The 72,089-nt window shown below is 42.0% G+C and overlaps 1 protein-coding gene across 1 annotated transcript; it reads right to left on the reverse strand.

Annotated features, from left to right (window-relative positions):
- Positions 1 to 21,677: 21,677 nt before the first annotated feature.
- On the reverse strand, positions 21,678 to 22,985 carry LOC310819161 (general transcription factor II-I repeat domain-containing protein 2-like; the record flags this gene model as incomplete). Its single annotated transcript, XM_083690408.1, has 2 exons — positions 21,678 to 21,817; positions 22,121 to 22,985. The coding sequence occupies 2 exons, from the start codon at positions 22,983 to 22,985 to the stop codon at positions 21,678 to 21,680; spliced, it is 1,005 nt and encodes a 334-aa protein (XP_083546534.1).
- Between the last annotated feature and the right edge of the window lie 49,104 nt (positions 22,986 to 72,089).

The raw sequence follows: 72,089 nt of genomic DNA on the forward strand, positions 1-72,089 counted from the left end.
AAAAATGAGCTAGCCTGATATAAGTCATGTTCATGACGATGCAAATGTAACGAGATTTCGAACTGTTCTGTTGCACACGTTGGGACTCATTTTATTTTTCTACAAAAATCCTTTGCCATGACGGGAATCGAACCCAGGCCGCCTTGCGTTACAAGGCAGATTCCTATCCGCTAGACCATTTGGGAAGACTTGATATGTACACCCTAAGATATCTAAGTGTCATTTCGATGAGGTCTGTAGCAGAGGCCATAGAGCACAGCAAACAAATAATCATGTGTTTAAATATCCTTGTCGTTTTGAAAAATTACCTTTGTCACCTGCACAGGAATGCCATGCGGCCAACATTGAAGAAATGTGCTTCTCAAATCTGTCATTAACACTGTTTTCCACACGCTTTTTTCATTGCATTGCCATATAATCAATTGGTCATTGATGCGTCACGAATAATGACAATGCGTCGAAAATTAAAGAAATGTAAACATGAATTATGTTATTACTGTCTAAGCATCGCAAAGCTGTATGCGTAAAGGCGTCTGACGTCACAGTGGCTTGCCTGAAACAAAGGAATTAGAGAAACATGTGCTTACAGGGGCGTCGAACCGCCTTCTCCCGCTGATGGAGCAAAGTTGCTACAGTGACAAAGACAAGCTCCGCGCTCATGGGCAATTTATATGAGGCAACTGTGCTGCGAGTATCTAAGTAGTCGTCGTGCATGGATAAAATGCAATGTTTCAAACAGATCTGATGAATTCACCTACTTTGAAAAAGTGTGCGTTAGGGAGTTCTTTTGACACAAAGCGAAAATCTACAGTCAAGCGTCAATCAGCAGACAGCCGTGTGTTCTTTAGTCATGAGCCTGTTGTCAAAACGGCAGAAAAAAATGTTCACAAACGAAATATTGTTTCTACACTTAAAATGAACAAAGAAAAAATTAGCTAGCCTGATATAAGTCATGTTCATGACGATGCAAATGTAACGAGATTTCGAACTGTTCTGTTGCACACGTTGGGACTCATTTTATTTTTCTACAAAAATCCTTTGCCATGACGGGAATCGAACCCGGGCCGCCCTGCGTTACAAGGCAGATTCCTATCCGCTAGACCATTTGGGAAGACTTGATATGTACACCCTAAGATATCTAAGTGTCATTTCGATGAGGTCTGTAGCAGAGGCCATAGAGCACAGCAAACAAATAATCATGTGTTTAAATATCCTTGTCGTTTTGAAAAATTACCTTTGTCACCTGCACAGGAATGCCATGCGGCCAACATTGAAGAAATGTGCTTCTCAAATCTGTCATTAACACTGTTTTCCACACGCTTTTTTCATTGCATTGCCATATAATCAATTGGTCATTGATGCGTCACGAATAATGACAATGCGTCGAAAATTAAAGAAATGTAAACATGAATTATGTTATTACTGTCTAAGCATCGCAAAGCTGTATGCGTAAAGGCGTCTGACGTCACAGTGGCTTGCCTGAAACAAAGGAATTAGAGAAACATGTGCTTACAGGGGCGTCGAACCGCCTTCTCCCGCTGATGGAGCAAAGTTGCTACAGTGACAAAGACAAGCTCCGCGCTCATGGGCAATTTATATGAGGCAACTGTGCTGCGAGTATCTAAGTAGTCGTCGTGCATGGATAAAATGCAATGTTTCAAACAGATCTGATGAATTCACCTACTTTGAAAAAGTGTGCGTTAGGGAGTTCTTTTGACACAAAGCGAAAATCTACAGTCAAGCGTCAATCAGCAGACAGCCGTGTGTTCTTTAGTCATGAGCCTGTTGTCAAAACGGCAGAAAAAAATGTTCACAAACGAAATATTGTTTCTACACTTAAAATGAACAAAGAAAAAATTAGCTAGCCTGATATAAGTCATGTTCATGACGATGCAAATGTAACGAGATTTCGAACTGTTCTGTTGCACACGTTGGGACTCATTTTATTTTTCTACAAAAATCCTTTGCCATGACGGGAATAAAACCCGGGCCGCCCTGCGTTACAAGGCAGATTCCTATCCGCTAGACCATTTGGGAAGACTTGATATGTACACCCTAAGATATCTAAGTGTCATTTCGATGAGGTCTGTAGCAGAGGCCATAGAGCACAGCAAACAAATAATCATGTGTTTAAATATCCTTGTCGTTTTGAAAAATTACCTTTGTCACCTGCACAGGAATGCCATGCGGCCAACATTGAAGAAATGTGCTTCTCAAATCTGTCATTAACACTGTTTTCCACACGCTTTTTTCATTGCATTGCCATATAATCAATTGGTCATTGATGCGTCACGAATAACGACAATGCGTCGAAAATTAAAGAAATGTAAACATGAATTATGTTATTACTGTCTAAGCATCGCAAAGCTGTATGCGTAAAGGCGTCTGACGTCACAGTGGCTTGCCTGAAACAAAGGAATTAGAGAAACATGTGCTTACAGGGGCGTCGAACCGCCTTCTCCCGCTGATGGAGCAAAGTTGCTACAGTGACAAAGACAAGCTCCGCGCTCATGGGCAATTTATATGAGGCAACTGTGCTGCGAGTATCTAAGTAGTCGTCGTGCATGGATAAAATGCAATGTTTCAAACAGATCTGATGAATTCACCTACTTTGAAAAAGTGTGCGTTAGGGAGTTCTTTTGACACAAAGCGAAAATCTACAGTCAAGCGTCAATCAGCAGACAGCCGTGTGTTCTTTAGTCATGAGCCTGTTGTCAAAACGGCAGAAAAAAATGTTCACAAACGAAATATTGTTTCTACACTTAAAATGAACATAGAAAAAATTAGCTAGCCTGATATAAGTCATGTTCATGACGATGCAAATGTAACGAGATTTCGAACTGTTCTGTTGCACACGTTGGGACTCATTTTATTTTTCTACAAAAATCCTTTGCCATGACGGGAATCGAACCCGGGCCGCCCTGCGTTACAAGGCAGATTCCTATCCGCTAGACCATTTGGGAAGACTTGATATGTACACCCTAAGATATCTAAGTGTCATTTCGATGAGGTCTGTAGCAGAGGCCATAGAGCACAGCAAACAAATAATCATGTGTTTAAATATCCTTGTCGTTTTGAAAAATTACCATTGTCACCTGCACAGGAATGCCATGCGGCCAACATTGAAGAAATGTGCTTCTCAAATCTGTCATTAACACTGTTTTCCACACGCTTTTTTCATTGCATTGCCATATAATCAATTGGTCATTGATGCGTCACGAATAACGACAATGCGTCGAAAATTAAAGAAATGTAAACATGAATTATGTTATTACTGTCTAAGCATCGCAAAGCTGTATGCGTAAAGGCGTCTGACGTCACAGTGGCTTGTCTGAAACAAAGGAATTAGAGAAACATGTGCTTACAGGGGCGTCGAACCGCCTTCTCCCGCTGATGGAGCAAAGTTGCTACAGTGACAAAGACAAGCTCCGCGCTCATGGGCAATTTATATGAGGCAACTGTGCTGCGAGTATCTAAGTAGTCGTCGTGCATGGATAAAATGCAATGTTTCAAACAGATCTGATGAATTCACCTACTTTGAAAAAGTGTGCGTTAGGGAGTTCTTTTGACACAAAGCGAAAATCTACAGTCAAGCGTCAATCAGCAGACAGCCGTGTGTTCTTTAGTCATGAGCCTGTTGTCAAAACGGCAGAAAAAAATGGTCACAAACGAAATATTGTTTCTACACTTAAAATGAACAAAGAAAAAATTAGCTAGCCTGATATAAGTCATGTTCATGACGATGCAAATGTAACGAGATTTCGAACTGTTCTGTTGCACACGTTGGGACTCATTTTATTTTTCTACAAAAATAATTTGCCATGACGGGAATCGAACCCGGGCCGCCCTGCGTGACAAGGCAGATTCCTATCCGCTAGACCATTTGGGAAGACTTGATATGTACACCCTAAGATATCTAAGTGTCATTTCGATGAGGTCTGTAGCAGAGGCCATAGAGCACAGCAAACAAATAATCATGTGTTTAAATATCCTTGTCGTTTTGAAAAATTACCTTTGTCACCTGCACAGGAATGCCATGCGGCCAACATTGAAGAAATGTGCTTCTCAAATCTGTCATTAACACTGTTTTCCACACGCTTTTTTCATTGCATTGCCATATAATCAATTGGTCAGTGATGCGTCACGAATAACGACAATGCGTCGAAAATTAAAGAAATGTAAACATGAATTATGTTATTACTGTCTAAGCATCGCAAAGCTGTATGCGTAAAGGCGTCTGACGTCACAGTGGCTTGCCTGAAACAAAGGAATTAGATAAACATGTGCTTACAGGGGCGTCGAACCGCCTTCTCCCGCTGATGGAGCAAAGTTGCTACAGTGACAAAGACAAGCTCCGCGCTCATGGGCAATTTATATGAGGCAACTGTGCTGCGAGTATCTAAGTAGTCGTCGTGCATGGATAAAATGCAATGTTTCAAACAGATCTGATGAATTCACCTACTTTGAAAAAGTGTGCGTTAGGGAGTTCTTTTGACACAAAGCGAAAATCTACAGTCAAGCGTCAATCAGCAGACAGCCGTGTGTTCTTTAGTAATGAGCCTGTTGTCAAAACGGCAGAAAAAAATGTTCACAAACGAAATATTGTTTCTACACTTAAAATGAACAAAGAAAAAATTAGCTAGCCTGATATAAGTCATGTTCATGACGATGCAAATGTAACGAGATTTCGAACTGTTCTGTTGCACACGTTGGGACTCATTTTATTTTTCTACAAAAATCATTTGCCAAGACGGGAATCGAACCCGGGCCGCCTTGCGTGACAAGGCAGATTCCTATCCGCTAGACCATTTGGGAAGACTTGATATGTACACCCTAAGATATCTAAGTGTCATTTCGATGAGGTCTGTAGCAGAGGCCAAAGAGCACAGCAAACAAATAATCATGTGTTTAAATATCCTTGTCGTTTTGAAAAATTACCATTGTCACCTGCACAGGAATGCCATGCGGCCAACATTGAAGAAATGTGCTTCTCAAATCTGTCATTAACACTGTTTTCCACACGCTTTTTTCATTGCATTGCCATATAATCAATTGGTCATTGATGCGTCACGAATAACGACAATGCGTCGAAAATTAAAGAAATGTAAACATGAATTATGTTATTACTGTCTAAGCATCGCAAAGCTGTATGCGTAAAGGCGTCTGACGTCACAGTGGCTTGTCTGAAACAAAGGAATTAGAGAAACATGTGCTTACAGGGGCGTCGAACCGCCTTCTCCCGCTGATGGAGCAAAGTTGCTACAGTGACAAAGACAAGCTCCGCGCTCATGGGCAATTTATATGAGGCAACTGTGCTGCAAGTATCTAAGTAGTCGTCGTGCATGGATAAAATGCAATGTTTCAAACAGATCTGATGAATTCACCTACTTTGAAAAAGTGTGCGTTAGGGAGTTCTTTTGACACAAAGCGAAAATCTACAGTCAAGCGTCAATCAGCAGACAGCCGTGTGTTCTTTAGTAATGAGCCTGTTGTCAAAACGGCAGAAAAAAATGTTCACAAACGAAATATTGTTTCTACACTTAAAATGAACAAAGAAAAAATTAGCTAGCCTGATATAAGTCATGTTCATGACGATGCAAATGTAACGAGATTTCGAACTGTTCTGTTGCACACGTTGGGACTCATTTTATTTTTCTACAAAAATCATTTGCCATGACGGGAATCGAACCCGGGTCGCCTTGCGTGACAAGGCAGATTCCTATCCGCTAGACCATTTGGGAAGACTTGATATGTACACCCTAAGATATCTAAGTGTCATTTCGATGAGGTCTGTAGCAGAGGCCATAGAGCACAGCAAACAAATAATCATGTGTTTAAATATCCTTGCCGTTTTGAAAAATTACCATTGTCACCTGCACAGGAATGCCATGCGGCCAACATTGAAGAAATGTGCTTCTCAAATCTGTCATTAACACTGTTTTCCACACGCTTTTTTCATTGCATTGCCATATAATCAATTGGTCATTGATGCGTCACGAATAACGACAATGCGTCGAAAATTAAAGAAATGTAAACATGAATTATGTTATTACTGTCTAAGCATCGCAAAGCTGTATGCGTAAAGGCGTCTGACGTCACAGTGGCTTGTCTGAAACAAAGGAATTAGAGAAACATGTGCTTACAGGGGCGTCGAACCGCCTTCTCCCGCTGATGGAGCAAAGTTGCTACAGTGACAAAGACAAGCTCCGCGCTCATGGGCAATTTATATGAGGCAACTGTGCTGCGAGTATCTAAGTAGTCGTCGTGCATGGATAAAATGCAATGTTTCAAACAGATCTGATGAATTCACCTACTTTGAAAAAGTGTGCGTTAGGGAGTTCTTTTGACACAAAGCGAAAATCTACAGTCAAGCGTCAATCAGCAGACAGCCGTGTGTTCTTTAGTAATGAGCCTGTTGTCAAAACGGCAGAAAAAAATGTTCACAAACGAAATATTGTTTCTACACTTAAAATGAACAAAGAAAAAATTAGCTAGCCTGATATAAGTCATGTTCATGACGATGCAAATGTAACGAGATTTCGCACTGTTCTGTTGCACACGTTGGGACTCATTTTATTTTTCTACAAAAATCATTTGCCATGACGGGAATCGAACCCGGGCCGCCTTGCGTGACAAGGCAGATTCCTATCCGCTAGACCATTTGGGAAGACTTGATATGTACACCCTAAGATATCTAAGTGTCATTTCGATGAGGTCTGTAGCAGAGGCCAAAGAGCACAGCAAACAAATAATCATGTGTTTAAATATCCTTGTCGTTTTGAAAAATTACCATTGTCACCTGCACAGGAATGCCATGCGGCCAACATTGAAGAAATGTGCTTCTCAAATCTGTCATTAACACTGTTTTCCACACGCTTTTTTCATTGCATTGCCATATAATCAATTGGTCATTGATGCGTCACGAATAACGACAATGCCTCGAAAATTAAAGAAATGTAAACATGAATTATGTTATTACTGTCTAAGCATCGCAAAGCTGTATGCGTAAAGGCGTCTGATGTCACAGTGGCTTGTCTGAAACAAAGGAATTAGAGAAACATGTGCTTACAGGGGCGTCGAACCGCCTTCTCCCGCTGATGGAGCAAAGTTGCTACAGTGACAAAGACAAGCTCCGCGCTCATGGGCAATTTATATGAGGCAACTGTGCTGCGAGTATCTAAGTAGTCGTCGTGCATGGATAAAATGCAATGTTTCAAACAGATCTGATGAATTCACCTACTTTGAAAAAGTGTGCGTTAGGGAGTTCTTTTGACACAAAGCGAAAATCTACAGTCAAGCGTCAATCAGCAGACAGCCGTGTGTTCTTTAGTAATGAGCCTGTTGTCAAAACGGCAGAAAAAAATGTTCACAAACGAAATATTGTTTCTACACTTAAAATGAACAAAGAAAAAATTAGCTAGCCTGATATAAGTCATGTTCATGACGATGCAAATGTAACGAGATTTCGAACTGTTCTGTTGCACACGTTGGGACTCATTTTATTTTTCTACAAAAATCATTTGCCATGACGGGAATCGAACCCGGGCCGCCTTGCGTGACAAGGCAGATTCCTATCCGCTAGACCATTTGGGAAGACTTGATATGTACACCCTAAGATATCTAAGTGTCATTTCGATGAGGTCTGTAGCAGAGGCCAAAGAGCACAGCAAACAAATAATCATGTGTTTAAATATCCTTGTCGTTTTGAAAAATGACCATTGTCACCTGCACAGGAATGCCATGCGGCCAACATTGAAGAAATGTGCTTCTCAAATCTGTCATTAACACTGTTTTCCACACGCTTTTTTCATTGCATTGCCATATAATCAATTGGTCATTGATGCGTCACGAATAACGACAATGCCTCGAAAATTAAAGAAATGTAAACATGAATTATGTTATTACTGTCTAAGCATCGCAAAGCTGTATGCGTAAAGGCGTCTGACGTCACAGTGGCTTGTCTGAAACAAAGGAATTAGAGAAACATGTGCTTACAGGGGCGTCGAACCGCCTTCTCCCGCTGATGGAGCAAAGTTGCTACAGTGACAAAGACAAGCTCCGCGCTCATGGGCAATTTATATGAGGCAACTGTGCTGCGAGTATCTAAGTAGTCGTCGTGCATGGATAAAATGCAATGTTTCAAACAGATCTGATGAATTCACCTACTTTGAAAAAGTGTGCGTTAGGGAGTTCTTTTGACACAAAGCGAAAATCTACAGTCAAGCGTCAATCAGCAGACAGCCGTGTGTTCTTTAGTAATGAGCCTGTTGTCAAAACGGCAGAAAAAAATGTTCACAAACGAAATATTGTTTCTACACTTAAAATGAACAAAGAAAAAATTAGCTAGCCTGATATAAGTCATGTTCATGACGATGCAAATGTAACGAGATTTCGAACTGTTCTGTTGCACACGTTGGGACTCATTTTATTTTTCTACAAAAATCATTTGCCATGACGGGAATCGAACCCGGGCCGCCTTGCGTGACAAGGCAGATTCCTATCCGCTAGACCATTTGGGAAGACTTGATATGTACACCCTAAGATATCTAAGTGTCATTTCGATGAGGTCTGTAGCAGAGGCCAAAGAGCACAGCAAACAAATAATCATGTGTTTAAATATCCTTGTCGTTTTGAAAAATTACCATTGTCACCTGCACAGGAATGCCATGCGGCCAACATTGAAGAAATGTGCTTCTCAAATCTGTCATTAACACTGTTTTCCACACGCTTTTTTCATTGCATTGCCATATAATCAATTGGTCATTGATGCGTCACGAATAACGACAATGCGTCGAAAATTAAAGAAATGTAAACATGAATTATGTTATTACTGTCTAAGCATCGCAAAGCTGTATGCGTAAAGGCGTCTGACGTCACAGTGGCTTGTCTGAAACAAAGGAATTAGAGAAACATGTGCTTACAGGGGCGTCGAACCGCCTTCTCCCGCTGATGGAGCAAAGTTGCTACAGTGACAAAGACAAGCTCCGCGCTCATGGGCAATTTATATGAGGCAACTGTGCTGCGAGTATCTAAGTAGTCGTCGTGCATGGATAAAATGCAATGTTTCAAACAGATCTGATGAATTCACCTACTTTGAAAAAGTGTGCGTTAGGGAGTTCTTTTGACACAAAGCGAAAATCTACAGTCAAGCGTCAATCAGCAGACAGCCGTGTGTTCTTTAGTCATGAGCCTGTTGTCAAAACGGCAGAAAAAAATGGTCACAAACGAAATATTGTTTCTACACTTAAAATGAACAAAGAAAAAATTAGCTAGCCTGATATAAGTCATGTTCATGACGATGCAAATGTAACGAGATTTCGAACTGTTCTGTTGCACACGTTGGGACTCATTTTATTTTTCTACAAAAATAATTTGCCATGACGGGAATCGAACCCGGGCCGCCCTGCGTGACAAGGCAGATTCCTATCCGCTAGACCATTTGGGAAGACTTGATATGTACACCCTAAGATATCTAAGTGTCATTTCGATGAGGTCTGTAGCAGAGGCCATAGAGCACAGCAAACAAATAATCATGTGTTTAAATATCCTTGTCGTTTTGAAAAATTACCATTGTCACCTGCACAGGAATGCCATGCGGCCAACATTGAAGAAATGTGCTTCTCAAATCTGTCATTAACACTGTTTTCCACACGCTTTTTTCATTGCATTGCCATATAATCAATTGGTCATTGATGCGTCACGAATAACGACAATGCGTCGAAAATTAAAGAAATGTAAACATGAATTATGTTATTACTGTCTAAGCATCGCAAAGCTGTATGCGTAAAGGCGTCTGACGTCACAGTGGCTTGTCTGAAACAAAGGAATTAGAGAAACATGTGCTTACAGGGGCGTCGAAGCGCCTTCTCCCGCTGATGGAGCAAAGTTGCTACAGTGACAAAGACAAGCTCCGCGCTCATGGGCAATTTATATGAGGCAACTGTGCTGCGAGTATCTAAGTAGTCGTCGTGCATGGATAAAATGCAATGTTTCAAACAGATCTGATGAATTCACCTACTTTGAAAAAGTGTGCGTTAGGGAGTTCTTTTGACACAAAGCGAAAATCTACAGTCAAGCGTCAATCAGCAGACAGCCGTGTGTTCTTTAGTCATGAGCCTGTTGTCAAAACGGCAGAAAAAAATGGTCACAAACGAAATATTGTTTCTACACTTAAAATGAACAAAGAAAAAATTAGCTAGCCTGATATAAGTCATGTTCATGACGATGCAAATGTAACGAGATTTCGAACTGTTCTGTTGCACACGTTGGGACTCATTTTATTTTTCTACAAAAATAATTTGCCATGACGGGAATCGAACCCGGGCCGCCCTGCGTGACAAGGCAGATTCCTATCCGCTAGACCATTTGGGAAGACTTGATATGTACACCCTAAGATATCTAAGTGTCATTTCGATGAGGTCTGTAGCAGAGGCCATAGAGCACAGCAAACAAATAATCATGTGTTTAAATATCCTTGTCGTTTTGAAAAATTACCATTGTCACCTGCACAGGAATGCCATGCGGCCAACATTGAAGAAATGTGCTTCTCAAATCTGTCATTAACACTGTTTTCCACACGCTTTTTTCATTGCATTGCCATATAATCAATTGGTCATTGATGCGTCACGAATAACGACAATGCGTCGAAAATTAAAGAAATGTAAACATGAATTATGTTATTACTGTCTAAGCATCGCAAAGCTGTATGCGTAAAGGCGTCTGACGTCACAGTGGCTTGTCTGAAACAAAGGAATTAGAGAAACATGTGCTTACAGGGGCGTCGAACCACCTTCTCCCGCTGATGGAGCAAAGTTGCTACAGTGACAAAGACAAGCTCCGCGCTCATGGGCAATTTATATGAGGCAGCTGTGCTGCGAGTATCTAAGTAGTCGTCGTGCATGGATAAAATGCAATGTTTCAAACAGATCTGATGAATTCACCTACTTTGAAAAAGTGTGCGTTAGGGAGTTCTTTTGACACAAAGCGAAAATCTACAGTCAAGCGTCAATCAGCAGACAGCCGTGTGTTCTTTAGTCATGAGCCTGTTGTCAAAACGGCAGAAAAAAATGTTCACAAACGAAATATTGTTTCTACACTTAAAATGAACAAAGAAAAAATGAGCTAGCCTGATATAAGTCATGTTCATGACGATGCAAATGTAACGAGATTTCGAACTGTTCTGTTGCACACGTTGGGACTCATTTTATTTTTCTACAAAAAACATTTGCCATGACGGGAATCGAACCCGGGCCACCATGGGTTACAAGGTAGATGCCTATCCGCTAGACCATTTGGGAAAACTTGATATGTATACCCTAAGATATCTAAGTGTCATTTCGATGAGGTCTGTAGCAGAGGCCATAGAGCACAGCAAACAAATAATCGTGTGTTTAAATATCCTTGTCGTTTTGAAAAATTACCATTGTCACCTGCACAGGAATGCCATGCGGCCAACATTGAAGAAATGTGCTTCTCAAATCTGTCATTAACACTGTTTTCCACACGCTTTTTTCATTGCATTGCCATATAATCAATTGGTCATTGATGCGTCACGAATAACGACAATGCGTCGAAAATTAAAGAAATGTAAACATGAATTATGTTATTACTGTCTAAGCATCGCAAAGCTGTATGCGTAAAGGCGTATGACTTCACAGTGGCTTGCCTGAAACAAAGGAATTAGAGAAACATGTGCTTACAAGGGCGTCGAACCGCCTTCTCCCGCTGATGGAGCAAAGTTGCTACAGTGACAAAGACAAGCTCCGCGCTCATGGGCAATTTATATGAGGCAACTGTGCTGCGAGTATCTAAGTAGTCGTCGTGCATGGATAAAATGCAATGTTTCAAACAGATCTGATAAATTCACCTACTTTGAAAAAGTGTGCGTTAGGAAGTTCTTTTGACACAAAGCGAAAATCTACAGTCAAGCGTCAATCAGCAGACAGCCGTGTGTTCTTTAGTCATGAGCCTGTTGTCAAAACGGCAGAAAAAAATGTTCACAAACGAAATATTGTTTCTACACTTAAAATGAACAAAGAAAAAATGAGCTAGCCTGATATAAGTCATGTTCATGACGATGCAAATGTAACGAGATTTCGAACTGTTCTGTTGCACACGTTGGGACTCATTTTATTTTTCTACAAAAAACATTTGCCATGACGGGAATCGAACCCGGGCCGCCATGGGTTACAAGGTAGATGCCTATCCGCTAGACCATTTGGGAAATCTTGATATGTATACCCTAAGATATCTAAGTGTCATTTCGATGAGGTCTGTAGCAGAGGCCATAGAGCACAGCAAACAAATAATCATGTGTTTAAATATCCTTGTCGTTTTGAAAAATTACCATTGTCACCTGCACAGGAATGCCATGCGGCCAACATTGAAGAAATGTGCTTCTCAAATCTGTCATTAACACTGTTTTCCACACGCTTTTTTCATTGCATTGCCATATAATCAATTGGTCATTGATGCGTCACGAATAACGACAATGCGTCGAAAATTAAAGAAATGTAAACATGAATTATGTTATTACTGTCTAAGCATCGCAAAGCTGTATGCGTAAAGGCGTCTGACGTCACAGTGGCTTGTCTGAAACAAAGGAATTAGAGAAACATGTGCTTACAGGGGCGTCGAACCGCCTTCTCCCGCTGATGGAGCAAAGTTGCTACAGTGACAAAGACAAGCTCCGCGCTCATGGGCAATTTATATGAGGCAGCTGTGCTGGGAGTATCTAAGTAGTCGTCGTGCATGGATAAAATGCAATGTTTCAAACAGATCTGATGAATTCACCTACTTTGAAAAAGTGTGCGTTAGGGAGTTCTTTTGACACAAAGCGAAAATCTACAGTCAAGCGTCAATCAGCAGACAGCCGTGTGTTCTTTAGTCATGAGCCTGTTGTCAAAACGGCAGAAAAAAATGGTCACAAACGAAATATTGTTTCTACACTTAAAATGAACAAAGAAAAAATGAGCTAGCCTGATATAAGTCATGTTCATGACGATGCAAATGTAACGAGATTTCGAACTGTTCTGTTGCACACGTTGGGACTCATTTTATTTTTCTACAAAAAACATTTGCCATGACGGGAATCGAACCCGGGCCACCATGGGTTACAAGGTAGATGCCTATCCGCTAGACCATTTGGGAAATCTTGATATGTATACCCTAAGATATCTAAGTGTCATTTCGATGAGGTCTGTAGCAGAGGCCATAGAGCACAGCAAACAAATAATCATGTGTTTAAATATCCTTGTCGTTTTGAAAAATTACCATTGTCACCTGCACAGGAATGCCATGCGGCCAACATTGAAGAAATGTGCTTCTCAAATCTGTCATTAACACTGTTTTCCACACGCTTTTTTCATTGCATTGCCATATAATCAATTGGTCATTGATGCGTCACGAATAACGACAATGCGTCGAAAATTAAAGAAATGTAAACATGAATTATGTTATTACTGTCTAAGCATCGCAAAGCTGTATGCGTAAAGGCGTCTGACGTCACAGTGGCTTGTCTGAAACAAAGGAATTAGAGAAACATGTGCTTACAGGGGCGTCGAAGCGCCTTCTCCCGCTGATGGAGCAAAGTTGCTACAGTGACAAAGACAAGCTCCGCGCTCATGGGCAATTTATATGAGGCAACTGTGCTGCGAGTATCTAAGTAGTCGTCATGCATGGATAAAATGCAATGTTTCAAACAGATCTGATGAATTCACCTACTTTGAAAAAGTGTGCGTTAGGGAGTTCTTTTGACACAAAGCGAAAATCTACAGTCAAGCGTCAATCAGCAGTCAGCCGTGTGTTCTTTAGTCATGAGCCTGTTGTCAAAACGGCAGAAAAAAATGGTCACAAACGAAATATTGTTTCTACACTTAAAATGAACAAAGAAAAAATTAGCTAGCCTGATATAAGTCATGTTCATGACGATGCAAATGTAACGAGATTTCGAACTGTTCTGTTGCACACGTTGGGACTCATTTTATTTTTCTACAAAAATAATTTGCCATGACGGGAATCGAACCCGGGCCGCCCTGCGTGACAAGGCAGATTCCTATCCGCTAGACCATTTGGGAAGACTTGATATGTACACCCTAAGATATCTAAGTGTCATTTCGATGAGGTCTGTAGCAGAGGCCATAGAGCACAGCAAACAAATAATCATGTGTTTAAATATCCTTGTCGTTTTGAAAAATTACCATTGTCACCTGCACAGGAATGCCATGCGGCCAACATTGAAGAAATGTGCTTCTCAAATCTGTCATTAACACTGTTTTCCACACGCTTTTTTCATTGCATTGCCATATAATCAATTGGTCATTGATGCGTCACGAATAACGACAATGCGTCGAAAATTAAAGAAATGTAAACATGAATTATGTTATTACTGTCTAAGCATCGCAAAGCTGTATGCGTAAAGGCGTCTGACGTCACAGTGGCTTGTCTGAAACAAAGGAATTAGAGAAACATGTGCTTACAGGGGCGTCGAACCGCCTTCTCCCGCTGATGGAGCAAAGTTGCTACAGTGACAAAGACAAGCTCCGCGCTCATGGGCAATTTATATGAGGCAACTGTGCTGCGAGTATCTAAGTAGTCGTCGTGCATGGATAAAATGCAATGTTTCAAACAGATCTGATGAATTCACCTACTTTGAAAAAGTGTGCGTTAGGGAGTTCTTTTGACACAAAGCGAAAATCTACAGTCAAGCGTCAATCAGCAGACAGCCGTGTGTTCTTTAGTAATGAGCCTGTTGTCAAAACGGCAGAAAAAAATGTTCACAAACGAAATATTGTTTCTACACTTAAAATGAACAAAGAAAAAATTAGCTAGCCTGATATAAGTCATGTTCATGACGATGCAAATGTAACGAGATTTCGAACTGTTCTGTTGCACACGTTGGGACTCATTTTATTTTTCTACAAAAATCATTTGCCATGACGGGAATCGAACCCGGGCCGCCTTGCGTGACAAGGCAGATTCCTATCCGCTAGACCATTTGGGAAGACTTGATATGTACACCCTAAGATATCTAAGTATCATTTCGATGAGGTCTGTAGCAGAGGCCATAGAGCACAGCAAACAAATAATCATGTGTTTAAATATCCTTGTCGTTTTGAAAAATTACCATTGTCACCTGCACAGGAATGCCATGCGGCCAACATTGAAGAAATGTGCTTCTCAAATCTGTCATTAACACTGTTTTCCACACGCTTTTTTCATTGCATTGCCATATAATCAATTGGTCATTGATGCGTCACGAATAACGACAATGCGTCGAAAATTAAAGAAATGCAAACATGAATTATGTTATTACTGTCTAAGCATCGCAAAGCTGTATGCGTAAAGGCGTCTGACGTCACAGTGGCTTGCCTGAAACAAAGGAATTAGAGAAACATGTGCTTACAAGGGGCGTCGAACCGCCTTCTCCCGCTGATGGAGCAAAGTTGCTACAGTGACAAAGACAAGCTCCGCGCTCATGGGCAATTTATATGAGGCAACTGTGCTGCGAGTATCTAAGTAGTCGTCGTGCATGGATAAAATGCAATGTTTCAAACAGATCTGATGAATTCACCTACTTTGAAAAAGTGTGCGTTAGGGAGTTCTTGGCATGATTACATGGCAGGATTACAACCCAACGTGAGATGAGAGAATGTTGTGCTCTTATTTTCACGGAAACCTGGCTCTCGGACATCATTCCAGACTCTACCATCCAGCTTGAAACACATTCTGTCTTCCGCGGGGACCGCACATTAGCCTCGGGGAAAACGAGAGGCGGTGGCGTCTGTGTCTATGTGAACAATAGATGGTGCTCGGATGTACAGGTTGTTGAAAGACACTGCTCGGCTAATATTGAACTTTTGATGGTGAAGTGCAGACCCTTTTATCTACCAAGGGAGTTCAGTGCACTGTTTATTTTAGCTGTTTACATCCCGCCACAAGCGGACTCCACAACTGCACTGGGGCTGCTGCATGACATCATCAACAAGCACGAGACTGCACACCCAGACGCTGTGTTCACCATAGTCGGAGATTTCAACCACCGCAACCTTAAGAGTGTACTCCCGAAATACCATCAATACGTGAACTTTCCGACGAGGGAGAAAAATACTCTTGACCACGTCTACAGCAACGTGAGAGGAGCCTACAAAGCTGTGCCCCGGCCACACTTTGGACAGTCCGACCACATCTCAACGTTCCTCTATCCAGCGTACAGACAACTCCTCAAGCAAGCCCCCCCAGTGAGTAAAAATGTTAAAGTGTGGACTGAGGAAACTGAACTGGTGTTGCAGGACTGCTTTGACAGAACAAACTGGGATGTGTTTTAAACTGCTGCTCTGAGGGATGACTCTACTGTGGATTTAGAGGAATATGCTTCCAGTGTAACTGGTTACATCAGTACATGTGTTGAAAATATTGTGCCCACAAAACGCTGCAGGACATATCCCAACCAAAAGCCCTGGATTAACTGCGAAGTTCGGTCCATGCTATGCGCTCGCTCCACTGCATTTGCTTCAGGCAACGCTGAGGACTACAAGAAGGCCAGATATGACCTGCGTAGATCCATTAAAGAGGCCAAGAGGCAATACAGACTGAAGCTGGAGGGATTCTATTCCACCGCAGATTCCCGACGCATGTGGCAAGGCCTGCAACACATCACAGGCTACCGGCAGAGGAGCAGGGGGGCCACAACCAGCCAACTCACACTGCCAGATGAGCTGAACGAGTTCTATGCACGCTTCGATACCCTCAACACCAACCAACAGAGAGGGATTTCGACCACAGAGCACACACAGGACTCATCACTCACTGTGACATCAGCAGAGGTGTGTACGGCTCTGAGGAGAATAAACCCACGGAAGGCAGCTGGCCCAGACAACATCTCCGGGCGTGCCCTCAGGGTCTGCTCATCAGAGCTGGCTGAGGTGCTGGCTGATATTTATAACATGTCACTAGCACAAGCTTTGGTGCCCACCTGCTTCAAGACAACCACCATAGTGCCCCTACCAAAGAAAAACACTGTGACCTGCCTGAATGACTATCGACCCGTCGCACTCACCCCAATAGTGATGAAGTGCTTTGAGAGGATAGTCATGACGCACATCAAGAGGACCATCCCAAACACCTTAGACCCTCTACAGTTTGCGTACCGTCAGAACCGGTCCACCGACGATGCAGTCAACGCCGTCATCCACACCACCCTCACACACTTAGAGGGAAAGGACACATATGTAAGACTACTCTTTATTGACTACAGTTCAGCATTTAACACGGTTATCCCACACAAACTCTGTGCAAAACTCCTCACTCTTGGACTGACACCTGCTCTCTGTAACTGGGTGCTGGACTTCCTATCAGACAGACCCCAGTCAGTCAGAGTAGGCAACCGCACATCAGGCACAAGAACCACAAGCACAGGGACCCCCCAGGGCTGCGTGCTGAGCCCCCTGCTGTACACCCTCTTCACATATGACTGCGTGGCCTCCCAGGATAACACCAGCATCATCAAGTTTGCGGATGATACGACAGTCATTGGACTGATCACCGGGGGGGCTGAGGCGGCATACAGAAGAGAGGTGGCGGATCTGGTGGCCTGGTGTCAGGACAATAATCTCTCCCTGAACGCAGACAAGACCAAGGAGATGATTATTGATCCACGAAAGAAGAGTGTGCAGCACACACCACTGCATATAGATGAGACAGAGGTGGATAGGGTGAAAACCTTCAAATTCCTCGGAACCTACATCAGCGAGGATCTTACCTGGTCTCACAATGCACAACAGAACATTAAGAAATCCCAGCAGCGACTGTACTTCTTAAGAAGGCTGAAGAAATTTGGCATGCCATCCAAAGTTCTCAGCAACTTCTATAGATGTACAGTTGAGAGCACCCTTACCAGTTCCATCACAGTCTGGTATGGAAACTGTACAGCCCAGGACAGGAAGGCACTCCAGCGTGTGATAAAAACTGCACAGTATATCTCATAAGCAGCCTTCCCCTCACTTCAGGACATTTACAACACCAGGGTCACCAGGAGAACACACAACATCATCAGGGACTGCACACACCCCCAGCACAGACTCTTCACTCTCCTACCATCAGGCAGGCGCTACAGGAGTCTGAAATCTAGGACCACCAGACTGACAAACAGTTTCTATCCACAGGCCATCAGGCTTGTGAACAAGCTACCTCACAAAGCCCTCCCCCTTCCACCCCCCCACATCACTTGCATTACTTGACTTGACTGATCAACTGTGAACTCGACAGACATTCTGACTGCTGCTGTGACTTCACTACTGTTTGCACTACTACTGTTTGCACTAAATACCTCATGCAATTTGCAACAATGCATAAGCGCACTTTATAACTTTATAACTGTGATCCACCAGGTGCAATATAGAATTTGTATATGTATATATGGAACTAGTTTTTTTTTTCTTTAGTTTAGTCTGTTGTGTTAGGGGGGACTAGCAAAGTAAGATTTTCATTGTGTGGTGTAACTGTCTGTTTACTGTGCATATGACTAATAAATATCTTGAATCTTGAATCTTCTTTTGACACAAAGCGAAAATCTACAGTCAAGCGTCAATCAGCAGACAGCCGTGTGTTCTTTAGTAATGAGCCTGTTGTCAAAACGGCAGAAAAAAATGTTCACAAACGAAATATTGTTTCTACACTTAAAATGAACAAAGAAAAAATTAGCTAGCCTGATATAAGTCATGTTCATGACGATGCAAATGTAACGAGATTTCGAACTGTTCTGTTGCACACGTTGGGACTCATTTTATTTTTCTACAAAAATCCTTTGCCATGACGGGAATCGAACCCGGGCCGCCCTGCGTGACAAGGCAGATGCCTATCCGCTAGACCATTTGGGAAGACTTGATATGTACACCCTAAGATATCTAAGTGTCATTTCGATGAGGTCTGTAGCAGAGGCCATAGAGCACAGCAAACAAATAATCATGTGTTTAAATATCCTTGTCGTTTTGAAAAATTACCATTGTCACCTGCACAGGAATGCCCTGCAGCCAACATTGAAGAAATGTGCTTCTCAAATCTGTCATTAACACTGTTTTCCACACGCTTTTTTCATTGCATTGCCATATAATCAATTGGTCATTGATGCGTCACGAATAACGACAATGCGTCGAAAATTAAAGAAATGTAAACATGAATTATGTTATTACTGTCTAAGCATCGCAAAGCTGTATGCGTAAAGGCGTCTGACGTCACAGTGGCTTGCCTGAAACAAAGGAATTAGAGAAACATGTGCTTACAGGGGCGTCGAACCTCCTTCTCCCGCTGATGGAGCAAAGTTGCTACAGTGACAAAGACAAGCTCCGCTCTCATGGGCAATTTATATGAGGCAACTGTGCTGCGAGTATCTAAGTAGTCGTCGTGCATGGATAAAATGCAATGTTTCAAACAGATCTGATGAATTCACCTACTTTGAAAAAGTGTGCGTTAGGGAGTTCTTTTGACACAAAGCGAAAATCTACAGTCAAGCGTCAATCAGCAGACAGCCGTGTGTTCTTTAGTAATGAGCCTGTTGTCAAAACGACAGAAAAAAATGTTCACAAACGAAATATTGTTTCTACACTTAAAATGAACAAAGAAAAAATTAGCTAGCCTGATATAAGTCATGTTCATGACGATGCAAATGTAACGAGATTTCGAACTGTTCTGTTGCACACGTTGGGACTCATTTTATTTTTCTACAAAAACCCTTTGCCATGACGGGAATCGAACCCGGGCCGCCCTGCGTGACAAGGCAGATGCCTATCCGCTAGACCATTTGGGAAGACTTGATATGTACACCCTAAGATATCTAAGTGTCATTTCGATGAGGTCTGTAGCAGAGGCCATAGAGCACAGCAAACAAATAATCATGTGTTTAAATATCCTTGTCGTTTTGAAAAATTACCATTGTCACCTGCACAGGAATGCCCTGCAGCCAACATTGAAGAAATGTGCTTCTCAAATCTGTCATTAACACTGTTTTCCACACGCTTTTTTCATTGCATTGCCATATAATCAATTGGTCATTGATGCGTCACGAATAACGACAATGCGTCGAAAATTAAAGAAATGTAAACATGAATTATGTTATTACTGTCTAAGCATCGCAAAGCTGTATGCGTAAAGGCGTCTGACGTCACAGTGGCTTGCCTGAAACAAAGGAATTAGAGAAACATGTGCTTACAGGGGCGTCGAACCTCCTTCTCCCGCTGATGGAGCAAAGTTGCTACAGTGACAAAGACAAGCTCCGCGCTCATGGGCAATTTATATGAGGCAACTGTGCTGCGAGTATCTAAGTAGTCGTCGTGCATGGATAAAATGCAATGTTTCAAACAGATCTGATGAATTCACCTACTTTGAAAAAGTGTGCGTTAGGGAGTTCTTTTGACACAAAGCGAAAATCTACAGTCAAGCGTCAATCAGCAGACAGCCGTGTGTTCTTTAGTAATGAGCCTGTTGTCAAAACGACAGAAAAAAATGTTCACAAACAAAATATTGTTTCTACACTTAAAATGAACAAAGAAAAAATTTGCTAGCCTGATATAAGTCATGTTCATGACGATGCAAATGTAACGAGATTTCGAACTGTTCTGTTGCACACGTTGGGACTCATTTTATTTTTCTACAAAAATCCTTTGCCATGACGGGAATCGAACCCGGGCCGCCCTGCGTGACAAGGCAGATGCCTATCCGCTAGACCAGGGGTGCCCAAATTCTTCCCAGTGGAGGGCCAAAATTTAATCTGGGGGGAGGGTCGTGGGCCAAAATGTTAATTCTGCAGTACATTAAGTTAAATATGGGTATATATAGTATGCGTGTACAAAATAAACACTATCACAAAGTAATTTCGAAAAAGGAATGACACAGTTTATTGTGCTTCACATTAATGTTCAAAAAATTACTGACGTCAATCTGGCTTCTTTAAATTCGAAAAATAATTGAAGCACTATGAAATATTTGAAGACAGATATGGAACATTACTAGGCCTTGGGCCTATATCTTCAAATACAAAGACATTTAGTGCAAAGTAACATGGGACAAAACATGTCTCCATGGGACCAAAATACATTCTTCACTGGTTTGAACAATCATTTTTAAATCAGGAATAGTAGTAGAATTGGACAACAGCTTGAGAAGGTTTGTAGAAATCAGTACTGTACTTACAAGTGCAATAAACAAAGTAACATGGGACAAAACATGCCCCCATTAATCATACAGAGCAGAACATACTCTGACACATTGGAGGCCTAGGCCTACACATCCTGCCTGAAGTAGGCTAGGCCTATCAGTGGGAGACATGAAGCCTGTCCTTGGTTTTTAAAAGTCTCTCAATATCAGGCTCCAGCTGACTAACTGACAAAGTGAGAATGTCATGTAGGTGAGAGTCAGATAAAGCATTTCTTAGTTTGGACTTCTTAAGATTCATCAGGCTGAAAGCCTGCTCACATACATAGGTACTTCCAAAGAGGGATAACATCACCTGTGCATGTTTGCGGATCTTGCCATATCTGTGTGCAGGAACACATTTGTAAAAGTCCTGTAAGGAAAGCTCTCTGAACCTGCTACGGAGGTCTGAATCAGACTGAAGTTCCAAAAGTTCCATTTGAAGCTCCTCACTGACTGCATCCACATTTACAGAAAAGGGTTGCACAAACAGCTCATGCTGTTTCATTTCCACGAAAATCTTCAAAGCGATGGTCAAACTCCACCACAAGATTGCTGAGAATGTCGAGGTATTTTGGTGTGTCTTCCTCCATCAACCCAACTTCTCTGAGGCTGGGAAAATGTGCCAAATTTCCTGAATGTACAGACACAAAGACAAAAGGAGCAATGTAAGATGCAAGATTGTTCATTTGATTTTCAATTAAATACCAAACATCAATCAAATGAGAAAAAAATTACTTTTTTTTGTTTATGGCTGCAGTATGAAAAACAAATACTGCTTCTGTGATTGGATTTAATGCCTAGATTTAAATAGAACATCCATTTTCCACAAACACAAAGTATGCATGCATCACACAAATATAATAACATGGTTGTGATCAATAACAAGCCTACTACATTGTTGTGTGTTCAATAACATATTAAAGTTAGATCTCACCTGTTGAGAGATGTCTGCTAAGCAACTGGAGCTTTTGCTTGAAGGCTTTGACATGGTCATACATCTGAGTGATTATCTGGTCTCTCCCTTGAAGCTGAAGATTGAGGATATTCAGCAGCTCTGTGATGTCCACAAGAAAAGCCAGGTCTGCAAGCGAGTGATTGTCCGAGGGCACTTGGATGCTGTTCTTCTTTGTGGCTTGAAACACCCTGATTTCCTCACGCAACTCAAAGAAACGTCGTAAAACTTTCCCACGGCTCAGCCACCGCACCTCCTGGTGGTACAATACATCACCATACTGGGCATCCATCTCATCAACAAGAGCTTTGAACTGACGGTGTGAGAGCGCCTTTGAGCGAATATTATTGACAATGCCAACGACATCCTGCATCACGTTCTTCAGGCCGATGTTTTTAGCGCACAGTTGCTCCTGATGCAAAATACAATGGTATTTAAAAATCGAGCCACCAAACTCACGGACTTTGTCCGACACAAGTGCAGTTAGGCCTGCTCTCTTACCGACCATGGCCGGGGCTCCATCAGTCGTGATGTCAGATAGGTTTTCCCACTTCAACCCGTTCTTGTCCATAATTCGCTGCACTGCCATAAAAATATCGATACCTCTTGTTGTCCCTTTCAGTGTTTCAAGGCCCGCTAGTTCTTGACACACTTCAAAGTCCTCATTGACGCCTCGCAAAAACACCAGCAACTGTGCTGAGTCAGATATGTCGGTGCTTTCATCGCTTGCTATGGAGAAGGCAGAAAACCAACTTGCTCTTTGGGCTATCTGGCCCCGAACGTCTTCGGCCATGTCCTCAACGTGGCGGGTGTTCCTTGACAGGCTAATCTGAGAAAATGCCCGCATCTGAGTTGGACACACAGCTTCAGAAGCAATTGTCAGACACTCTTTGACAAAATCACCCGCAGCAAAAGCTCGTCCACTTCTGACAATGACTTTGCTAATGCGATAACTTGCCCGAGTGGCATTTTCTTGTGCAGTGGACGGCTGAAGTAAAGTTCGCTGCTGTGTGGTTAGCTTTCTTAGCAAGTCTGCTACCTTCAGCTTGCGATCGTCACCTGTGTATTTTGCGAACTGGTGAGAATGCATAGTTTCATAGTGACGACGAATGTTGTACTCCTTTGAAACAGCGACCCTCTGCTTACATACCAGACACACTGCGGTGGAATCGACCTCTGTAAAAAGATAATCATGTTCCCAACTTTTTTTGAATTTTCGCTTGTCTGTGTGCCACTCCTTAACACGCTCCATCCTTGCATCCTCTCACTCACTGGTCTTCGCCTCACCGGATTGCATCTGGTAGGAGCTCATACAGCGCCACCCTACCATCATTGTATCACAATGTTATTCTCTGGTCAGGAGTGGAAGTGCACCAATAAATAATATTCAATGAGAGCGAGCGCAGATTCCGAGCGCTGGTGGCGGGAAAAAAATTATACAGTGGATAAGGCGCGGGCCAAATATAATCGGTCGCGGGCCAAGTTTGGCCCACGGGCCCCAAATTGGGCAGCCATGCGCTAGACCTTTTTAGAAGACTTGATATGTACACCCTAAGATATCTAAGTGTCATTTCGATGAGGTCTGTAGCAGAGGCCATAGAGCACAGCAAACAAATAATCATGTGTTTAAATATCCTTGTCGTTTTGAAAAATTACCATTGTCACCTGCACAGGAATGCCCTGCAGCCAACATTGAAGAAATGTGCTTCTCAAATCTGTCATTAACACTGTTTTCCACACGCTTTTTTCATTGCATTGCCATATAATCAATTGGTCATTGATGCGTCACGAATAACGACAATGCGTCGAAAATTAAAGAAATGTAAACATGAATTATGTTATTACTGTCTAAGCATCGCAAAGCTGTATGCGTAAAGGCGTCTGACGTCACAGTGGCTTGCCTGAAACAAAGGAATTAGAGAAACATGTGCTTACAGGGGCGTCGAACCACCTTCTCCCGCTGATGGAGCAAAGTTGCTACAGTGACAAAGACAAGCTCCGCGCTCATGGGCAATTTATATGAGGCAACTGTGCTGCGAGTATCTAAGTAGTCGTCGTGCATGGATAAAATGCAATGTTTCAAACAGATCTGATGAATTCACCTACTTTGAAAAAGTGTGCGTTAGGGAGTTCTTTTGACACAAAGCGAAAATCTACAGTCAAGCGTCAATCAGCAGATAGCCGTGTGTTCTTTAGTCATGAGCCTGTTGTCAAAACGGCAGAAAAAAATGTTCACAAACGAAATATTGTTTCTACACTTAAAATGAACAAAGAAAAAATTAGCTAGCCTGATATAAGTCATGTTCATGACGATGCAAATGTAACGAGATTTCGAACTGTTCTGTTGCACACGTTGGGACTCATTTTATTTTTCTACAAAAATCCTTTGCCATGACGGGAATCGAACCCGGGCCGCCCTGCGTGACAAGGCAGATTCCTATCCGCTAGACCATTTGGGAAGACTTGATATGTACACCCTAAGATATCTAAGTGTCATTTCGATGAGGTCTGTAGCAGAGGCCATAGAGCACAGCAAACAAATAATCAAGTGTTTAAATATCCTTGTCGTTTTGAAAAATTACCATTGTCACCTGCACAGGAATGCCCTGCGGCCAACATTGAAGAAATGTGCTTCTCAAATCTGTCATTAACACTGTTTTCCACACGCTTTTTTCATTGCATTGCCATATAATCAATTGGTCATTGATGCGTCACGAATAACGACAATGCGTCGAAAATTAAAGAAATGTAAACATGAATTATGTTATTACTGTCTAAGCATCGCAAAGCTGTATGCGTAAAGGCGTCTGACGTCACAGTGGCTTGCCTGAAACAAAGGAATTAGAGAAACATGTGCTTACAGGGGCGTCGAACCGCCTTCTCCCGCTGATGGAGCAAAGTTGCTACAGTGACAAAGACAAGCTCCGCGCTCATGGGCAATTTATATGAGGCAACTGTGCTGCGAGTATCTAAGTAGTCGTCGTGCATGGATAAAATGCAATGTTTCAAACAGATCTGATGAATTCACCTACTTTGAAAAAGTGTGCTTTAGGGAGTTCTTTTGACACAAAGCGAAAATCTACAGTCAAGCGTCAATCAGCAGACAGCAGTGTGTTCTTTAGTAATGAGCCTGTTTTCAAAACGGCAGAAAAAAATGTTCACAAACGAAATATTGTTTCTACACTTAAAATGAACAAAGAAAAAATTAGCTAGCCTGATATAAGTCATGTTCATGACGATGCAAATGTAACGAGATTTCGAACTGTTCTGTTGCACACGTTGGGACTCATTTTATTTTTCTACAAAAATCCTTTGCCATGACGGGAATCGAACCCGGGCCGCCCTGCGTGACAAGGCAGATTCCTATCCGCTAGACCATTTGGGAAGACTTGATATGTACACCCTAAGATATCTAAGTGTCATTTCGATGAGGTCTGTAGCAGAGGCCATAGAGCACAGCAAACAAATAATCAAGTGTTTAAATATCCTTGTCGTTTTGAAAAATTACCATTGTCACCTGCACAGGAATGCCCTGCGGCCAACATTGAAGAAATGTGCTTCTCAAATCTGTCATTAACACTGTTTTCCACACGCTTTTTTCATTGCATTGCCATATAATCAATTGGTCATTGATGCGTCACGAATAACGACAATGCGTCGAAAATTAAAGAAATGTAAACATGAATTATGTTATTACTGTCTAAGCATCGCAAAGCTGTATGCGTAAAGGCGTCTGACGTCACAGTGGCTTGCCTGAAACAAAGGAATTAGAGAAACATGTGCTTACAGGGGCGTCGAACCGCCTTCTCCCGCTGATGGAGCAAAGTTGCTACAGTGACAAAGACAAGCTCCGCGCTCATGGGCAATTTATATGAGGCAACTGTGCTGCGAGTATCTAAGTAGTCGTCGTGCATGGATAAAATGCAATGTTTCAAACAGATCTGATGAATTCACCTACTTAGAAAAAGTGTGCTTTAGGGAGTTCTTTTGACACAAAGCGAAAATCTACAGTCAAGCGTCAATCAGCAGACAGCAGTGTGTTCTTTAGTAATGAGCCTGTTTTCAAAACGGCAGAAAAAAATGTTCACAAACGAAATATTGTTTCTACACTTAAAATGAACAAAGAAAAAATTAGCTAGCCTGATATAAGTCATGTTCATGACGATGCAAATGTAACGAGATTTCGAACTGTTCTGTTGCACACGTTGGGACTCATTTTATTTTTCTACAAAAATCCTTTGCCATGACGGGAATCGAACCCGGGCCGCCCTGCGTGACAAGTCAGATGCCTATCCGCTAGACCATTTGGGAAGACTTGATATGTACACCCTAAGATATCTAAGTGTCATTTCGATGAGGTCTGTAGCAGAGGCCATAGAGCACAGCAAACAAATAATCATGTGTTTAAATATCCTTGTCGTTTTGAAAAATTACCATTGTCACCTGCACAGGAATGCCCTGCAGCCAAAATTGAAGAAATGTGCTTCTCAAATCTGTCATTAACACTGTTTTCCACACGCTTTTTTCATTGCATTGCCATATAATCAATTGGTCATTGATGCGTCACGAATAACGACAATGCGTCGAAAATTAAAGAAATGTAAACATGAATTATGTTATTACTGTCTAAGCATCGCAAAGCTGTATGCGTAAAGGCGTCTGACGTCACAGTGGCTTGCCTGAAACAAAGGAATTAGAGAAACATGTGCTTACAGGGGCGTCGAACCGCCTTCTCCCGCTGATGGAGCAAAGTTGCTACAGTGACAAAGACAAGCTCCGCGCTCATGGGCAATTTATATGGGGCAACTGTGCTGCGAGTATCTAAGCAGTCGTCGTGCATGGATAAAATGCAATGTTTCAAACAGATCTGATGAATTCACCTACTTTGAAAAAGTGTGCGTTAGGAAGTTCTTTTGACACAAAGCGAAAATCTACAGTCAAGCGTCAATCAGCAGACAGCCGTGTGTTCTTTAGTCATGAGCCTGTTGTCAAAACGGCAGAAAAAAATGTTCACAAACGAAATATTGTTTCTACACTTAAAATGAACAAAGAAAAAATTAGCTAGCCTGATATAAGTCATGTTCATGACGATGCAAATGTAACGAGATTTCGAACTGTTCTGTTGCACACGTTGGGACTCATTTTATTTTTCTACAAAAAACATTTGCCATGACGGGAATCGAACCCGGGCCGCCCTGCGTTACAAGGTAGATGCCTATCCGCTAGACCATTTGGGAAGACTTGATAGGTACACCCTAAGATATCTAAGTGTCATTTCGATGAGGTCTGTAGCAGAGGCCATAGAGCACAGCAAACAAATAATCATGTGTTTAAATATCCTTGTCGTTTTGAAAAATTACCATTGTCACCTGCACAGGAATGCCCTGCGGCCAACATTGAAGAAATGTGCTTCTCAAATCTGTCATTAACACTGTTTTCCACACGCTTTTTTCATTGCATTGCCATATAATCAATTGGTCATTGATGCGTCACGAATAACGACAATGCGTCGAAAATTAAAGAAATGTAAACATGAATTATGTTATTACTGTCTAAGCATCGCAAAGCTGTATGCGTAAAGGCGTCTGACGTCACAGTGGCTTGCCTGAAACAAAGGAATCAGAGAAACATGTGCTTACAGGGGCGTCGAAGCGCCTTCTCCCGCTGATGGAGCAAAGTTGCTACAGTGACAAAGACAAGCTCCGCGCTCATGGGCAATTTATATGGGGCAACTGTGCTTCGAGTATCTAAGCAGTCGTCGTGCATGGATAAAATGCAATGTTTCAAACAGATCTGATGAATTCACCTACTTTGAAAAAGTGTGCGTTAGGAAGTTCTTTTGACACAAAGCGAAAATCTACAGTCAAGCGTCAATCAGCAGACAGCCGTGTGTTCTTTAGTCATGAGCCTCTTGTCAAAACGGCAGAAAAAAATGGTCACAAACGAAATATTGTTTCTACACTTAAAATGAACAAAGAAAAAATGAGCTAGCCTGATATAAGTCATGTTCATGACGATGCAAATGTAACGAGATTTCGAACTGTTCTGTTGCACACGTTGGGACTCATTTTATTTTTCTACAAAAATCATTTGCCATGACGGGAATCGAACCCGGGCCGCCCTGCGTGACAAGGCAGATTCCTATCCGCTAGACCATTTGGGAAGACTTGATATGTACACCCTAAGATATCTAAGTGTCATTTCGATGAGGTCTGTAGCAGAGGCCATAGAGCACAGCAAACAAATAATCATGTGTTTAAATATCCTTGTCGTTTTGAAAAATTACCATTGTCACCTGCACAGGAATGCCATGCGGCCAACATTGAAGAAATGTGCTTCTCAAATCTGTCATTAACACTGTTTTCCACACGCTTTTTTCATTGCATTGCCATATAATCAATTGGTCATTGATGCGTCACGAATAACGACAATGCGTCGAAAATTAAAGAAATGTAAACATGAATTATGTTATTACTGTCTAAGCATCGCAAAGCTGTATGCGTAAAGGCGTCTGACGTCACAGTGGCTTGCCTGAAACAAAGGAATTAGAGAAACATGTGCTTACAGGGGCGTCGAAGCGACTTCTCCCGCTGATGGAGGAAAGTTGCGACAGTGACAAAGACAAGCTCCGCGCTCATGGGCAATGTATATGGGGCAACTGTGCTGCGAATATCTAAGCAGTCGTCGTGCATGGATAAAATGCAATGTTTCAAACAGATCTGATGAATTCACCTACTTTGAAAAAGTGTGCGTTAGGAAGTTCTTTTGACACAAAGCGAAATTCTACAGTCAAGCGTCAATCAGCAGACAGCCGTGTGTTCTTTAGTCATGAGCCTGTTGTCAAAACGGCAGAAAAAAATGGTCACAAACGAAATATTGTTTCTACACTTAAAATGAACAAAGAAAAAATTAGCTAGCCTGATATAAGTCATGTTCATGACGATGCAAATGTAACGAGATTTCGAACTGTTCTGTTGCACACGTTGGGACTCATTTTATTTTTCTACAAAAAACACTTGCCATGACGGGAATCGAACCCGGGCCGCCCTGCGTTACAAGGTAGATGCCTATCCGATAGACCATTTGGAAAAACTTGATATGTACACCCTAAGATATCTAAGTGTCATTTCGATGAGGTCTGTAGCAGAGGCCATAGAGCACAGCAAACAAATAATCATGTGTTTAAACATCCTTGTCGTTTTGAAAAATTACCATTGTCACCTGCACAGGAATGCCATGCGGCCAACATTGAAGAAATGTGCTTCTCAAATCTGTCATTAACACTGTTTTCCACACGCTTTTTTCATTGCATTGCAATATAATCAATTGGTCATTGATGCGTCACGAATAACGACAATGCGTCGAAAATTAAAGAAATGTAAACATGAATTATGTTATTACTGTCTAAGCATCGCAAAGCTGTATGCGTAAAGGCGTCTGACGTCACAGTGGCTTGCCTGAAACAAAGGAATCAGAGAAACATGTGCTTACAGGGGCGTCGAAGCGCCTTCTCCCGCTGATGGAGCAAAGTTGCGACAGTGACAAAGACAAGCTCCGCGCTCATGGGCAATGTATATGGGGCAACTGTGCTGCGAGTATCTAAGCAGTCGTCGTGCATGGATAAAATGCAATGTTTCAAACAGATCTGATGAATTCACCTACTTTGAAAAAGTGTGCGTTAGGAAGTTCTTTTGACACAAAGCGAAAATCTACAGTCAAGCGTCAATCAGCAGACAGCCGTGTGTTCTTTAGTCATGAGCCTGTTGTCAAAACGGCAGAAAAAAATGTTCACAAACGAAATATTGTTTCTACACTTAAAATGAACAAAGAAAAAATGAGCTAGCCTGATATAAGTCATGTTCATGACGATGCAAATGTAACGAGATTTCGAACTGTTCTGTTGCACACGTTGGGACTCATTTTATTTTTCTACAAAAAACACTTGCCATGACGGGAATCGAACCCGGGCCGCCCTGCGTTACAAGGTAGATGCCTATCCGCTAGACCATTTGGGAAAACTTGATATGTACACCCTAAGATATCTAAGTGTCATTTCGATGAGGTCTGTAGCAGAGGCCATAGAGCACAGCAAACAAATAATCATGTGTTTAAATATCCTTGTCGTTTTGAAAAATTACCATTGTCACCTGCACAGGAATGCCATGCGGCCAACATTGAAGAAATGTGCTTCTCAAATCTGTCATTAACACTGTTTTCCACACGCTTTTTTCATTGCATTGCCATATAATCAATTGGTCATTGATGCGTCACGAATAACGACAATGCGTCGAAAATTAAAGAAATGTAAACATGAATTATGTTATTACTGTCTAAGCATCGCAAAGCTGTATGCGTAAAGGCGTCTGACGTCACAGTGGCTTGCCTGAAACAAAGGAATCAGAGAAACATGTGCTTACAGGGGCGTCGAAGCGCCTTCTCCCGCTGATGGAGCAAAGTTGCGACAGTGACAAAGACAAGCTCCGCGCTCATGGGCAATGTATATGGGGCAACTGTGCTGCGAGTATCTAAGCAGTCGTCGTGCATGGATAAAATGCAATGTTTCAAACAGATCTGATGAATTCACCTACTTTGAAAAAGTGTGCGTTAGGAAGTTCTTTTGACACAAAGCGAAAATCTACAGTCAAGCGTCAATCAGCAGACAGCCGTGTGTTCTTTAGTCATGAGCCTGTTGTCAAAACGGCAGAAAAAAATGTTCACAAACGAAATATTGTTTCTACACTTAAAATGAACAAAGAAAAAATGAGCTAGCCTGATATAAGTCATGTTCATGACGATGCAAATGTAACGAGATTTCGAACTGTTCTGTTGCACACGTTGGGACTCATTTTATTTTTCTACAAAAAACACTTGCCATGACGGGAATCGAACCCGGGCCGCCCTGCGTTACAAGGTAGATGCCTATCCGCTATACCATTTGGGAAAACTTGATATGTACACCCTAAGATATCTAAGTGTCATTTCGATGAGGTCTGTAGCAGAGGCCATAGAGCACAGCAAACAAATAATCATGTGTTTAAATATCCTTGTCGTTTTGAAAAATTACCATTGTCACCTGCACAGGAATGCCATGCGGCCAACATTGAAGAAATGTGCTTCTCAAATCTGTCATTAACACTGTTTTCCACACGCTTTTTTCATTGCATTGCCATATAATCAATTGGTCATTGATGCGTCACGAATAACGACAATGCGTCGAAAATTAAAGAAATGTAAACATGAATTATGTTATTACTGTCTAAGCATCGCAAAGCTGTATGCGTAAAGGCGTCTGACGTCACAGTGGCTTGCCTGAAACAAAGGAATCAGAGAAACATGTGCTTACAGGGGCGTCGAAGCGCCTTCTCCCGCTGATGGAGCAAAGTTGCGACAGTGACAAAGACAAGCTCCGCGCTCATGGGCAATGTATATGGGGCAACTGTGCTGCGAGTATCTAAGCAGTCGTCGTGCATGGATAAAATGCAATGTTTCAAACAGATCTGATGAATTCACCTAATTTGAAAAAGTGTGCGTTAGGAAGTTCTTTTGACACAAAGCGAAAATCTACAGTCAAGCGTCAATCAGCAGACAGCCGTGTGTTCTTTAGTCATGAGCCTGTTGTCAAAACGGCAGAAAAAAATGTTCACAAACGAAATATTGTTTCTACACTTAAAATGAACAAAGAAAAAATGAGCTAGCCTGATATAAGTCATGTTCATGACGATGCAAATGTAACGAGATTTCGAACTGTTCTGTTGCACACGTTGGGACTCATTTTATTTTTCTACAAAAAACACTTGCCATGACGGGAATCGAACCCGGGCCGCCCTGCGTTACAAGGTAGATGCCTATCCGCTAGACCATTTGGGAAAACTTGATATGTACACCCTAAGATATCTAAGTGTCATTTCGATGAGGTCTGTAGCAGAGGCCATAGAGCACAGCAATCAGAGAAACATGTGCTTACAGGGGCGTCGAAGCGCCTTCTCCCGCTGATGGAGCAAAGTTGCGACAGTGACAAAGACAAGCTCCGCGCTCATGGGCAATGTATATGGGGCAACTGTGCTGCGAGTATCTAAGCAGTCGTCGTGGATGGATAAAATGCAATGTTTCAAACAGATCTGATGAATTCACCTACTTTGAAAAAGTGTGCGTTAGGAAGTTCTTTTGACACAAAGCGAAAAACTACAGTCAAGCGTCAATCAGCAGACAGCCGTGTGTTCTTTAGTCATGAGCCTGTTGTCAAAACGGCAGAAAAAAATGGTCACAAACGAAATATTGTTTCTACACTTAAAATGAACAAAGAAAAAATGAGCTAGCCTGATATAAGTCATGTTCATGACGATGCAAATGTAACGAGATTTCGAACTGTTCTGTTGCACACGTTGGGACTCATTTTATTTTTCTACAAAAAACACTTGCCATGACGGGAATCGAACCCGGGCCGCCCTGCGTTACAAGGTAGATGCCTATCCGCTAGACCATTTGGGAAAACTTGATATGTACACCCTAAGATATCTAAGTGTCATTTCGATGAGGTCTGTAGCAGAGGCCATAGAGCACAGCAAACAAATAATCATGTGTTTAAATATCCTTGTCGTTTTGAAAAATTACCATTGTCACCTGCACAGGAATGCCATGCGGCCAACATTGAAGAAATGTGCTTCTCAAATCTGTCATTAACACTGTTTTCCACACGCTTTTTTCATTGCATTGCCATATAATCAATTGGTCATTGATGCGTCACGAATAACGACAATGCGTCGAAAATTAAAGAAATGTAAACATGAATTATGTTATTACTGTCTAAGCATCGCAAAGCTGTATGCGTAAAGGCGTCTGACGTCACAGTGGCTTGCCTGAAACAAAGGAATCAGAGAAACATGTGCTTACAGGGGCGTCGAAGCGCCTTCTCCCGCTGATGGAGCAAAGTTGCGACAGTGACAAAGACAAGCTCCGCGCTCACGGGCAATGTATATGGGACAACTGTGCTGCGAGTATCTAAGCAGTCGTCGTGCATGGATAAAATGCAATGTTTCAAACAGATCTGATGAATTCACCTACTTTGAAAAAGTGTGCGTTAGGAAGTTCTTTTGACACAAAGCGAAAATCTACAGTCAAGCGTCAATCAGCAGACAGCCGTGTGTTCTTTCGTCATGAGCCTGTTGTCAAAACGGCAGAAAAAAATGGTCACAAACGAAATATTGTTTCTACACTTAAAATGAACAAAGAAAAAATGAGCTAGCCTGATATAAGTCATGTTCATGACGATGCAAATGTAACGAGATTTCGAACTGTTCTGTTGCACACGTTGGGACTCATTTTATTTTTCTACAAAAAACATTTGCCATGACGAGAATCGAACACGGGCCGCCCTGCGTTACAAGGTAGATGCCTATCCGCTAGACCATTTGGGAAGACTTGATATGTACACCCTAAGATATCTAAGTGTCATTTCGATGAGGTCTGTAGCAGAGGCCATAGAGCACAGCAAACAAATAATCATGTGTTTAAATATCCTTGTCGTTTTGAAAAATTACCATTGTCACCTGCACAGGAATGCCATGCGGCCAACATTGAAGAAATGTGCTTCTCAAATCTGTCATTAACACTGTTTTCCACACGCTTTTTTCATTGCATTGCCATATAATCAATTGGTCATTGATGCGTCACGAATAACGACAATGCGTCGAAAATTAAAGAAATGTAAACATGAATTATGTTATTACTGTCTAAGCATCGCAAAGCTGTATGCGTAAAGGCGTCTGACGTCACAGTGGCTTGCCTGAAACAAAGGAATCAGAGAAACATGTGCTTACAGGGGCGTCGAAGCGCCTTCTCCCGCTGATGGAGCAAAGTTGCTACAGTGACAAAGACAAGCTCCGCGCTCATGGGCAATGTATATGGGTCAACTGTGCTGCGAGTATCTAAGCAGTCGTCGTGCATGGATAAAATGCAATGTTTCAAACAGATCTGATGAATTCACCTACTTTGAAAAAGTGTGCGTTAGGAAGTTCTTTTGACACAAAGCGAAAATCTACAGTCAAGCGTCAATCAGCAGACAGCCGTGTGTTCTTTAGTCATGAGCCTGTTGTCAAAACGGCAGAAAAAAATGTTCACAAACGAAATATTGTTTCTACACTTAAAATGAACAAAGAAAAAATGAGCTAGCCTGATATAAGTCATGTTCATGACGATGCAAATGTAACGAGATTTCGAACTGTTCTGTTGCACACGTTGGGACTCATTTTATTTTTCTACAAAAAACATTTGCCATGACGGGAATCGATCCCGGGCCGCCCTGCGTTACAAGATAGATGCCTATCCGCTAGACCATTTGGGAAGACTTGATATGTACACCCTAAGATATCTAAGTGTCATTTCGATGAGGTCTGTAGCAGAGGCCATAGAGCACAGCAAACAAATAATCATGTGTTTAAATATCCTTGTCGTTTTGAAAAATTACCATTGTCACCTGCACAGGAATGCCATGCGGCCAACATTGAAGAAATGTGCTTCTCAAATCTGTCATTAACACTGTTTTCCACACGCTTTTTTCATTGCATTGCCATATAATCAATTGGTCATTGATGCGTCACGAATAACGACAATGCGTCGAAAATTAAAGAAATGTAAACATGAATTATGTTATTACTGTCTAAGCATCGCAAAGCTGTATGCGTAAAGGCGTCTGACGTCACAGTGGCTTGCCTGAAACAAAGGAATTAGAGAAACATGTGCTTACAGGGGCGTCGAACCGCATTCTCCCGCTGATGGAGCAAAGTTGCTACAGTGACAAAGACAAGCTCCGCGCTCATGGGCAATTTATATGGGGCAACTGTGCTGCGAGTATCTAAGCAGTCGTCGTGCATGGATAAAATGTAATGTTTCAAACAGATCTGATGAATTCACCTACTTTGAAAAAGTGTGCGTTAGGAAGTTCTTTTGACACAAAGCGAAAGTCTACAGTCAAGCGTCAATCAGCAGACAGCCGTGTGTTCTTTAGTAATGAGCCTGTTGTCAAAACGGCAGAAAAAAATGTTCACAAACGAAATATTGTTTCTACACTTAAAATGAACAAAGAAAAAATTAGCTAGCCTGATATAAGTCATGTTCATGACGATGCAAATGTAACGAGATTTCGAACTGTTCTGTTGCACACGTTGGGACTCATTTTATTTTTCTACAAAAATCCTTTGCCATGACGGGAATCGAACCCGGGCCGCCCTGCGTGACAAGGCAGATGCCTATCCGCTAGACCATTTGGGAAGACTTGATATGTACACCCTAAGATATCTAAGTGTCATTTCGATGAGGTCTGTAGCAGAGGCCATAGAGCACAGCAAACAAATAATCATGTGTTTAAATATCCTTGTGGTTTTGAAAAATTACCATTGTCACCTGCACAGGAATGCCATGCGGCCAACATTGAAGAAATGTGCTTCTCAAATCTGTCATTAACACTGTTTTCCACACGCTTTTTTCATTGCATTGCCATATAATCAATTGGTCATTGATGCGTCACGAATAACGACAATGCGTCGAAAATTAAAGAAATGTAAACATGAATTATGTTATTACTGTCTAAGCATCGCAAAGCTGTATGCGTAAAGGCGTCTGACGTCACAGTGGCTTGCCTGAAACAAAGGAATTAGAGAAACATGTGCTTACAGGGGCTTCGAACCGCCTTCTCCCGCTGATGGAGCAAAGTTGCTACAGTGACAAAGACAAGCTCCGCGCTCACGGGCAATTTATATGAGGCAACTGTGCTGCGAGTATCTAAGTAGTCGTCGTGCATGGATAAAATGCAATGTTTCAAACAGATCTGATGAATTCACCTACTTTGAAAAAGTGTGCGTTAGGGAGTTCTTTTGACACAAAGCGAAAATCTACAGTCAAGCGTCAATCAGCAGACAGCCGTGTGTTCTTTAGTCATGAGCCTGTTGTCAAAACGGCAGAAAAAAATGTTCACAAACGAAATATTGTTTCTACACTTAAAATGAACAAAGAAAAAATTAGCTAGCCTGATATAAGTCATGTTCATGACGATGCAAATGTAACGAGATTTCAAACTGTTCTGTTGCACACGTTGGGACTCATTTTATTTTTCTACAAAAAACATTTGCCATGACAAGAATCGAACCCGGGCCGCCCTGCGTTACAAGGTAGATGCCTATCCGCTAGACCATTTGGGAAGACTTGATATGTACACCCTAAGATATCAAAGTGTCATTTCGATGAGGTCTGTAGCAGAGGCCATAGAGCACAGCAAACAAATAATCATGTGTTTAAATATCCTTGTGGTTTTGAAAAATTACCATTGTCACCTGCACAGGAATGCCATGCGGCCAACATTGAAGAAATGTGCTTCTCAAATCTGTCATTAACACTGTTTTCCACACGCTTTTTTCATTGCATTGCCATATAATCAATTGGTCATTGATGCGTCACGAATAACGACAATGCGTCGAAAATTAAAGAAATGTAAACATGAATTATGTTATTACTGTCTAAGCATCGCAAAGCTGTATGCGTAAAGGCGTCTGACGTCACAGTGGCTTGCCTGAAACAAAGGAATTAGAGAAACATGTGCTTACAGGGGCTTCGAACCGCCTTCTCCCGCTGATGGAGCAAAGTTGCTACAGTGACAAAGACAAGCTCCGCGCTCACGGGCAATTTATATGAGGCAACTGTGCTGCGAGTATCTAAGTAGTCGTCGTGCATGGATAAAATGCAATGTTTCAAACAGATCTGATGAATTCACCTACTTTGAAAAAGTGTGCGTTAGGGAGTTCTTTTGACACAAAGCGAAAATCTACAGTCAAGCGTCAATCAGCAGACAGCCGTGTGTTCTTTAGTCATGAGCCTGTTGTCAAAACGGCAGAAAAAAATGTTCACAAACGAAATATTGTTTCTACACTTAAAATGAACAAAGAAAAAATTAGCTAGCCTGATATAAGTCATGTTCATGACGATGCAAATGTAACGAGATTTCAAACTGTTCTGTTGCACACGTTGGGACTCATTTTATTTTTCTACAAAAAACATTTGCCATGACAAGAATCGAACCCGGGCCGCCCTGCGTTACAAGGTAGATGCCTATCCGCTAGACCATTTGGGAAGACTTGATATGTACACCCTAAGATATCAAAGTGTCATTTCGATGAGGTCTGTAGCAGAGGCCATAGAGCACAGCAAACAAATAATCATGTGTTTAAATATCCTTGTCGTTTTGAAAAATTACCATTGTCACCTGCACAGGAATGCCCTGCAGCCAACATTGAAGAAATGTGCTTCTCAAATCTGTCATTAACACTGTTTTCCACACGCTTTTTTCATTGCATTGCCATATAATCAATTGGTCATTGATGCGTCACGAATAACGACAATGCGTCGAAAATTAAAGAAATGTAAACATGAATTATGTTATTACTGTCTAAGCATCGCAAAGCTGTATGCGTAAAGGCGTCTGACGTCACAGTGGCTTGCCTGAAACAAAGGAATTAGAGAAACATGTGCTTACAGGGGCGTCGAACCTCCTTCTCCCGCTGATGGAGCAAAGTTGCTACAGTGACAAAGACAAGCTCCGCGCTCATGGGCAATTTATATGAGGCAACTGTGCTGCGAGTATCTAAGTAGTCGTCGTGCATGGATAAAATGCAATGTTTCAAACAGATCTGATGAATTCACCTCCTTTGAAAAAGTGTGCGTTAGGGAGTTCTTTTGACACAAAGCGAAAATCTACAGTCAAGCGTCAATCAGCAGACAGCCGTGTGTTCTTTAGTAATGAGCCTGTTGTCAAAACGGCAGAAAAAAATGTTCACAAACGAAATTTTGTTTCTACACTTAAAATGAACAAAGAAAAAATTAGCTAGCCTGATATAAGTCATGTTCATGACGATGCAAATGTAACGAGATTTCGAACTGTTCTGTTGCACACGTTGGGACTCATTTTATTTTTCTACAAAAATCCTTTGCCATGACGGGAATCGAACCCGGGCCTCCCTGCGTGACAAGGCAGATGCCTATCCGCTAGACCATTTGGGAAGACTTGATATGTACACCCTAAGATATCTAAGTGTCATTTCGATGAGGTCTGTAGCAGAGGCCATAGAGCACAGCAAACAAATAATCATGTGTTTAAATATCCTTGTCGTTTTGAAAAATTACCATTGTCACCTGCACAGGAATGCCATGCGGCCAACATTGAAGAAATGTGCTTCTCAAATCTGTCATTAACACTGTTTTCCACACGCTTTTTTCATTGCATTGCCATATAATCAATTGGTCATTGATGCGTCACGAATAACGACAATGCGTTGAAAATTAAAGAAATGTAAACATGAATTATGTTATTACTGTCTAAGCATCGCAAAGCTGTATGCGTAAAGGCGTCTGACGTCACAGTGGCTTGCCTGAAACAAAGGAATTAGAGAAACATGTGCTTACAGGGGCGTCGAACCTCCTTGTCCCGCTGATGGAGCAAAGTTGCTACAGTGACAAAGACAAGCTCCGCGCTCATGGGCAATTTATATGAGGCAACTGTGCTGCGAGTATCTAAGTAGTCGTCGTGCATGGATAAAATGCAATGTTTCAAACAGATCTGATGAATTCACCTACTTTGAAAAAGTGTGCGTTAGGGAGTTCTTTTGACACAAAGCGAAAATCTACAGTCAAGCGTCAATCAGCAGACAGCCGTGTGTTCTTTAGTAATGAGCCTGTTGTCAAAACGGCAGAAAAAAATGTTCACAAACGAAATATTGTTTCTACACTTAAAATGAACAAAGAAAAAATGAGCTAGCCTGATATAAGTCATGTTCATGACGATGCAAATGTAACGAGATTTCGAACTGTTCTGTTGCACACGTTGGGACTCATTTTATTTTTCTACAAAAAACATTTGCCATGACGGGAATCGATCCCGGGCCGCCCTGCGTTACAAGATAGATGCCTATCCGCTAGACCATTTGGGAAGACTTGATATGTACACCCTAAGATATCTAAGTGTCATTTCGATGAGGTCTGTAGCAGAGGCCATAGAGCACAGCAAACAAATAATCATGTGTTTAAATATCCTTGTCGTTTTGAAAAATTACCATTGTCACCTGCACAGGAATGCCATGCGGCCAACATTGAAGAAATGTGCTTCTCAAATCTGTCATTAACACTGTTTTCCACACGCTTTTTTCATTGCATTGCCATATAATCAATTGGTCATTGATGCGTCACGAATAACGACAATGCGTCGAAAATTAAAGAAATGTAAACATGAATTATGTTATTACTGTCTAAGCATCGCAAAGCTGTATGCGTAAAGGCGTCTGACGTCACAGTGGCTTGCCTGAAACAAAGGAATTAGAGAAACATGTGCTTACAGGGGCGTCGAACCGCCTTCTCCCGCTGATGGAGCAAAGTTGCTACAGTGACAAAGACAAGCTCCGCGCTCATGGGCAATTTATATGGGGCAACTGTGCTGCGAGTATCTAAGCAGTCGTCGTGCATGGATAAAATGCAATGTTTCAAACAGATCTGATGAATTCACCTACTTTGAAAAAGTGTGCGTTAGGAAGTTCTTTTGACACAAAGCGAAAATCTACAGTCAAGCGTCAATCAGCAGACAGCCGTGTGTTCTTTAGTCATGAGCCTGTTGTCAAAACGGCAGAAAAAAATGTTCACAAACAAAATATTGTTTCTACACTTAAAATGAACAAAGAAAAAATGAGCTAGCCTGATATAAGTCATGTTCATGACGATGCAAATGTAACGAGATTTCGAACTGTTCTGTTGCACACGTTGGGACTCATTTTATTTTTCTACAAAAATCCTTTGCCATGACGGGAATCGAACCCGGGCCGTCCTGCGTGACAAGGCAGATTCCTATCCGCTAGACCATTTGGGAAGACTTGATATGTACACCCTAAGATATCTAAGTGTCATTTTGATGAGGTCTGTAGCAGAGGCCATAGAGCACAGCAAACAAATAATCATGTGTTTAAATATCCTTGTCGTTTTGAAAAATTACCATTGTCACCTGCACAGGAATGCCCTGCGGCCAACATTGAAGAAATGTGCTTCTCAAATCTGTCATTAACACTGTTTTCCACACGCTTTTTTCATTGCATTGCCATATAATCAATTGGTCATTGATGCGTCACGAATAACGACAATGCGTCGAAAATTAAAGAAATGTAAACATGAATTATGTTATTACTGTCTAAGCATCGCAAAGCTGTATGCGTAAAGGCGTCTGACGTCACAGTGGCTTGCCTGAAACAAAGGAATTAGAGAAACATGTGCTTACAGGGGCGTCGAACCGCATTCTCCCGCTGATGGAGCAAAGTTGCTACAGTGACAAAGACAAGCTCCGCGCTCATGGGCAATTTATATGGGGCAACTGTGCTGCGAGTATCTAAGCAGTCGTCGTGCATGGATAAAATGCAATGTTTCAAACAGATCTGATGAATTCACCTACTTTGAAAAAGTGTGCGTTATGAAGTTCTTTTGACACAAAGCGAAAGTCTACAGTCAAGCGTCAATCAGCAGACAGCCGTGTGTTCTTTAGTAATGAGCCTGTTGTCAAAACGGCAGAAAAAAATGTTCACAAACGAAATATTGTTTCTACACTTAAAATGAACAAAGAAAAAATTAGCTAGCCTGATATAAGTCATGTTCATGACGATGCAAATGTAACGAGATTTCGAACTGTTCTGTTGCACACGTTGGGACTCATTTTATTTTTCTACAAAAATCCTTTGCCATGACGGGAATCGAACCCGGGCCGCCCTGCGTGACAAGGCAGATGCCTATCCGCTAGACCATTTGGGAAGACTTGATATGTACACCCTAAGATATCTAAGTGTCATTTCGATGAGGTCTGTAGCAGAGGCCATAGAGCACAGCAAACAAATAATCATGTGTTTAAATATCCTTGTGGTTTTGAAAAATTACCATTGTCACCTGCACAGGAATGCCATGCGGCCAACATTGAAGAAATGTGCTTCTCAAATCTGTCATTAACACTGTTTTCCACACGCTTTTTTCATTGCATTGCCATATAATCAATTGGTCATTGATGCGTCACGAATAACGACAATGCGTCGAAAATTAAAGAAATGTAAACATGAATTATGTTATTACTGTCTAAGCATCGCAAAGCTGTATGCGTAAAGGCGTCTGACGTCACAGTGGCTTGCCTGAAACAAAGGAATTAGAGAAACATGTGCTTACAGGGGCGTCGAACCGCCTTCTCCCGCTGATGGAGCAAAGTTGCTACAGTGACAAAGACAAGCTCCGCGCTCACGGGCAATTTATATGAGGCAACTGTGCTGCGAATATCTAAGTAGTCGTCGTGCATGGATAAAATGCAATGTTTCAAACAGATCTGATGAATTCACCTACTTTGAAAAAGTGTGCGTTAGGGAGTTCTTTTGACACAAAGCGAAAATCTACAGTCAAGCGTCAATCAGCAGACAGCCGTGTGTTCTTTAGTCATGAGCCTGTTGTCAAAACGGCAGAAAAAAATGTTCACAAACGAAATATTGTTTCTACACTTAAAATGAACAAAGAAAAAATTAGCTAGCCTGATATAAGTCATGTTCATGACGATGCAAATGTAACGAGATTTCAAACTGTTCTGTTGCACACGTTGGGACTCATTTTATTTTTCTACAAAAAACATTTGCCATGACAAGAATCGAACCCGGGCCGCCCTGCGTTACAAGGTAGATGCCTATCCGCTAGACCATTTGGGAAGACTTGATATGTACACCCTAAGATATCAAAGTGTCATTTCGATGAGGTCTGTAGCAGAGGCCATAGAGCACAGCAAACAAATAATCATGTGTTTAAATATCCTTGTCGTTTTGAAAAATTACCATTGTCACCTGCACAGGAATGCCCTGCAGCCAACATTGAAGAAATGTGCTTCTCAAATCTGTCATTAACACTGTTTTCCACACGCTTTTTTCATTGCATTGCCATATAATCAATTGGTCATTGATGCGTCACGAATAACGACAATGCGTCGAAAATTAAAGAAATGTAAACATGAATTATGTTATTACTGTCTAAGCATCGCAAAGCTGTATGCGTAAAGGCGTCTGACGTCACAGTGGCTTGCCTGAAACAAAGGAATTAGAGAAACATGTGCTTACAGGGGCGTCGAACCTCCTTCTCCCGCTGATGGAGCAAAGTTGCTACAGTGACAAAGACAAGCTCCGCGCTCATGGGCAATTTATATGAGGCAACTGTGCTGCGAGTATCTAAGTAGTCGTCGTGCATGGATAAAATGCAATGTTTCAAACAGATCTGATGAATTCACCTCCTTTGAAAAAGTGTGCGTTAGGAAGTTCTTTTGACACAAAGCGAAAATCTACAGTCAAGCGTCAATCAGCAGATAGCCGTGTGTTCTTTAGTCATGAGCCTGTTGTCAAAACGGCAGAAAAAAATGGTCACAAACGAAATATTGTTTCTACACTTAAAATGAACAAAGAAAAAATGAGCTAGCCTGATATAAGTCATGTTCATGACGATGCAAATGTAACGAGATTTCGAACTGTTCTGTTGCACACGTTGGGACTCATTTTATTTTTCTACAAAAAACATTTGCCATGACGGGAATCGAACCCGGGCCGCCCTGCGTTACAAGGTAGATGCCTATCCGCTAGACCATTTGGGAAGACTTGATATGTACACCCTAAGATATCTAAGTGTCATTTCGATGAGGTCTGTAGCAGAGGCCATAGAACACAGCAAACAAATAATCATGTGTTTAAATATCCTTGTCGTTTTGAAAAATTACCATTGTCACCTGCACAGGAATGCCATGCGGCCAACATTGAAGAAATGTGCTTCTCAAATCTGTCATTAACACTGTTTTCCACACGCTTTTTTCATTGCATTGCCATATAATCAATTGGTCATTGATGCGTCACGAATAACGACAATGCGTCGAAAATTAAAGAAATGTAAACATGAATTATGTTATTACTGTCTAAGCATCGCAAAGCTGTATGCGTAAAGGCGTCTGACGTCACAGTGGCTTGCCTGAAACAAAGGAATCAGAGAAACATGTGCTTACAGGGGCGTCGAAGCGCCTTCTCCCGCTGATGGAGCAAAGTTGCTACAGTGACAAAGACAAGCTCCGCGCTCATGGGCAATGTATATGGGGCAACTGTGCTGCGAGTATCTAAGCAGTCGTCGTGCATGGATAAAATGCAATGTTTCAAACAGATCTGATGAATTCACCTACTTTGAAAAAGTGTGCGTTAGGAAGTTCTTTTGACACAAAGCGAAAATCTACAGTCAAGCGTCAATCAGCAGATAGCCGTGTGTTCTTTAGTCATGAGCCTGTTGTCAAAACGGCAGAAAAAAATGGTCACAAACGAAATATTGTTTCTACACTTAAAATGAACAAAGAAAAAATTAGCTAGCCTGATATAAGTCATGTTCATGACGATGCAAATGTAACGAGATTTCGAACTGTTCTGTTGCACACGTTGGGACTCATTTTATTTTTCTACAAAAATCATTTGCCATGACGGGAAACGAACCCGGGCCGCCCTGCGTGACAAGGCAGATTCCTATCCGCTAGACCATTTGGGAAGACTTGATATGTACACCCTAAGATATCTAAGTGTCATTTCGATGAGGTCTGTAGCAGAGGCCATAGAGCACAGCAAACAAATAATCATGTGTTTAAATATCCTTGTCGTTTTGAAAAATTACCATTGTCACCTGCACAGGAATGCCATGCGGCCAACATTGAAGAAATGTGCTTCTCAAATCTGTCATTAACACTGTTTTCCACACGCTTTTTTCATTGCATTGCCATATAATCAATTGGTCATTGATGCGTCACGAATAACGACAATGCGTCGAAAATTAAAGAAATGTAAACATGAATTATGTTATTACTGTCTAAGCATCGCAAAGCTGTATGCGTAAAGGGGTCTGACGTCACAGTGGCTTGCCTGAAACAAAGGAATTAGAGAATCATGTGCTTACAGGGGCGTCGAACCGCCTTCTCCCGCTGATGGAGCAAAGTTGCTACAGTGACAAAGACAAGCTCCGCGCTCATGGGCAATTTATATGGGGCAACTGTGCTGCGAGTATCTAAGCAGTCGTCGTGCATGGATAAAATGCAATGTTTCAAACAGATCTGATGAATTCACCTACTTTGAAAAAGTGTGCGTTAGGAAGTTCTTTTGACACAAAGCGAAAATCTACAGTCAAGCGTCAATCAGGAGACAGCCGTGTGTTCTTTAGTCATGAGCCTGTTGTCAAAACGGCAGAAAAAAATGGTCACAAACGAAATGTTGTTTCTACACTTAAAATGAACAAAGAAAAAATGAGCTAGCCTGATATAAGTCATGTTCATGACGATGCAAATGTAACGAGATTTCGAACTGTTCTGTTGCACACGTTGGGACTCATTTTATTTTTCTACAAAAAAAATTGCCATGACGGGAATCGAACCCGGGCCGCCCTGCGTTACAAGGTAGATGCCTATCCGCTAGACCATTTGGGAAGACTTGATATGTACACCCTAAGATATCTAAGTGTCATTTCGATGAGGTCTGTAGCAGAGGCCATAGAGCACAGCAAACAAATAATCATGTGTTTAAATATCCTTGTCGTTTTGAAAAATTACCATTGTCACCTGCACAGGAATGCCATACGGCCAACATTGAAGAAATGTGCTTCTCAAATCTGTCATTAACACTGTTTTCCACACGCTATTTTCATTGCATTGCCATATAATCAATTGGTCATTGATGCGTCACGAATAACGACAATGCGTCGAAAATTAAAGAAATGTAAACATGAATTATGTTATTACTGTCTAAGCATCGCAAAGCTGTATGCGTAAAGGCGTCTGACGTCACAGTGGCTTGCCTGAAACAAAGGAATCAGAGAAACATGTGCTTACAGGGGCGTCGAACCGCCTTCTCCCGCTGATGGAGCAAAGTTGCTACAGTGACAAAGACAAGCTCCGCGCTCATGGGCAATGTATATGGGGCAACTGTGCTGCGAGTATCTAAGCAGTCGTCGTGCATGGATAAAATGCAATGTTTCAAACAGATCTGATGAATTCACCTACTTTGAAAAAGTGTGCGTTAGGAAGTTCTTTTGACACAAAGCGAAAATCTACAGTCAAGCGTCAATCAGCAGACAGCCGTGTGTTCTTTAGTCATGAGCCTGTTGTCAAAACGGCAGAAAAAAATGTTCACAAACGAAATATTGTTTCTACACTTAAAATGAACAAAGAAAAAATGAGCTAGCCTGATATAAGTCATGTTCATGACGATGCAAATGTAACGAGATTTCGAACTGTTCTGTTGCACACGTTGGGACTCATTTTATTTGTCTACAAAAAACATTTGCCATGACGGGAATCGAACCCGGGCCGCCCTGCGTTACAAGGTAGATGCCTATCCGCTAGACCATTTGGGAAGACTTGATATGTACACCCTAAGATATCTAAGTGTCATTTCGATGAGGTCTGTAGCAGAGGCCATAGAGCACAGCAAACAAATAATCATGTGTTTAAATATCCTTGTCGTTTTGAAAAATTACCATTGTCACCTGCACAGGAATGCCATGCGGCCAACATTGAAGAAATGTGCTTCTCAAATCTGTCATTAACACTGTTTTCCACACGCTTTTTTCATTGCATTGCCATATAATCAATTGGTCATTGATGCGTCACGAATAACGACAATGCGTCGAAAATTAAAGAAATGTAAACATGAATTATGTTATTACTGTCTAAGCATCGCAAAGCTGTATGCGTAAAAGCGTCTGACGTCACAGTGGCTTGCCTGAAACAAAGGAATCAGAGAAACATGTGCTTACAGGGGCGTCGAAGCGCCTTCTCCCGCTGATGGAGCAAAGTTGCTACAGTGACAAAGACAAGCTCCGCGCTCATGGGCAATTTATATGGGGCAACTGTGCTGCGAGTATCTAAGCAGTCGTCGTGCATGGATAAAATGCAATGTTTCAAACAGATCTGATGAATTCACCTACTTTGAAAAAGTGTGCGTTAGGAAGTTCTTTTGACACAAAGCGAAAATCTACAGTCAAGCGTCAATCAGCAGACAGCCGTGTGTTCTTTAGTCATGAGCCTGTTGTCAAAACGGCAGAAAAAAATGTTCACAAACGAAATATTGTTTCTACACTTAAAATGAACAAAGAAAAAATGAGCTAGCCTGATATAAGTCATGTTCATGACGATGCAAATGTAACGAGATTTCGAACTGTTCTGTTGCACACGTTGGGACTCATTTTATTTTTCTACAAAAAACATTTGCCATGACGGGAATCGAACCCGGGCCGCCCTGCGTTACAAGGTAGATGCCTATCCGCTAGACCATTTGGGAAGACTTGATATGTACACCCTAAGATATCTAAGTGTCATTTCGATGAGGTCTGTAGCAGAGGCCATAGAGCACAGCAAACAAATAATCATGTGTTTAAATATCCTTGTCGTTTTGAAAAATTACCATTGTCACCTGCACAGGAATGCCATACGGCCAACATTGAAGAAATGTGCTTCTCAAATCTGTCATTAACACTGTTTTCCACACGCTATTTTCATTGCATTGCCATATAATCAATTGGTCATTGATGCGTCACGAATAACGACAATGCGTCGAAAATTAAAGAAATGTAAACATGAATTATGTTATTACTGTCTAAGCATCGCAAAGCTGTATGCGTAAAGGCGTCTGACGTCACAGTGGCTTGCCTGAAACAAAGGAATCAGAGAAACATGTGCTTACAGGGGCGTCGAACCGCCTTCTCCCGCTGATGGAGCAAAGTTGCTACAGTGACAAAGACAAGCTCCGCGCTCATGGGCAATGTATATGGGGCAACTGTGCTGCGAGTATCTAAGCAGTCGTCGTGCATGGATAAAATGCAATGTTTCAAACAGATCTGATGAATTCACCTACTTTGAAAAAGTGTGCGTTAGGAAGTTCTTTTGACACAAAGCGAAAATCTACAGTCAAGCGTCAATCAGCAGACAGCCGTGTGTTCTTTAGTCATGAGCCTGTTGTCAAAACGGCAGAAAAAAATGTTCACAAACGAAATATTGTTTCTACACTTAAAATGAACAAAGAAAAAATGAGCTAGCCTGATATAAGTCATGTTCATGACGATGCAAATGTAACGAGATTTCGAACTGTTCTGTTGCACACGTTGGGACTCATTTTATTTTTCTACAAAAAACATTTGCCATGACGGGAATCGAACCCGGGCCGCCCTGCGTTACAAGGTAGATGCCTATCCGCTAGACCATTTGGGAAGACTTGATATGTACACCCTAAGATATCTAAGTGTCATTTCGATGAGGTCTGTAGCAGAGGCCATAGAGCACAGCAAACAAATAATCATGTGTTGAAATATCCTTGTCGTTTTGAAAAATTACCATTGTCACCTGCACAGGAATGCCATGCGGCCAACATTGAAGAAATGTGCTTCTCAAATCTGTCATTAACACTGTTTTCCACACGCTTTTTTCATTGCATTGCCATATAATCAATTGGTCATTGATGCGTCACGAATAACGACAATGCGTCGAAAATTAAAGAAATGTAAACATGAATTATGTGATTACTGTCTAAGCATCGCAAAGCTGTATGCGTAAAGGGGTCTGACGTCACAGTGGCTTGCCTGAAACAAAGGAATTAGAGAATCATGTGCTTACAGGGGCGTCGAACCACCTTCTTCCGCTGATGGAGCAAAGTTGCTACAGTGACAAAGACAAGCTCCGCGCTCATGGGCAATTTATATGGGGCAACTGTGCTGCGAGTATCTAAGCAGTCGTCGTGCATGGATAAAATGCAATGTTTCAAACAGATCTGATGAATTCACCTACTTTGAAAAAGTGTGCGTTAGGAAGTTCTTTTGACACAAAGCGAAAATCTACAGTCAAGCGTCAATCAGCAGACAGCCGTGTGTTCTTTAGTCATGAGCCTGTTGTCAAAACGGCAGAAAAAAATGTTCACAAACGAAATATTGTTTCTACACTTAAAATGAACAAAGAAAAAATGAGCTAGCCTGATATAAGTCATGTTCATGACGATGCAAATGTAACGAGATTTCGAACTGTTCTGTTGCACACGTTGGGACTCATTTTATTTTTCTACAAAAAACATTTGCCATAACGGGAATCGAACCCGGGCCGCCCTGCGTTACAAGGTAGATGCCTATCCGGTAGACCATTTGGGAAGACTTGATATGTACACCCTAAGATATCTAAGTGTCATTTCGATGAGGTCTGTAGCAGAGGCCATAGAGCACAGCAAACAAATAATCATGTGTTTAAATATCCTTGTCGTTTTGAAAAATTACCATTGTCACCTGCACAGGAATGCCATGCGGCCAACATTGAAGAAATGTGCTTCTCAAATCTGTCATTAACACTGTTTTCCACACGCTTTTTTCATTGCATTGACATATAATCAATTGGTCATTGATGCGTCACGAATAACGACAATGCGTCGAAAATTAAAGAAATGTAAACATGAATTATGTTATTACTGTCTAAGCATCGCAAAGCTGTATGCGTAAAGGCGTCTGACGTCACAGTGGCTTGCCTGAAACAAAGGAATTAGAGAAACATGTGCTTACAGGGGCGTCGAACCGCCTTCTCCCGCTGATGGAGCAAAGTTGCTACAGTGACAAAGACAAGCTCCGCGCTCATGGGCAATTTATATGAGGCAACTGTGCTGCGAGTATCTAAGTAGTCGTCGTGCATGGATAAAATGCAATGTTTCAAACAGATCTGATGAATTCACCTACTTTGAAAAAGTGTGCGTTAGGGAGTTCTTTTGACACAAAGCGAAAATCTACAGTCAAGCGTCAATCAGCAGACAGCCGTGTGTTCTTTAGTCATGAGCCTGTTGTCAAAACGGCAGAAAAAAATGGTCACAAACGAAATATTGTTTCTACACTTAAAATGAACAAAGAAAAAATGAGCTAGCCTGATATAAGTCATGTTCATGACGATGCAAATGTAACGAGATTTCGAACTGTTCTGTTGCACACGTTGGGACTCATTTTATTTTTCTACAAAAACATTTGCCATGACGGGAATCGAACCCGGGCCGCCCTGCGTTACAAGGTAGATGCCTATCCGCAAGACCATTTGGGAAAACTTGATATGTACACCCTAAGATATCTAAGTGTCATTTCGATGAGGTCTGTAGCAGAGGCCAAAGAGCACAGCAAACAAATAATCATGTGTTTAAATATCCTTGTCGTTTTGAAAAGTTACCATTGTCACCTGCACAGGAATGCCATGCGGCCACAATTGAAGAAATGTGCTTCTCAAATCTGTCATTAACACTGTTTTCCACACGCTTTTTTCATTGCATTGCCATATAATCAATTGGTCATTGATGCGTCACGAATAACGACAATGCGTCGAAAATTAAAGAAATGTAAACATGAATTATGTTATTACTGTCTAAGCATCGCAAAGCTGTATGCGTAAAGGCGTCTGACGTCACAGTGGCTTGCCTGAAACAAAGGAATTAGAGAAACATGTGCTCACAGGGGCGTCGAACCGCCTTCTCCCGCTGATGGAGCAAAGTTGCTACAGTGACAAAGACAAGCTCCGCGCTCATGGGCAATTTATATGAGGCAACTGTGCTGCGAGTATCTAAGTAGTCGTCGTGCATGGATAAAATGCAATGTTTCAAACAGATCTGATGAATTCACCTACTTTGAAAAAGTGTGCGTTAGGGAGTTCTTTTGACACAAAGCGAAAATCTACAGTCAAGCGTCAATCAGCAGACAGCCGTGTGTTCTTTAGTCATGAGCCTGTTGTCAAAACGGCAGAAAAAAATGTTCACAAACTAAATATTGTTTCTACACTTAAAATGAACAAAGAAAAAATTAGCTAGCCTGATATAAGTCATGTTCATGACGATGCAAATGTAACGAGATTTCGAACTGTTCTGTTGCACACGTTGGGACTCATTTTATTTTTCTACAAAAATCCTTTGCCAAGACGGGAATCGAACCCGGGCCGCCCTGCGTTACAAGGCAGATTCCTATCCGCTAGACCATTTGGGAAGACTTGATATGTACACCCTAAGATATCTAAGTGTCATTTCGATGAGGTCTGTAGCAGAGGCCATAGAGCACAGCAAACAAATAATCATGTGTTTAAATATCCTTGTCGTTTTGAAAAATTACCATTGTCACCTGCACAGGAATGCCATGCGGCCAACATTGAAGAAATGTGCTTCTCAAATCTGTCATTAACACTGTTTTCCACACGCTTTTTTCATTGCATTGCCATATAATCAATTGGTCATTGATGCGTCACGAATAACGACAATGCGTCGAAAATTAAAGAAATGTAAACATGAATTATGTTATTACTGTCTAAGCATCGCAAAGCTGTATGCGTAAAGGCGTCTGACGTCACAGTGGCTTGCCTGAAACAAAGGAATTAGAGAAACATGTGCTTACAGGGGCGTCGAACCGCATTCTCCCGCTGATGGAGCAAAGTTGCTACAGTGACAAAGACAAGCTCCGCGCTCATGGGCAATTTATATGGGGCAACTGTGCTGCGAGTATCTAAGCAGTCGTCGTGCATGGATAAAATGCAATGTTTCAAACAGATCTGATGAATTCACCTACTTTGAAAAAGTGTGCGTTAGGAAGTTCTTTTGACACAAAGCGAAAATCTACAGTCAAGCGTCAATCAGCAGACAGTCGTGTGTTCTTTAGTAATGAGCCTGTTGTCAAAACGGCAGAAAAAAATGTTCACAAACGAAATATTGTTTCTACACTTAAAATGAACAAAGAAAAAATTAGCTAGCCTGATATAAGTCATGTTCATGACGATGCAAATGTAACGAGATTTCGAACTGTTCTGTTGCACACGTTGGGACTCATTTTATTTTTCTACAAAAATCCTTTGCCATGACGGGAATCGAACCCGGGCCGCCCTGCGTGACAAGGCAGATTCCTATCCGCTAGACCATTTGGGAAGACTTGATATGTACACCCTAAGATATCTAAGTGTCATTTCGATGAGGTCTGTAGCAGAGGCCATAGAGCACAGCAAACAAATAATCATGTGTTTAAATATCCTTGTCGTTTTGAAAAATTACCATTGTCACCTGCACAGGAATGCCCTGCGGCCAACATTGAAGAAATGTGCTTCTCAAATCTGTCATTAACACTGTTTTCCACACGCTTTTTTCATTGCATTGCCATATAATCAATTGGTCATTGATGCGTCACGAATAACGACAATGCGTCGAAAATTAAAGAAATGTAAACATGAATTATGTTATTACTGTCTAAGCATCGCAAAGCTGTATGCGTAAAGGCGTCTGACGTCACAGTGGCTTGCCTGAAACAAAGGAATTAGAGAAACATGTGCTTACAGGGGCGTCGAACCGCCTTCTCCCGCTGATGGAGCAAAGTTGCTACAGTGACAAAGACAAGCTCCGCGCTCATGGGCAATTTATTCAAGATTCAAGATTCAAAGTGTTTATTATCATATGCACAGCAGAAAACATGTTTCACTGTACAACGAAATTCTTGCTTTGCTGTCCGCAGAATGCCAACCAATGTAAAATATACAATACTAAAGAATATACAATATATACTAAACAAATGTACAAGACAGCAAAATTTAAGGCATAAAATAAAATAGCAGCAATAATAATAATAAAACAGTGCAAATGTAGCAGTGCAATTATGCAAACTGGAAAGTTCAGTTATTGAGGTAGTACGGTTATATTAATCTCCTATGGGTTGTTTAGGAGTCTGATGGCAGTGGGAAAGAAGGAGTTCTTCAGTCGGGTGGTCCTGCATTTAACACTTCTGTACCTCCGGCCTGAGGGTAGAAGTGTGAACAGTCCGAGCTGGGGGTGGGTGGGGTCCTTGAGGATGGAGGCGGCTCTCCTGTGGACTCTGCGGTGGTAGATGCTCTGCAGAGAGGGCAGTGGAGTCCTGGTGATTTTCTCAGCAGTCTTCACCACTCTCTGCAGGCGTCTGCGGTCCATAGCAGTAGTGCTGCCATACCACACAGTGATACAGCTAGTTAGGATGCTCTCAACAATGCAGCTGTAGAAGTTGCTGAGGATCTTGGGCGACATGCCAAACTTCCTCAGCCTCCTCAGAAAGTACAGCCGCTGTTGGGCCTTCTTAACCAGCTGAGTGGTGTTAAGTGTCCAGGTGAGGTCCTCGCTGATGTGGACGCCCAGGTATTTGAAACTGCTCACCCTCTCTACTTCAAGTTCCCGGATGTACAGTGGCCGATGAGGTCCCCTCTTCTTCCTCATGTCCACTATCATCTCCTTCGTCTTGTCCGTATTGAGGGTGAGGTTGTTGTCCTCGCACCATGTTACCAGACTGGCCACCTCCCTCCTGTAAGCTGCTTCGTCCCCGCCAGTGATGCATCCTATCACTGCGGTGTCGTCTGCAAACTTTAGGATGATGTTGTCCTTGTGGGAGGCGACACAGTCGTGGGTGAACAGGGTGTAGAGAATGGGGCTGAGGACGCATCCCTGTGGGGTGCCAACATTTGTAATAATGCTGGCTGAAGTCCTATTGCCAATCCTGACAGACTGGGGCCTGCCAGTCAAAAAGTCTAGGAGCCAGTCACAGAGGGTGGGGTGCAGGCCAAGTGTGGACATTTTGTGGATGAGTCTGTGGGGGATGACTGTATTAAAAGCAGAGCTGTAGTCTACAAAGAGCGTCCTGATGTAGGAGTCTTTGTTTTCCAGGTGGGAGAGGGAATAGTGGAGGACAGCAGCGATAGCGTCTGAGGTGGACCTGTTGGGCCGGTAGGCATACTGCAGGGGGTCTAGGGTGTCCGGCATGCTGCTCTTAATGTGTGCCAGTACCACTCTCTCAAAACACTTCATAATGATTGGAGTGAGTGCTACTGGCCTGTAATCATTCAGGCAGGCAGGTTGGCTCTTCTTGGGAAGGGGGACGATGGTTGTGGTCTTGAAGCAGGAGGGAACAGTGCTGTGACTGAGGGAAAGGTTGAAGATGGAGGTGAGAACATCAGCCAGCTCGTTAGCACATGCTCTGAGAGCCCGCCCAGGGATGTTGTCTGGTCCTGCTGCCTTGCGGGGGTTGATCTTCCTCAGGGCTTTGTTTACCTGGCCTGATGAGATGGTTAGTGGAGGGGAGGGGGGTCGGGTGGTCCCGGTGTCTGTGTGCCTCCTCTCTGTGCTGTGGCTGGAGGTCTCAAAGCGGGTGTAGAAGATGTTAAGGTCGTCCGGCAGGCTGTCTGTGGAGCTGATGGTGTTGGTGGTGGTCCTGTAGTCTGTGATGTGCTGCAGGCCTTGCCACATCCGCCCGGAGTCAGCAGTGGAGTAGAAGCCGTCCAGCTTCTCTCTGTACTGCCTCTTGGCCGCTGTAATGGCTTTTTTCAGTCCATACTTCGCAGCTTTGTACTCCATCTCATTGCCTGATCTAAATGCAAGAGAGCGAGCACGCAGCATGTGGCGTACCTGACTGTTTATCCAGGGCTTCTGGTTGGGAAACTTCTTGACTTGTATGGTGGGCACGATGTTGTCAACACAAGTGCTAATGTACCCAGTCACATACTCAGCATAGTCCTGTATGCTGACAGAAGAGTCCTCCAGCGTGGCTGCAGCTTTAAACACATCCCAGTCTGTCTGAGCAAAACAGTCCTGCAGGGTGCTCTCAGTCTCTGGGGTCCAGAGTTTGATTTGTTTAGTGACAGGGTTTGTCTGTTTCAGTCTTTGTCTGTAGGCTGGATACAGGAACAACGAGATGTGGTCAGAATGTCCAAAGTGGGGGCGGGGTGCAGCCTTGTATGCACTGCGTATACTGCTGTAAACATGATCCAGTGTATTCTTCTCACGGGTGGGAATATCCACATGTTGGTAGTATTTGGGAAATACAGTCCGTAAATTGCACTGGTTAAAGTCGCCGGCGGCGATAAAAACAGCATCAGGATGAGCAGTTTCTAACGCGCTGATAGCTTCGTGGAGTTTGCTGAGCGCTGCCGTGGAGTTAGCTCGCGGGGGGATGTAAACAGCGGCCAAAAACACAGCAGTAAATTCCCTCGGTAGATAGTAGGGACGGCATTTCAGCAGCAAAAACTCCACATCTGGCGAACAGTGCTTGTGAACGGTCTGTATGTCGCCACACCACGAGTTGTTGATAAACACACACACACCTCCCCCTTTGGTCTTACCGGAGGCTGCAGTCCTGTCTCCTCGGTGAACGGAGTGAGTCTGTAGCTGAACGGCGCATTCTGGGACTTTGTCTGAAAGCCAGGTCTCGGTGAAAATTAGAGCACTGCACTCTCTTATTTCCCGTTGTGTTGTAGTCCTGGCTCTTAGTTCGTCCAGCTTGTTTTCCAGAGACCGCACGTTAGCTAGCAAGAGGCTGGGTAGCGGTGGTCGGCTAGCGCGAGCCTTTAGCCTAGCATGGAGGCCTCCTCTCTTGCCCCGCTTGCGTCGCCGTCTCCGAAGCGCTCTCCTGGGGTCAGCTAGCTCACTCCAGCTCGGTGCTCCGGGGCCTTCCCGGGGGTGGTGGTGGTGGCTGCGGGAACGTACAATGAGTTGTAGCTCCGGTGGTATAAAACCAGTAAAAACAGGAAGACTGTGTGAGTTGTCGATGTCCAGCAATGCCTGTCTGTTGTATGTCAGCAGTGCATGGCATGTGTGCACTGTAGATAAAACAAAAAACACACAAAACAAAAGAAAACGCCGGCATTCGAGAGCGGGACAAACAAACACGTCTGCCACGGGGGGCGCCATGGAGTTAATTATATGAGGCAACTGTGCTGCGAGTATCTAAGTAGTCGTCGTGCATGGATAAAATGCAATGTTTCAAACAGATCTGATGAATTCACCTACTTTGAAAAAGTGTGCGTTAGGGAGTTCTTTTGACACAAAGCGAAAATCTACAGTCAAGCGTCAATCAGCAGACAGTCGTGTGTTCTTTAGTAATGAGCCTGTTGTCAAAACGGCAGAAAAAAATGTTCACAAACGAAATATTGTTTCTACACTTAAAATGAACAAAGAAAAAATTAGCTAGCCTGATATAAGTCATGTTCATGACGATGCAAATGTAACGAGATATCGAACTGTTCTGTTGCACACGTTGGGACTCATTTTATTTTTCTACAAAAAACATTTGCCATGACGGGAATCGAACCCGGGCCGCCCTGCGTGACAAGGCAGATTCCTATCCGCTAGACCATTTGGGAAGACTTCATATGTACACCCTAAGATATCTAAGTGTCATTTCGATGAGGTCTGTAGCAGAGGCCATAGAGCACAGCAAACAAATAATCATGTGTTTAAATATCCTTGTCGTTTTGAAAAATTACCATTGTCACCTGCACAGGAATGCCCTGCGGCCAACATTGAAGAAATGTGCTTCTCAAATCTGTCATTAACACTGTTTTCCACACGCTTTTTTCATTGCATTGCCATATAATCAATTGGTCATTGATGCGTCACGAATAACGACAATGCGTCGAAAATTAAAGAAATGTAAACATGAATTATGTTATTACTGTCTAAGCATCGCAAAGCTGTATGCGTAAAGGCGTCTGACGTCACAGTGGCTTGCCTGAAACAAAGGAATTAGAGAAACATGTGCTTACAGGGGCGTCGAACCGCCTTCTCCCGCTGATGGAGCAAAGTTGCTACAGTGACAAAGACAAGCTCCGCGCTCATGGGCAATTTATATGAGGCAACTGTGCTGCAAGTATCTAAGTAGTCGTCGTGCATGGAGAAAATGCAATGTTTCAAACAGATCTGATGAATTCACCTAGTTTGAAAAAGTGTGCGTTAAGGAGTTCTTTTGACACAAAGCGAAAATCTACAGTCAAGCGTCAATCAGCAGACAGTCGTGTGTTCTTTAGTAATGAGCCTGTTGTCAAAACGGCAGAAAAAAATGTTCACAAACGAAATATTGTTTCTACACTTAAAATGAACAAAGAAAAAATTAGCTAGCCTGATATAAGTCATGTTCATGACGATGCAAATGTAACGAGATTTCGAACTGTTCTGTTGCACACGTTGGGACTCATTTTATTTTTCTACAAAAATCCTTTGCCATGACGGGAATCGAACCCGGGCCGCCCTGCGTGACAAGGCAGATTCCTATCCGCTAGACCATTTGGGAAGACTTGATATGTACACCCTAAGATATCTAAGTGTCATTTCGATTACGTCTGTAGCAGAGGCCATAGAGCACAGCAAACAAATAATCATGTGTTTAAATATCCTTGTCATTTTGAAAAATTACCATTGTCACCTGCACAGGAATGCCCTGCGGCCAACATTGAAGAAATGTGCTTCTCAAATCTGTCATTAACACTGTTTTCCACACGCTTTTTTCATTGCATTGCCATATAATCAATTGGTCATTGATGTGTCACGAATAACGACAATGCGTCGAAAATTAAAGAAATGTAAACATGAATTATGTTATTACTGTCTAAGCATCGCAAAGCTGTATGCGTAAAGGCGTCTGACGTCACAGTGGCTTGCCTGAAACAAAGGAATTAGAGAAACATGTGCTCACAGGGGCGTCGAACCGCCTTCTCCCGCTGATGGAGCAAAGTTGCTACAGTGACAAAGACAAGCTCCGCGCTCATGGGCAATTTATATGAGGCAACTGTGCTGCGAGTATCTAAGTAGTCGTCGTGCATGGATAAAATGCAATGTTTCAAACAGATCTGATGAATTCACCTACTTTGAAAAAGTGTGCGTTAGGGAGTTCTTTTGACACAAAGCGAAAATCTACAGTCAAGCGTCAATCAGCAGACAGCCGTGTGTTCTTTAGTAATGAGCCTGTTGTCAAAACGGCAGAAGAAAATGTTCACAAACGAAATATTGTTTCTACACTTAAAATGAACAAAGAAAAAATGAGCTAGCCTGATATAAGTCATGTTCATGACGATGCAAATGTAACGAGATTTCGAACTGTTCTGTTGCACACGTTGGGACTCATTTTATTTTTCTACAAAAAACATTTGCCATGACGGGAATCGAACCCGGGCCGCCCTGCGTTACAAGGTAGATGCCTATCCGCTAGACCATTTGGGAAGACTTGATATGTACACCCTAAGATATCTAAGTGTCATTTCGATGAGGTCTGTAGCAGAGGCCATAGAGCACAGCTAACAAATAATCATGTGTTGAAATATCCTTGTCGTTTTGAAAAATTACCATTGTCACCTGCACAGGAATGCCATGCGGCCAACATTGAAGAAATGTGCTTCTCAAATCTGTCATTAACACTGTTTTCCACACGCTTTTTTCATTGCATTGCCATATAATCAATTGGTCATTGATGCGTCACGAATAACGACAATGCGTCGAAAATTAAAGAAATGTAAACATGAATTATGTTATTACTGTCTAAGCATCGCAAAGCTGTATGCGTAAAGGCGTCTGACGTCACAGTGGCTTGCCTGAAACAAAGGAATTAGAGAAACATGTGCTTACAGGGGCGTCGAACCGCCTTCTCCCGCTGATGGAGCAAAGTTGCTACAGTGACAAAGACAAGCTCCGCGCTCATGGGCAATTTATATGGGGCAACTGTGCTGCGAGTATCTAAGCAGTCGTCGTGCATGGATAAAATGCAATGTTTCAAACAGATCTGATGAATTCACCTACTTTGAAAAAATGTGCGTTAGGAAGTTCTTTTGACACAAAGCGAAAATCTACAGTCAAGCGTCAATCAGCAGACAGTCGTGTGTTCTTTAGTAATGAGCCTGTTGTCAAAACGGCAGAAAAAAATGTTCACAAACGAAATATTGTTTCTACACTTAAAATGAACAAAGAAAAAATTAGCTAGCCTGATATAAGTCATGTTCATGACGATGCAAATGTAACGAGATTTCGAACTGTTCTGTTGCACACGTTGGGACTCATTTTATTTTTCTACAAAAATCCTTTGCCATGACGGGAATCGAACCCGGGCCGCCCTGCGTGACAAGGCAGATTCCTATCCGCTAGACCATTTGGGAAGACTTGATATGTACACCCTAAGATATCTAAGTGTCATTTCGATGAGGTCTGTAGCAGAGGCCATAGAGCACAGCAAACAAATAATCATGTGTTTAAATATCCTTGTCGTTTTGAAAAATTACCATTGTCACCTGCACAGGAATGCCCTGCGGCCAACATTGAAGAAATGTGCTTCTCAAATCTGTCATTAACACTGTTTTCCACACGCTTTTTTCATTGCATTGCCATATAATCAATTGGTCATTGATGCGTCACGAATAACGACAATGCGTCGAAAATTAAAGAAATGTAAACATGAATTATGTTATTACTGTCTAAGCATCGCAAAGCTGTATGCGTAAAGGCGTCTGACGTCACAGTGGCTTGCCTGAAACAAAGGAATTAGAGAAACATGTGCTTACAGGGGCGTCGAACCGCCTTCTCCCGCTGATGGAGCAAAGTTGCTACAGTGACAAAGACAAGCTCCGCGCTCATGGGCAATTTATATGAGGCAACTGTGCTGCGAGTATCTAAGTAGTCGTCGTGCATGGATAAAATGCAATGTTTCAAACAGATCTGATGAATTCACCTACTTTGAAAAAGTGTGCGTTAGGGAGTTCTTTTGACACAAAGCGAAAATCTACAGTCAAGCGTCAATCAGCAGACAGTCGTGTGTTCTTTAGTAATGAGCCTGTTGTCAAAACGGCAGAAAAAAATGTTCACAAACGAAATATTGTTTCTACACTTAAAATGAACAAAGAAAAAATTAGCTAGCCTGATATAAGTCATGTTCATGACGATGCAAATGTAACGAGATATCGAACTGTTCTGTTGCACACGTTGGGACTCATTTTATTTTTCTACAAAAAACATTTGCCATGACGGGAATCGAACCCGGGCCGCCCTGCGTGACAAGGCAGATTCCTATCCGCTAGACCATTTGGGAAGACTTCATATGTACACCCTAAGATATCTAAGTGTCATTTCGATGAGGTCTGTAGCAGAGGCCATAGAGCACAGCAAACAAATAATCATGTGTTTAAATATCCTTGTCATTTTGAAAAATTACCATTGTCACCTGCACAGGAATGCCCTGCGGCCAACATTGAAGAAATGTGCTTCTCAAATCTGTCATTAACACTGTTTTCCACACGCTTTTTTCATTGCATTGCCATATAATCAATTGGTCATTGATGCGTCACGAATAACGACAATGCGTCGAAAATTAAAGAAATGTAAACATGAATTATGTTATTACTGTCTAAGCATCGCAAAGCTGTATGCGTAAAGGCGTCTGACGTCACAGTGGCTTGCCTGAAACAAAGGAATTAGAGAAACATGTGCTTACAGGGGCGTCGAACCGCCTTCTCCCGCTGATGGAGCAAAGTTGCTACAGTGACAAAGACAAGCTCCGCGCTCATGGGCAATTTATATGGGGCAACTGTGCTGCGAGTATCTAAGCAGTCGTCGTGCATGGATAAAATGCAATGTTTCAAACAGATCTGATGAATTCACCTACTTTGAAAAAGTGTGCGTTAGGAAGTTCTTTTGACACAAAGCGAAAATCTACAGTCAAGCGTCAATCAGCAGACAGTCGTGTGTTCTTTAGTAATGAGCCTGTTGTCAAAACGGCAGAAAAAAATGTTCACAAACGAAATATTGTTTCTACACTTAAAATGAACAAAGAAAAAATTAGCTAGCCTGATATAAGTCATGTTCATGACGATGCAAATGTAACGAGATTTCGAACTGTTCTGTTGCACACGTTGGGACTCATTTTATTTTTCTACAAAAATCCTTTGCCATGACGGGAATCGAACCCGGGCCGCCCTGCGTGACAAGGCAGATTCCTATCCGCTAGACCATTTGGGAAGACTTGATATGTACACCCTAAGATATCTAAGTGTCATTTCGATGAGGTCTGTAGCAGAGGCCATAGAGCACAGCAAACAAATAATCATGTGTTTAAATATCCTTGTCGTTTTGAAAAATTACCATTGTCACCTGCACAGGAATGCCCTGCGGCCAACATTGAAGAAATGTGCTTCTCAAATCTGTCATTAACACTGTTTTCCACACGCTTTTTTCATTGCATTGCCATATAATCAATTGGTCATTGATGCGTCACGAATAACGACAATGCGTCGAAAATTAAAGAAATGTAAACATGAATTATGTTATTACTGTCTAAGCATCGCAAAGCTGTATGCGTAAAGGCGTCTGACGTCACAGTGGCTTGCCTGAAACAAAGGAATTAGAGAAACATGTGCTTACAGGGGCGTCGAACCGCCTTCTCCCGCTGATGGAGCAAAGTTGCTACAGTGACAAAGACAAGCTCCGCGCTCATGGGCAATTTATATGAGGCAACTGTGCTGCGAGTATCTAAGTAGTCGTCGTGCATGGATAAAATGCAATGTTTCAAACAGATCTGATGAATTCACCTACTTTGAAAAAGTGTGCGTTAGGGAGTTCTTTTGACACAAAGCGAAAATCTACAGTCAAGCGTCAATCAGCAGACAGTCGTGTGTTCTTTAGTAATGAGCCTGTTGTCAAAACGGCAGAAAAAAATGTTCACAAACGAAATATTGTTTCTACACTTAAAATGAACAAAGAAAAAATTAGCTAGCCTGATATAAGTCATGTTCATGACGATGCAAATGTAACGAGATATCGAACTGTTCTGTTGCACACGTTGGGACTCATTTTATTTTTCTACAAAAAACATTTGCCATGACGGGAATCGAACCCGGGCCGCCCTGCGTGACAAGGCAGATTCCTATCCGCTAGACCATTTGGGAAGACTTCATATGTACACCCTAAGATATCTAAGTGTCATTTCGATGAGGTCTGTAGCAGAGGCCATAGAGCACAGCAAACAAATAATCATGTGTTTAAATATCCTTGTCATTTTGAAAAATTACCATTGTCACCTGCACAGGAATGCCCTGCGGCCAACATTGAAGAAATGTGCTTCTCAAATCTGTCATTAACACTGTTTTCCACACGCTTTTTTCATTGCATTGCCATATAATCAATTGGTCATTGATGTGTCACGAATAACGACAATGCGTCGAAAATTAAAGAAATGTAAACATGAATTATGTTATTACTGTCTAAGCATCGCAAAGCTGTATGCGTAAAGGCGTCTGACGTCACAGTGGCTTGCCTGAAACAAAGGAATTAGAGAAACATGTGCTCACAGGGGCGTCGAACCGCCTTCTCCCGCTGATGGAGCAAAGTTGCTACAGTGACAAAGACAAGCTCCGCGCTCATGGGCAATTTATATGAGGCAACTGTGCTGCGAGTATCTAAGTAGTCGTCGTGCATGGATAAAATGCAATGTTTCAAACAGATCTGATGAATTCACCTACTTTGAAAAAGTGTGCGTTAGGGATTTCTTTTGACACAAAGCGAAAATCTACAGTCAAGCGTCAATCAGCAGACAGCCGTGTGTTCTTTAGTCATGAGCCTGTTGTCAAAACGGCAGAAAAAAATGTTCACAAACGAAATATTGTTTCTACACTTAAAATGAACAAAGAAAAAATTAGCTAGCCTGATATAAGTCATGTTCATGACGATGCAAATGTAACGAGATTTCGAACTGTTCTGTTGCACACGTTGGGACTCATTTTATTTTTCTACAAAAATCCTTTGCCAAGACGGGAATCGAACCCGGGCCGCCCTGCGTTACAAGGCAGATTCCTATCCGCTAGACCATTTGGGAAGACTTGATATGTACACCCTAAGATATCTAAGTGTCATTTCGATGAGGTCTGTAGCAGAGGCCATAGAGCACAGCAAACAAATAATCATGTGTTTAAATATCCTTGTCGTTTTGAAAAATTACCATTGTCACCTGCACAGGAATGCCATGCGGCCAACATTGAAGAAATGTGCTTCTCAAATCTGTCATTAACACTGTTTTCCACACGCTTTTTTCATTGCATTGCCATGTAATCAATTGGTCATTGATGCGTCACGAATAACGACAATGCGTCGAAAATTAAAGAAATGTAAACATGAATTATGTTATTACTGTCTAAGCATCGCAAAGCTGTATGCGTAAAGGCGTCTGACGTCACAGTGGCTTGCCTGAAACAAAGGAATTAGAGAAACATGTGCTTACAGGGGCGTCGAACCGCATTCTCCCGCTGATGGAGCAAAGTTGCTACAGTGACAAAGACAAGCTCCGCGCTCATGGGCAATTTATATGAGGCAACTGTGCTGCGAGTATCTAAGTAGTCGTCGTGCATGGATAAAATGCAATGTTTCAAACAGATCTGATGAATTCACCTACTTTGAAAAAGTGTGCGTTAGGGAGTTCTTTTGACACAAAGCGAAAATCTACAGTCAAGCGTCAATCAGCAGACAGCCGTGTGTTCTTTAGTAATGAGCCTGTTGTCAAAACGGCAGAAGAAAATGTTCACAAACGAAATATTGTTTCTACACTTAAAATGAACAAAGAAAAAATTAGCTAGCCTGATATAAGTCATGTTCATGACGATGCAAATGTAACGAGATTTCGAACTGTTCTGTTGCACACGTTGGGACTCATTTTATTTTTCTACAAAAATCCTTTGCCATGACGGGAATCGAACCCGGGCCGCCCTGCGTGACAAGGCAGATTCCTATCCGCTAGACCATTTGGGAAGACTTGATATGTACACCCTAAGATATCTAAGTGTCATTTCGATTAGGTCTGTAGCAGAGGCCATAGAGCACAGCAAACAAATAATCATGTGTTTAAATATCCTTGTCATTTTGAAAAATTACCATTGTCACCTGCACAGGAATGCCCTGCGGCCAACATTGAAGAAATGTGCTTCTCAAATCTGTCATTAACACTGTTTTCCACACGCTTTTTTCATTGCATTGCCATATAATCAATTGGTCATTGATGTGTCACGAATAACGACAATGCGTCGAAAATTAAAGAAATGTAAACATGAATTATGTTATTACTGTCTAAGCATCGCAAAGCTGTATGCGTAAAGGCGTCTGACGTCACAGTGGCTTGCCTGAAACAAAGGAATTAGAGAAACATGTGCTCACAGGGGCGTCGAACCGCCTTCTCCCGCTGATGGAGCAAAGTTGCTACAGTGACAAAGACAAGCTCCGCGCTCATGGGCAATTTATATGAGGCAACTGTGCTGCGAGTATCTAAGTAGTCGTCGTGCATGGATAAAATGCAATGTTTCAAACAGATCTGATGAATTCACCTACTTTGAAAAAGTGTGCGTTAGGGATTTCTTTTGACACAAAGCGAAAATCTACAGTCAAGCGTCAATCAGCAGACAGCCGTGTGTTCTTTAGTCATGAGCCTGTTGTCAAAACGGCAGAAAAAAATGTTCACAAACGAAATATTGTTTCTACACTTAAAATGAACAAAGAAAAAATTAGCTAGCCTGATATAAGTCATGTTCATGACGATGCAAATGTAACGAGATTTCGAACTGTTCTGTTGCACACGTTGGGACTCATTTTATTTTTCTACAAAAATCCTTTGCCAAGACGGGAATCGAACCCGGGCCGCCCTGCGTTACAAGGCAGATTCCTATCCGCTAGACCATTTGGGAAGACTTGATATGTACACCCTAAGATATCTAAGTGTCATTTCGATGAGGTCTGTAGCAGAGGCCATAGAGCACAGCAAACAAATAATCATGTGTTTAAATATCCTTGTCGTTTTGAAAAATTACCATTGTCACCTGCACAGGAATGCCATGCGGCCAACATTGAAGAAATGTGCTTCTCAAATCTGTCATTAACACTGTTTTCCACACGCTTTTTTCATTGCATTGCCATATAATCAATTGGTCATTGATGCGTCACGAATAACGACAATGCGTCGAAAATTAAAGAAATGTAAACATGAATTATGTTATTACTGTCTAAGCATCGCAAAGCTGTATGCGTAAAGGCGTCTGACGTCACAGTGGCTTGCCTGAAACAAAGGAATTAGAGAAACATGTGCTTACAGGGGCGTCGAACCGCATTCTCCCGCTGATGGAGCAAAGTTGCTACAGTGACAAAGACAAGCTCCGCGCTCATGGGCAATTTATATGAGGCAACTGTGCTGCGAGTATCTAAGTAGTCGTCGTGCATGGATAAAATGCAATGTTTCAAACAGATCTGATGAATTCACCTACTTTGAAAAAGTGTGCGTTAGGGAGTTCTTTTGACACAAAGCGAAAATCTACAGTCAAGCGTCAATCAGCAGACAGCCGTGTGTTCTTTAGTAATGAGCCTGTTGTCAAAACGGCAGAAGAAAATGTTCACAAACGAAATATTGTTTCTACACTTAAAATGAACAAAGAAAAAATTAGCTAGCCTGATATAAGTCATGTTCATGACGATGCAAATGTAACGAGATTTCGAACTGTTCTGTTGCACACGTTGGGACTCATTTTATTTTTCTACAAAAAACATTTGCCATGACGGGAATCGAACCCGGGCCGCCCTGCGTTACAAGGTAGATGCCTATCCGCTAGACCATTTGGGAAGACTTGATATGTACACCCTAAGATATCTAAGTGTCATTTCGATGAGGTCTGTAGCAGAGGCCATAGAGCACAGCAAACAAATAATCATGTGTTTAAATATCCTTGTCGTTTTGAAAAATTACCATTGTCACCTGCACAGGAATGCCCTGCGGCCAACATTGAAGAAATGTGCTTCTCAAATCTGTCATTAACACTGTTTTCCACACGCTTTTTTCATTGCATTGCCATATAATCAATTGGTCATTGATGCGTCACGAATAACGACAATGCGTCGAAAATTAAAGAAATGTAAACATGAATTATGTTATTACTGTCTAAGCATCGCAAAGCTGTATGCGTAAAGGCGTCTGACGTCACAGTGGCTTGCCTGAAACAAAGGAATTAGAGAAACATGTGCTTACAGGGGCGTCGAACCGCCTTCTCCCGCTGATGGAGCAAAGTTGCTACAGTGACAAAGACAAGCTCCGCGCTCATGGGCAATTTATATGAGGCAACTGTGCTGCGAGTATCTAAGTAGTCGTCGTGCATGGATAAAATGCAATGTTTCAAACAGATCTGATGAATTCACCTACTTTGAAAAAGTGTGCGTTAGGGAGTTCTTTTGACACAAAGCGAAAATCTACAGTCAAGCGTCAATCAGCAGACAGTCGTGTGTTCTTTAGTAATGAGCCTGTTGTCAAAACGGCAGAAAAAAATGTTCACAAACGAAATATTGTTTCTACACTTAAAATGAACAAAGAAAAAATTAGCTAGCCTGATATAAGTCATGTTCATGACGATGCAAATGTAACGAGATATCGAACTGTTCTGTTGCACACGTTGGGACTCATTTTATTTTTCTACAAAAAACATTTGCCATGACGGGAATCGAACCCGGGCCGCCCTGCGTGACAAGGCAGATTCCTATCCGCTAGACCATTTGGGAAGACTTCATATGTACACCCTAAGATATCTAAGTGTCATTTCGATGAGGTCTGTAGCAGAGGCCATAGAGCACAGCAAACAAATAATCATGTGTTTAAATATCCTTGTCGTTTTGAAAAATTACCATTGTCACCTGCACAGGAATGCCCTGCGGCCAACATTGAAGAAATGTGCTTCTCAAATCTGTCATTAACACTGTTTTCCACACGCTTTTTTCATTGCATTGCCATATAATCAATTGGTCATTGATGCGTCACGAATAACGACAATGCGTCGAAAATTAAAGAAATGTAAACATGAATTATGTTATTACTGTCTAAGCATCGCAAAGCTGTATGCGTAAAGGCGTCTGACGTCACAGTGGCTTGCCTGAAACAAAGGAATTCGAGAAACATGTGCTTACAGGGGCGTCGAACCGCCTTCTCCCGCTGATGGAGCAAAGTTGCTACAGTGACAAAGACAAGCTCCGCGCTCATGGGCAATTTATATGGGGCAACTGTGCTGCGAGTATCTAAGCAGTCGTCTTGCATGGATAAAATGCAATGTTTCAAACAGATCTGATGAATTCACCTACTTTGAAAAAGTGTGCGTTAGGAAGTTCTTTTGACACAAAGCGAAAATCTACAGTCAAGCGTCAATCAGCAGACAGCCGTGTGTTCTTTAGTCATGAGCCTGTTGTCAAAACGGCAGAAAAAAATGGTCACAAACGAAATATTGTTTCTACACTTAAAATGAACAAAGAAAAAATTAGCTAGCCTGATATAAGTCATGTTCATGACGATGCAAATGTAACGAGATTTCGAACTGTTCTGTTGCACACGTTGGGACTCATTTTATTTTTCTACAAAAATCCTTTGCCAAGACGGGAATCGAACCCGGGCCGCCCTGCGTTACAAGGTAGATGCCTATCCGCTAGACCATTTAGGAAGACTTGATATGTACACCCTAAGATATCTAAGTGTCATTTCGATGAGGTCTGTAGCAGAGGCCATAGAGCACAGCAAACAAATAATCATGTGTTTAAATATCCTTGTCGTTTTGAAAAATTACCATTGTCACCTGCACAGGAATGCCATGCGGCCAACATTGAAGAAATGTGCTTCTCAAATCTGTCATTAACACTGTTTTCCACACGCTTTTTTCATTGCATTGCCATATAATCAATTGGTCATTGATGCGTCACGAATAACGACAATGCGTCGAAAATTAAAGAAATGTAAACATGAATTATGTTATTACTGTCTAAGCATCGCAAAGCTGTATGCGTAAAGGCGTCTGACGTCACAGTGGCTTGCCTGAAACAAAGGAATTAGAGAAACATGTGCTTACAGGGGCGTCGAACCGCCTTCTCCCGCTGATGGAGCAAAGTTGCTACAGTGACAAAGACAAGCTCCGCGCTCATGGGCAATTTATATGAGGCAACTGTGCTGCGAGTATCTAAGTAGTCGTCGTGCATGGATAAAATGCAATGTTTCAAACAGATCTGATGAATTCACCTACTTTGAAAAAGTGTGCGTTAGGAAGTTCTTTTGACACAAAGCGAAAATCTACAGTCAAGCGTCAATCAGCAGACAGCCGTGTGTTCTTTAGTCATGAGCCTGTTGTCAAAACGGCAGAAAAAAATGGTCACAAACGAAATATTGTTTCTACACTTAAAATGAACAAAGAAAAAATGAGCTAGCCTGATATAAGTCATGTTCATGACGATGCAAATGTAACGAGATTTCGAACTGTTCTGTTGCACACGTTGGGACTCATTTTATTTTTCTACAAAAAACATTTGCCATGACGGGAATCGAACCCGGGCCGCCCTGCGTTACAAGTTAGATGCCTATCCGCTAGACCATTTGGGAAAACTTGATATGTACACCCTAAGATATCTAAGTGTCATTTCGATGAGGTCTGTAGCAGAGGCCATAGAGCACAGCAAACAAATAATCATGTGTTTAAATATCCTTGTCGTTTTGAAAAATTACCATTGTCACCTGCACTGGAATGCCATGCGGCCAACATTGAAGAAATGTGCTTCTCAAATCTGTCATTAACACTGTTTTCCACACGCTTTTTTCATTGCATTGCCATATAATCAATTGGTCATTGATGCGTCACGAATAACGACAATGCGTCGAAAATTAAAGAAATGTAAACATGAATTATGTTATTACTGTCTAAGCATCGCAAAGCTGTATGCGTAAAGGCGTCTGACGTCACAGTGGCTTGCCTGAAACAAAGGAATTCGAGAAACATGTGCTTACAGGGGCGTCGAAGCGCCTTCTCCCGCTGATGGAGCAAAGTTGCTACAGTGACAAAGACAAGCTCCGCGCTCATGGGCAATTTATATGAGGCAACTGTGCTGCGAGTATCTAAGTAGTCGTCGTGCATGGATAAAATGCAATGTTTCAAACAGATCTGATGAATTCACCTACTTTGAAAAAGTGTGCGTTAGGGAGTTCTTTTGACACAAAGCGAAAATCTACAGTCAAGCGTCAATCAGCAGACAGCCGTGTGTTCTTTAGTAATGAGCCTGTTGTCAAAACGGCAGAAGAAAATGTTCACAAACGAAATATTGTTTCTACACTTAAAATGAACAAAGAAAAAATTAGCTAGCCTGATATAAGTCATGTTCATGACGATGCAAATGTAACGAGATTTCGAACTGTTCTGTTGCACACGTTGGGACTCATTTTATTTTTCTACAAAAAACATTTGCCATGACGGGAATCGAACCCGGGCCGCCCTGCGTTACAAGTTAGATGCCTATCCGCTAGACCATTTGGGAAAACTTGATATGTACACCCTAAGATATCTAAGTGTCATTTCGATGAGGTCTGTAGCAGAGGCCATAGAGCACAGCAAACAAATAATCATGTGTTTAAATATCCTTGTCGTTTTGAAAAATTACCATTGTCACCTGCACTGGAATGCCATGCGGCCAACATTGAAGAAATGTGCTTCTCAAATCTGTCATTAACACTGTTTTCCACACGCTTTTTTCATTGCATTGCCATATAATCAATTGGTCATTGATGCGTCACGAATAACGACAATGCGTCGAAAATTAAAGAAATGTAAACATGAATTATGTTATTACTGTCTAAGCATCGCAAAGCTGTATGCGTAAAGGCGTCTGACGTCACAGTGGCTTGCCTGAAACAAAGGAATTCGAGAAACATGTGCTTACAGGGGCGTCGAAGCGCCTTCTCCCGCTGATGGAGCAAAGTTGCTACAGTGACAAAGACAAGCTCCGCGCTCATGGGCAATTTATATGAGGCAACTGTGCTGCGAGTATCTAAGTAGTCGTCGTGCATGGATAAAATGCAATGTTTCAAACAGATCTGATGAATTCACCTACTTTGAAAAAGTGTGCGTTAGGGAGTTCTTTTGACACAAAGCGAAAATCTACAGTCAAGCGTCAATCAGCAGACAGCCGTGTGTTCTTTAGTAATGAGCCTGTTGTCAAAACGGCAGAAGAAAATGTTCACAAACGAAATATTGTTTCTACACTTAAAATGAACAAAGAAAAAATTAGCTAGCCTGATATAAGTCATGTTCATGACGATGCAAATGTAACGAGATTTCGAACTGTTCTGTTGCACACGTTGGGACTCATTTTATTTTTCTACAAAAAACATTTGCCATGACGGGAATCGAACCCGGGCCGCCCTGCGTTACAAGTTAGATGCCTATCCGCTAGACCATTTGGGAAAACTTGATATGTACACCCTAAGATATCTAAGTGTCATTTCGATGAGGTCTGTAGCAGAGGCCATAGAGCACAGCAAACAAATAATCATGTGTTTAAATATCCTTGTCGTTTTGAAAAATTACCATTGTCACCTGCACAGGAATGCCATGGGGCCAACATTGAAGAAATGTGCTTCTCAAATCTGTCATTAACACTGTTTTCCACACGCTTTTTTCATTGCATTGCCATATAATCAATTGGTCATTGATGCGTCACGAATAACGACAATGCGTCGAAAATTAAAGAAATGTAAACATGAATTATGTTATTACTGTCTAAGCATCGCAAAGCTGTATGCGTAAAGGCGTCTGACGTCACAGTGGCTTGCCTGAAACAAAGGAATCAGAGAAACATGTGCTTACAGGGGCGTCGAAGCGCCTTCTCCCGCTGATGGAGCAAAGTTGCTACAGTGACAAAGACAAGCTCCGCGCTCATGGGCAATTTATATGGGGCAACTGTGCTGCGAGTATCTAAGCAGTCGTCGTGCATGGATAAAATGCAATGTTTCAAACAGATCTGATGAATTCACCTACTTTGAAAAAGTGTGCGTTAGGAAGTTCTTTTGACACAAAGCGAAAATCTACAGTCAAGCGTCAATCAGCAGACAGCCGTGTGTTCTTTAGTCATGAGCCTGTTGTCAAAACGGCAGAAAAAAATGGTCACAAACGAAATATTGTTTCTACACTTAAAATGAACAAAGAAAAAATGAGCTAGCCTGATATAAGTCATGTTCATGACGATGCAAATGTAACGAGATTTCGAACTGTTCTGTTGCACACGTTGGGACTCATTTTATTTTTCTACAAAAAACATTTGCCATGACGGGAATCGAACCCGGGCCGCCCTGCGTTACAAGTTAGATGCCTATCCGCTAGACAATTTGGGAAAACTTGATATGTACACCCTAAGATATCTAAGTGTCATTTCGATGAGGTCTGTAGCAGAGGCCATAGAGCACAGCAAACAAATAATCATGTGTTTAAATATCCTTGTCGTTTTGAAAAATTACCATTGTCACCTGCACAGGAATGCCATGGGGCCAACATTGAAGAAATGTGCTTCTCAAATCTGTCATTAACACTGTTTTCCACACGCTTTTTTCATTGCATTGCCATATAATCAATTGGTCATTGATGCGTCACGAATAACGACAATGCGTCGAAAATTAAAGAAATGTAAACATGAATTATGTTATTACTGTCTAAGCATCGCAAAGCTGTATGCGTAAAGGCGTCTGACGTCACAGTGGCTTGCCTGAAACAAAGGAATCAGAGAAACATGTGCTTACAGGGGCGTCGAAGCGCCTTCTCCCGCTGATGGAGCAAAGTTGCTACAGTGACAAAGACAAGCTCCGCGCTCATGGGCAATTTATATGGGGCAACTGTGCTGCGAGTATCTAAGCAGTCGTCGTGCATGGATAAAATGCAATGTTTCAAACAGATCTGATGAATTCACCTACTTTGAAAAAGTGTGCGTTAGGAAGTTCTTTTGACACAAAGCGAAAATCTACAGTCAAGCGTCAATCAGCAGACAGCCGTGTGTTCTTTAGTCATGAGCCTGTTGTCAAAACGGCAGAAAAAAATGGTCACAAACGAAATATTGTTTCTACACTTAAAATGAACAAAGAAAAAATGAGCTAGCCTGATATAAGTCATGTTCATGACGATGCAAATGTAACGAGATTTCGAACTGTTCTGTTGCACACGTTGGGACTCATTTTATTTTTCTACAAAAAACATTTGCCATGACGGGAATCGAACCCGGGCCGCCCTGCGTTACAAGTTAGATGCCTATCCGCTAGACAATTTGGGAAAACTTGATATGTACACCCTAAGATATCTAAGTGTCATTTCGATGAGGTCTGTAGCAGAGGCCATAGAGCACAGCAAACAAATAATCATGTGTTTAAATATCCTTGTCGTTTTGAAAAATTACCATTGTCACCTGCACAGGAATGCCATGGGGCCAACATTGAAGAAATGTGCTTCTCAAATCTGTCATTAACACTGTTTTCCACACGCTTTTTTCATTGCATTGCCATATAATCAATTGGTCATTGATGCGTCACGAATAACGACAATGCGTCGAAAATTAAAGAAATGTAAACATGAATTATGTTATTACTGTCTAAGCATCGCAAAGCTGTATGCGTAAAGGCGTCTGACGTCACAGTGGCTTGCCTGAAACAAAGGAATTCGAGAAACATGTGCTTCCAGGGGCGTCGAAGCGCCTTCTCCCGCTGATGGAGCAAAGTTGCTACAGTGACAAAGACAAGCTCCGCGCTCATGGGCAATTTATATGAGGCAACTGTGCTGCGAGTATCTAAGTAGTCGTCGTGCATGGATAAAATGCAATGTTTCAAACAGATCTGATGAATTCACCTACTTTGAAAAAGTGTGCGTTAGGGAGTTCTTTTGACACAAAGCGAAAATCTACAGTCAAGCGTCAATCAGCAGACAGCCGTGTGTTCTTTAGTAATGAGCCTGTTGTCAAAACGGCAGAAGAAAATGTTCACAAACGAAATATTGTTTCTACACTTAAAATGAACAAAGAAAAAATTAGCTAGCCTGATATAAGTCATGTTCATGACGATGCAAATGTAACGAGATTTCGAACTGTTCTGTTGCACACGTTGGGACTCATTTTATTTTTCTACAAAAAACATTTGCCATGACGGGAATCGAAACCGGGCCGCCCTGCGTTACAAGGTAGATGCCTATCCGCTAGACCATTTGGGAAGACTTGATATGTACACCCTAAGATATCTAAGTGTCATTTCGATGAGGTCTGTAGCA

The sequence above is a fragment of the Argentina silus genome (assembly GCF_951799395.1).
Source record: "Argentina silus genome assembly, chromosome: 18".
In the NCBI taxonomy this organism is placed as follows: Eukaryota; Metazoa; Chordata; class Actinopteri; order Argentiniformes; family Argentinidae; genus Argentina; species Argentina silus.